Source organism: Rhipicephalus sanguineus, chromosome 6 (genome assembly GCF_013339695.2).
Source record: "Rhipicephalus sanguineus isolate Rsan-2018 chromosome 6, BIME_Rsan_1.4, whole genome shotgun sequence".
Lineage (NCBI taxonomy): Eukaryota > Metazoa > Arthropoda > Arachnida > Ixodida > Ixodidae > Rhipicephalus > Rhipicephalus sanguineus.
The window spans coordinates 36,227,148-36,299,236 of record NC_051181.1 but is presented as its reverse complement, the minus strand read 5'-3'; the positions used below and the strand labels follow the sequence as shown (position 1 = coordinate 36,299,236).

General features: G+C 45.3%; 1 protein-coding gene across 1 annotated transcript; it reads left to right on the top strand.

Moving 5' to 3' along the window:
- Positions 1 to 31,374: 31,374 nt before the first annotated feature.
- On the top strand, positions 31,375 to 64,613 carry LOC125758833 (L-serine dehydratase/L-threonine deaminase-like). Its single transcript, XM_049416486.1, has 6 exons — positions 31,375 to 31,570; positions 42,076 to 42,304; positions 44,721 to 44,760; positions 58,098 to 58,328; positions 62,100 to 62,224; positions 64,387 to 64,613. Exons 1-6 carry the CDS (start codon positions 31,376 to 31,378, stop codon positions 64,611 to 64,613), a joined length of 1,047 nt encoding a protein of 348 aa, XP_049272443.1. The 5' UTR covers position 31,375.
- Positions 64,614 to 72,089: the final 7,476 nt, after the last annotated feature.

Genomic DNA, 72,089 nt, shown 5'->3' with positions numbered 1-72,089 from the left:
AAAGTGCAGTTGGCGTCGTCCTAAACATGAGGAGCATTGGTTATCGTATGAATGCAGCGCTTTAGCGACTCAGTGGTAAACAAAAACAGGGCTCTAAGCCATGCACTTGCGTGTCACACTTGTTGCTGGGCGTATAATTGTGTGACTGTCTTTTATCAGTTACGCGACGAGCTTTAGTTGTGCTTAAGATGTGCCTTTATTGTACGGTCCTGGTCCCACTACAGAGTGATATTTTTCACAAGTGAAGTCTGACTCTTCGGTGCTTAAGTAATCCCCTAAAAAGAACAACACATGGAATGACACCGAAGTGATAGAACTGAGTTGCCGTGCGCTGTTTTAACTTGGGGCGAAATGTGTGCTAAAACACTGGTGTACTTTGATTTAGGTTCGCGTTACAGAACACAGATGGTCAAAAATTAATCCATATATACTGCGTGCCTTACAGTCACGTCGTTGTAATTTCACGCAAAACCTTATCTTGGTTGTTTTATTGCGATAACAATTATATGGACAGTCTCGGCTGGATTTTGCCGTCGCCGTCGCCGCCGTCATGCACCGTATATGTATACGTATGTATATATATATCAAAGTCCCAAGGAAAAAATAATTCAGAAAAATGCTTCCGAAGCGCGGAATCGAACCAGCGACCTCTCATTCTGCAGCGCGTGGCTCTAACCACTACGCCAGAAAGCGCAGATCCTTCAGGTAGCTAACGGCGAGCGTTATATACACACCCTTTACCGCTGGCAGGACTCAGAGACGGCAGGCGCTTATAAGCGTTTCTTCATTACCAGCGAGATGGCGCGAGGAGCGCGACGGGCGCATTTAAAAGTCGTCGGCGAGCGAGCGAGCTTCTTCTTATATGTGCGCAGGGAGAACCTTGCCCTTCTGCTGTCTGCTCGCGCGGTTTTCTCGTGATGAGGAGAGGAGGGATGTTTCAAGCTTTCACCGTGATGTCCGCGCTCATGTTACGGAGCGTACGAAAGTCACTCGAGCTCAAGGGACGCCGCTAAACGAACAAACAGAAGATGAGCGCGAACTATCAAGTGTCACAGCTCGACACTTGAAGCACGCTAGTTTCCTTCGCTGCTTCGGCCGCCTTTGTATCAGGAGCGCTGTTCAAAATGAGAGTATCCATTGGCGAGCCTTACTTCGTATAGCATTAGTTTCTTGCTATCGCATTCATTGCTTCGCCCTTGCGGCGAAACTGTGACTTTTTTACGTTATCTTAAGCTTTTGCGCGGCCTTGCTATAGATTGATGAAGGCATTGAGCATCATTGGCTTGAAGAAACAACAACTAACAACTCACTTTTGTCCCATAAATTAACCACTCCTTTGTTGCATCATTGTCATGCAGGTAATGAATCGAAGAAAGCTCTGTGCTTAACTGTTTCCTTTTTACACTGTTACTAGAATAAAATCAAGCGCTTACGTGTGAAAGATCTTCATAGTGCTAAAGCGCTGTCAGCCACGTAGCTTTTCTTACAAAATTTTTGATCAACTGTCCTACCCATCATGGAGAGCTGAATAAGAAATAGTAAGAAAACAGAACTGCGTAGTGCGCGGGACACAAGATATGGAAGAAGTGCTGTTCGGTAGCCAGATAAGCAAGAAGTAAATAAGTAATTAGTGCAGTCGCGCAACAGCACTGCGTTCAAATAAAACAGCAAAAAATATAATGAAGTGCAAAACCGCAGTCTGTCGCCGAAGAGCATCCCGTTCCTTGGCAGGTTGTGCTTCTCTCACAAGTAATAGTAACGTTCGGTGGGCTTCGTGCATCGATTCAGCAATGGAGAACATACATATTACCAGAGGGCTGCAGTTAACGCGTTTTATTCGCCGACAATCAGTTCAAGCAGCTCACAACGAAGCGCCGCTGTGTACATTTGTATACACACCGCCGGCTGCCTATCCACACTAGCGCGGCGACAGTGCTGCCACCTGTAGCCCGATCTCGTGGCGAATACATGGCGCATTGCGCGGCCGTGGAAACTATGCAGCACACGAGTGCTCAAATCATCCAATGACCTTGTCTGCCCGCCTGTGACGTAGTCGGACCCGTCTATCACGGAATTTGCCGAGAAAAGAGTGAGCGAGTTCACGCTGTCTTTGAAACATACTTGTAAATTCCTTGCCGCGTGCAGTGCTATTACATTTGGCTAACATGTTCACAGGGGCCTCGAAAACCGACCGGCAGCTATGCCAGCGCTCGCCCCGCATACACACTCAACCTTCACCCGCGAAGACCACGCGCTTTCTTTTACGGGTGCTCTCGATTCCACAGCGTAGCGCACACGGGCCATGATAGGACCTTATTGTACTAGGACCTTGTACGGGCTCCTATCTTGTTTGTACCTTGTACTTGTTCAGAGCGCTAAGCCAATGACAGTCACGCCGAGCACAAGTTTTCACTTGGAGTGTTCGCACAATTGTCAGCTTTGTCAGCCTTTTATAAAATTTCGATGCGTCAATTATTCATAGTCTTCATCAAATACTAGCTCATATACGTTTTGTTTTTTCATGCCGAGTTTGTTAATTTTTCAGATAATCTTACCGGAGGGCGCGCTGAGGTTTTGGAGAATCGGGACCCGCCCACCTCGTATAACGAAATTACCAAACATTTTTACCTAGGGCGGAGACAGTACCCTCCACCACACAGAAAATTAAGCAGACCACAGGCTCTGACACTCAGGCTACTTCAAGTCGGGGCGTACCCTAACCCTGCGCTATTGCACAAGATCTATCCTGAAATATAGCCAACTAATGCATGTTCATTATGCGCAGATATCGCTAATCTCGAACATATGCTCTGGCGGTGCCCCGCGTTACACGGCGGCGAAGTCATCACGCCGTCAAAATGGGAAGAAGCTATTACAAGCTCCGGACTCGAAGCACAACTATGGGCAGTCCAACGGGCCCGCGACGCCGCAGAGAGACTTGGTCTTTCTGTTCCGACGTGGGAGCGGCCCGCAACGTGCTAGGGCGCGTTCCGAGGGACCGAAATAAAGTTTATTCATCCATCCATCTTCATTAAGCGTACCTTTCCTGTGCTCAAGCATATTCATCTTTTTATTGTTTTGCATACTGTCTGTATTCATTCGCCATTGTTAGAATTATGTGAAATCCACTGTCTCTTTCCCTCCGTAGGCCTCCAGGTCCCGTTAAGCTGCCTGCAACAGGTATTTGCCTGGGGGGCCCCCAGCTTGTGTGTTTGAAGTAAAGTGGATCCTGATTATGAATTGATATCGCAATAATTAGAAACGAGCACACTGCGACGAATGATTTAATTAGCAGTTTGGCAGTAGCTCGCGCGAAGCCTGCCTCCGAATTGAGGGAAATAAACGTAACGGCTTACAGCAAGAAAAGAGGAAAACTCAATGCTTAACGTTGGGTGCGACAGAAACTATACAGATACTAATGGCACAATAAAACAGACATCAACATGTGGGGTTCAACCTTTATATTTGTGGATGCCCTCGATTTTCCAATGCGAAAGAAAGTGCAAAAAATAAGCTGACTGGAAAATTAAAGCTGTGCGTTAAACTAACCTTGTAAGACTTAAGATACTCCCGCGGCGTGATCTTCAGCTTGGCGAGGGCGCAGTAGAATGTGGATCCAGCCCGGTACGGCACCACCTGCGGTCAAAATCAACGCTCAACTTCCGCCGCAGTTCCTAAGCTTTTCTTGTCCTTCTTGACGGAAGCTAATCTTCATACACAAAGCTAGACTTCATACTTGTCGGTAAAACAAAGTTGGAAATGTAAAGTCCTCAAAGAGGATCAGAAAGGACACAAAAGGAGCGGTAACTTTCATTATACTCACAAGTCTGACTACGCCCCCTGCCAGGCAAAGACCTCTCGCATGTTTCTCCAAGAGACCCGTTTCTATGCTTACTGCGCGGCCACGTTATCCTTCATAATCTAATCTCATCTCCCCGTTTAACTTTCTGTCAGCCCCTGGCGCACTTTTAATTATCAACAAGTGCTTCATTTCAAACCGAGTTGGACGTATACATAGAAGTGATGAGGCCCTCACATCATGGAAAACAAGCTATTGCCAGAAATTTGATCACTTGGTTTTCACGCCAGTTCTATACACTTAATGCGGCCACATTATGAAACAGCACATTAGAGAAGCATTATAATTCTCTTTAACACGAAAGTGTTTTATGCCGGGGTCCACGAAGACTTCCCCAGTATCAATTCCGTCGCAGATGTGACGTCGGTAAAATGCACAGGAACAAATGACAAAGAAAATCAGCAGAAAATTTTTCGTTAATTTGTATGACCAAGGAGCCGAGCTCACGACCTCTCGGTCCGCAACGATGGCAGTCGGGTGCTTTACCCACTGCGTCACGGACGCTCATGCATAAACCTTCACAAATGCTCCTTATACTTTTCGCATGTTCTCCCTTTCACATTGACCTTGTTGGTGTGGGGCGGTGTCACCGTCTTGAAGAGTTGAAGCGAAGCAGTGCATCATGACCCTAACGAGCGCCTACAGGAGGTGCTTCGGTAGTCTTAGCGCTATGGCGCCTCGATGCCAGCGTTCCTGCATTCAACGCAGGCATCGAGGCGCCCTACTCAGCGCCACGGAGGTTGGCTCCTCCCCTCCAGTTCCATTCAATAGAGTTTGAGCACTTTAGTTGCAATGGGACACGCCAGCAGGCATCCGGACGCCTTCACGCGTTGACGGCTCAAGCTACGAGCTCTGCCTCTCGTGTTCCTGAAGCGCTGTGTGGTAGTGCATGCATGAGCAGAAGTGTAGGTTACCCATTCACTGGAGAAAGCACACCTTCCGTTTCCCTCCTCAAGTGATGACGCTTTCCGTGAGCGCATATCGAGTAATAGTGATTATGTGCTTGTTGATGTCATCTTTGCGCGGCATTCACCGCGCGCTATAGATATGTCCGGGTTTATGTTAACTATACTTCAGCTACCACAAAGGCTTAATCTTGATCACTGACGTTAGTTATCGGGATGGAGACGTGCCACCAGGTGTCAACGTAGGTGCGTCCACATCAAACGGTGCTATAGCCGCCATACATCGGCAGACATTGTGCAAGCTCTCATTTATCAATGTACAATGAACATTGAACTACTTTTCTAAAGACACCTTTCACTTTCGTGTTATACCGATTCTGATGACGGAGGCATCAACCACATTTTTTAAACAAAACAGTTAGTACCCAACCTTGCAATTCTGGCTGTTTCAGGTACCAAGTTCCAACACGGGACAAAGCGCTTCGTGTTGTCTCTTTCTTTGTCTCGTGTGTTTTCTGCGGTCACTTCTGCTAATCCTGAAATCCTGCGTCCGGTATTGCTGTTGCAGGCGTGCGTCGGCTTATATGTTTGATTACCGGTTTTATTTATTGATTTACCTCACAATCAGTTGAGAAAACTGTTTCGCTGGTGCTTTCTGTTAGCCTTTGCAAGTTGAGTGAAATATTCTGCAAGTGTGGCACAAAAGATAATTTTCTCGATGCCGAGCACTGCTTCAAATGTCAACTTGATGAACGGAGCAGCACCTTCCAGTCAGCCCTTCTGCAATCAACATGTGCAGGTGCAAGGGGCAGTCTGCTTCCTAATGGTGGGAGGACTGACTGCGAGTACCTTTTACCGGGTAGTGGCCCCTCAATATGTTCATTGAGCTTTAAAGGCACATACCAACTCATCTTCTGTTAACCAGCTCTGAGTACACTCAGATAAACGCAAAAGCAGTTCTTTATTCGTGGGTTGTAACTAGCTGTGAGAACAGTTCATTACATTAGTTAGAATTAGTTCAGGTGGAACGTCCTCTCAGGTGTAGATTATCGAATACTCATAAGCGCACTGTAACGAATAGCGGTGAAAATGGTATTGGCACTGAGGACAAGTGTTTGGTGGAATACTATAGTTATGTACTTCCTGTCCCAAGAAGGCTTCATATTGGCCACATGGACAGTTTCCGCACCCATACTCTGCCCCCTGGTGCACACTCGACTTCTCTTCGCCGCAAGTGCGCCCATCCGCGTCGATGCGCTGCCGTTGTTGAATGCGGCGTAGCGCCACACCTTCTCAGGCCTCTGTGCGAAGCCGCTGATGTAAGGGTTAAGTACTAAACTCGCTCTCAGGCAGCACTGCGCGCTACCTGAGAGCGAGTGGTGACTACTCGACCAAAAACAAGCTGGAATGGCGTCCAGCCCGCACCACCACCACTCTGGAAGGCGCAGGACGACCGGACCAGACAACGCCAGCATAACCGTTTATTCTGCAGTGTCTGCCTCGGCTCAAAACACGAAGAAGAATAGGGATGATGATGGCTATGTACAAGTGATAACGATGAAGTACGTTAAGTGCGCTTACAATATATTTTTTTATGTAGCGGCCGTGCAGTTGTAAATGGGCGACTAACGCAAGCACAGTTCCGAGGTCACGCAGTATTACACATGCCACGAAATAATACATCTGTTGACGTGATTTCTTGCACGACGTATGACAGGTCTCCTTGCAACGACCGACTTGGCTGCGTGGTAGAATACCCGACTGCCACGCAGTGTGACTGGGTTCGATTCCCGCTAGGACCCTGGTTTTTACACTCATTATGCGCGACAGCTACGACGGACACCGGTGGCAGCGGCGGCGGCGGTGGTGGACACGCCACCAAAAGCGTCTGTTATTGTGAGCTCATAGCACCTTACGCTGTACAAGAACCTGACAGATTCCACGCACAGGAAAAATCCATACGGATTTCTCAGAAAGAAAGCTTCTTAGCAGCCGAAAAAATTCGTCCTGGTCTGGGGCGTTTTCCGGCAACTAAGAAGCTTTCTGTCAGAGAAATCCGCATGTATTTCCTAGTGGCTTCATGCTACAAACGGGCTGTTGTCAATTTCCCTCTGTTAAAGGGACCGACAACTGTCCAGAATACGAAATGAGTTGACTCCACTGATGTAAAGATTGTCCGTCGCACTGACTCAAACCAACCCTGTTTTTTTCGTGAGAGATGAATTTATATTTTTATTTCTTAATTGAAAGTCGCGAAAAATGACCTGTGGTGCCTCTGGCGGCAAAAACATGAATGATCCGATGAAGACGGCCACGTGACCGTTGATTGCTGTACGCGGTCGACGATCTTTTTTGTTAGTACTGAAATATTGTTCGTTTCTTTATATTAAAAGGTATTACTCCATATTTTGTACATATAGGCCTGCGTTAGTAGTATGCATTAAAGTGGCGCTGCCTTCGCGTGACGTAATGATCCCATGCTCGTCAGCGCGTCTTGAGCAACTCTTCAGCGTGCTCATGCAACCGTGCACGCAGTTTCCAGGTCGCTAAGATTTTGGAGCGACCTAGTTTTGCTACCTACACTTCGTCTCAGAAATGACGCGCGCTGCTACTCGGTGCGGCCGTGCATGTGCACTAAAAGAACTTGTTGTTGGGCTAGTTGGTAGATCATTTCCAAAAACTTAATTAGAGCGCAACCACACGACACATTCACACGTAACTTTTTCATAACTGTGCAAACGTAACTGCGAAAACGTAACTGTGCATGTGCACAGTTACGTTTTCGATTACTTGGCTTGGCTCGTGTATTGAGAGAGTAACGACGCCGGGACAAGCCATCCATGACACAGGCGCAGGCAACCTTGGGCGCAGGCGCACACAACGTTGTACTACACTGTAGCTGTGCAAATACCGGGAAGGTGTATAAAGCCACACATCTCATATTGTAACAGCTTGCTATTTTCAAAATGTTTGGAAAGCTCAAAATAACGGTGGTTAAGCATAGTTACAGTAACTCTTGCGAAAGCAGAAAAACGACAGCTTTCACAAGGACTAGCGGCATCGCTATCAATTCTCAGCGTTGCTGGAGCAAGCCTCCATGCGTGTTTGGAGCCTTCCAGATCGAAAAATACTGCTTATAAAATAACTACGTGCTTTTCGGATAAACCACTGCAGCTACAAACGCTACGAAGGGTGAGCTTCCTGTCGCGCCGTAAAAAACTGGGTCGAGAAAAATCAGTTGTCGGTCCCTTTAACCCTTCCGCCACCTTGCGGGATTCCACAGGACTGATTTGAAAATTGAAGCCACCTTCGAAATCATGTCTTGCATGATGACGAAGACCGATAAGTTATTATTACGTAGTCGCAGTCCGTACATAATCATAAGGAATGACACAAGCAGTTCATCAAATATCGGATTTATAATGTAGATCAGTGAAGAGCGCACTGGATGTGGAGCATTTTCGATTCCTGTTAACTTCCATTCGGGGTTTCAAGTCGCGTTCAGCAATAGGTTGTCTGCAAGATCAGGCCCCGTGCAACAGTTTTCCCCGAATCCCAGCCACGTAACTAAGCAAAATCGCGAGTTGGACTGGTTGGTGGATGTTCATCGTATAAAATATATAACACCGCAACAGAGAGTGTCCATTTCTTCTTTCTGTCCGTATTCTACCCCTGTTGCGCTGTGATATATTTTACGACGAACGTATCTAAACGGCTTTTGTTTTTGACGGCGAGGCTAGCTTGGCTGGCACATTATGAACGTGCAGTATTTTTATACTTATTTTATGATCCGCCACATTGTCCCTTATACCTTCTTAGCCAAATGAGACATACTTTTCATTAACGGTCAATGTCTGTGTAATCCCAGCGCTAAATTCAATATTGGGAGCTGGAAACATGCATTGCTCGCCATGTTCTGCCACCACATACACGAACGCCAGCGGCTGCTCTTCCACCAGGTATTGATAATTTGGCTCAAACCAAGGGAACAAAAAGTACCCAAGAAGCAGCCAAGTAGCCAAGACATTTTTTTCTGTGGCCACCGGCTCATACAAATAGCCAAATTGGCGCAAAGTAGCCAAACTTGGTATCCGTGCATGTCATTCATGTATGTCGTTCAGGCGCGTCATGTGGCACACATTCTGGTATACAGAAAGGCGATGAAACGACTATCGCGACATCACGATGCTATATTACCATATATGTTACGACGTGCATGACATGCATGTCATGATATTCTATGTCATAATGTGTTATTCTTTGCATGATCTACCATTCATTTTCTTTATACATTCACGTCATGCCATGGAAATTTTGGTATATATGTTAACGAAACAACCACGCGAGCACAAATACGTAAGCGGCTGGATCATGACTTACATCGCATGAGTGTCGTGTTATTCTTTGCATGATCTACTATTCAACTTCCTCATACACTCATGTTATATTCCATGTAAATTTCGGTATATATCAAGTTACCGGAACAACCATGAAAGCACGAAGTGGCAGGTGGCTAGATCATGATTTACATCACATGAGTGTCGTCATATTCTTGTCCTGTTCTACCATTCACCTTCAATGATGCCTTGCCACGCAAACTTGGTATATATTAAGTTAACAAAACGACCACGAAAGCATAAAGACGTAGGTGGCTGGAGGGACAGACAGACAGACAGACAGACAGACAGACAGACAGACAGACAGACAGACAGACAGACAGACAGACAGACAGACAGACAGACAGACAGACAGACAGACAGACAGACAGATAGATAGATAGATAGATAGATAGATAGATAGATAGATAGATAGATAGATAGATAGATAGATAGATAGATAGATAGATAGATAGATAGATAGATAGATAGATAGATAGATAGATAGATAGATAGATAGATAGATAGATAGATAGATAGATAGATGTGGTTATGTGCTTTTCGTTTGTCAAGAAATGCTTCAATTTTGGCATTAAAAATTCAGTTATATACTACAATGGCCATTCTTCTTATGAGAGAGGCTCTCTCGGCATATCAGATTATTTAATCGAGCTCGCTGCTTGCTGCTATTATCCGTCGTTGTCCTGATGTCTGAAATCGACCAAGCATGTTCATTCTAACTGGTTGGAATGAATCTTCTGGGTGTTTTGTTGGTTAGAGGAGACCTGCGGGTTTTAATGAAAGCGTTTTACGTCTTTTGCGATGCCGGAATGTTCATACGTAAGGCTGTGTACCAAACGGAATAACTTTGGTCTGGTGGTATTCGTCATGAATGCGTGCGAATGTTCTATTGACTCCGAGATGTCCTGAAGATGGGTCATCATTAGAGGCTTCTAAGATTTCGGGTCGCAAGGCAACTACGAGGAGATCGTACGACGTCTAGAAAATTTTTAGTGCTGTGCTGAAAATTTATTTAGTGTACGACATTGTGTCTTATCACATATACACTGACAATCCCAAAAAAGAAAAGCTTGCGGAATGCAGACAGGGGGTCCCTGTCTGCATTCCGCAACAGCCCAGACAGGTGCCCGAGTGGTAGGAACAGCTTGGCGTCCGATAAGTGACGGTTTGCAATTTGCGATGTGGGCCCAAGAAACGGAAAAGTCGTGTCCGTCCTCAACAGGAGTGGATTGAACGAGTGCGCGTGAAAAGCAATCAGCACCACTGCGCTCGCGACCGTACTTGTACACAACCATTATGTCGTATATTTTATGCCTCAAATAGTAAGTCGTCCAAAAAGATCCTAGAAGTTTGCGAGCCCGCACAATGAGTGATCGATCGCTGATTGCCCGAAACAGATCTACCGCTTGAATGTGGGCGTAATCTTAATATGGTGCACATTGGGATGTTACATAGGCGTATCTAGCGGGAGAGGAGGGCGCTCGCTTACCCACTGCAAGAAGTAGGAGGGGCTGAGGCCTCTCCTCGCTCCCTATTTCGGGGCCGGTTACCGTCGGCAGCTTCCTGGCACATCAACGACTCAGGGGAACTTTCTTTCAACACAGCAGTCCCGTAAATGTAATAAACTTAAATAGCGTATTCACTGTTTCTTCAGTGAAGATCGTCTTCCATACCCTATCACGATGAGCGGTAGGTTATTTGCGGATGCAAGCCACCTATGCGACGCTTTTGCGCCTTTGGCGCCAGCATTGCGGAGGAGGACGCCGCTGACCAGGCGTATACAACGTGAAACTATTCTGTTATGTTTATATTCCGTTCAGCCTGTCGCCCAGATTAAACCACGGGCGACGCAAGCAGAAAATGAGCTTCGGCTTATTTTCAGACTTTTTCAAAGCTTTTGACCTTGTCAATCACAACGTTTTGCTAAGATAGCTGCAATATTGTGGTATTAGAGGCATAGTGTATTCTTGAAGGTCGCGGGATCAAATCCCGGCCGCGACGGCCGCATTTTCGATGGAGGCGAAAATGCTTGAATCCCGTGTACTGAGATTTAGGCGCACGTTAAAGGACTCCAGGTCGTCGAAATTTTCGGAGCCCTCTACTACGGCGTCTCTCATAATCATATTGTGGTTTTGGGACGTTAAACAATTATTATTATTATTATTATTATTATTATTATTATTATTATTATTATTATTATTATTATTATTATTATTATTATTATTATTAACTCGCAACAATAAAAAATACAGCAAATCAAGTAAAAAAACATGATTGTAGGGGAAAAAAGCGGGGGGGGGGGCACACAGATGTTTTGCCAAATAGCCTGACCACAAAACGTAAACGGTCCAGCAAAAGCGGAGAGTCCTTCAGACTACTGGACTCAAATGGGGTATAAGTGCATGCCGTCGCTGACTGTTTTGCCACGCATTTCTCATCCGTTTATAAGGCCTCAGACTCTAGCACTGATATCAGACAACAGCCCAAGGCGGTTAGCTCATCCAGTGCTTTGTCGCTGGATGAAAATCTTATCTGCGAATGCATTAAGCGCTTAAAACCATCCTTATCATGTGGGCCAGATGGCATCCCCTCCGCCACACTAAAAGCTTATGGTAGTATATTTGTCCCAGTACTAACTACGATATTTAATAACTGCCTGGACACTTCCACATTTCCAAGCATGTGGAAAACTGCTCGTGTTTTTCCAGTATTTAAGTCGGGCTCTAAAACAGATGCTTCTAATTATCGCCCGATTTCTCTACTATGTGCCACATCAAAGATTTTCGAGCTGGCTCTTCACAACATATTGTCTTTCAGTGTGAAAAACTCATTGATTCCTAATCAACATGGTTTTCTCGCTGGCCGCTCAACTACCACAAATCTTGCTAGTTTCATGACGCAGATCTCCACACCTATTTCTCAGAGAGGACAGGTTGACGTAATTTACTGTGACCTGAGCAAGGCTTTTGACGTAGTCAACCACACGCTGATTATGGTTAAACTTGCGCACTTTGATGTTGACTTGTCAGTTGTGAATCTCCTGCAGAGCTATCTGCTCAATAGATATTGTTATGTTGCCGTAAATGGCCAAACGTCTTCTTTGTATAAAGTGACTAGTGGGGTCCCTCAAGGGTCGGTATTAGGCCCACTCCTATTTTTAATTTACGTTAATGATGTTTCTTTTGCCATTCGTAATTCTTCTTTCCTCTTGTATGCCGATGACATCAAGATTTTTAAGGAAATTCATTCAGTTAACGACTGTCGCTTGCTGCAGTCAGACTTGCGCTCTTTTTCCGAATGGTGCGACGGTAATAACCTTTCTCTGAATACCTCGAAGACAAAATTCATGTCTATCACTCGCAAAACATCTAGCGTGTCATTTCAATACTCTGTCAATTCTGTGCCGTTATGCAAGGTTTATGAAATCAGTGATCTTGGTGTTGTTGTTGACAGCGCGTTAAACTTTTCTTCTCACGTTAAGCGTGCTGCTATGCGGGGCCTTCGTTCTCTCGGATGTGTTTGTAGAATATCTTGAGAATTCAGGTCTCCCATGGCCCTACACAAATTGTACACGGCAATATGTCTTCCGCAACTTGAGTATGCGTCCGTGATATGGAATGGCATTGCTCAATCCAGCGGTAACACCATTGAACGAGTCCAGAAAAAATTCCTCAGCATATATAACCATCGCTTTGCTAAAAATGACTCTGTATCTCGTTCAAGTACTGCTGAATTATTATCACTGCCATCACTTCACTGCCGACGAAATCGCTCTGATCTCTTATTTCTTTACAAGCTAGTCCACGGTATCATATCCTGCCCTGTACTTCTCAATTGTGTAAATTTTCGAATTCCGCGTAAGTTAACCAGAGAGAACAGACCGTTTCATGTACCCGCCTGCTTCTTCCAACACTCTACCGTTCACAGAATACAAAGTCTCTATAATGTTAATTTTCTTGATCTTGACGTTTTTCATAGCCCACAATCATTGTTTTCATCCGAGCTTTGCACTGTTTTGACATAGTGTGGCACAATGTACAAAGTCTTCCCTTCTCATTCTTTCCACATAGTTGTATATATGCAATCTAATTTTTTATGCCCCGTCAATATTTCTCGTGTTGTCTTATTTTACTCCTCCCCTTTTGTGTTCATTTCTCTTTGTCTACGTGTTTTTGCTCTTTTTATTTCTGAAAACTGTCTGTATTGTATTGTTTATTTTTATTGTTTTTTTTTTGCGTGCGCCAGCACAAAGACCTTACGGTTGTTCCTGGGCACGTTAAATAAATCATTGATTGATTGATTGATTGATTGATTATTATTATTATTTGACCGCGGCGTATTTACAGGATCGAACTCCGGGCTGAAATAAGCGCAGGTGAATGCTCAGATTAAAAAAAAAAAGTTACATTTCGTGCCCCCCAGACTTAACATTAACGGGATCACAGACATTGATAACAATACCAAATCCATAACCACAGTGCATTACATAAGTTTATTGTCTGCGGAAAATTCACGTACAGATTTCGTAAAATGAGCTAATCCGGCAATAACTACAATAAGTTATTTTGGTTGATAAAAACCACGTAATATTGCCACGCGCGCTTCTTTTGTTATTTTTATGTAACTAGAGCGTTGCACGCGTAGCCGCTGCCTTGCGCAATCCGCGCCCTAATGTCTGGGAACCTTCCAGATTATCTTAGAATCTTTTTATGGGCTTGAGCGCGCAAACGCGAACAGTTGAGATTATTCTGGAACAAACGCGCCCGCCAGCCATAAGGCTCGAATGTTCGATACCGCACGTATAAATGCCGACGCGCCTTACTGCAAATTAGTTTTATCGAAGGCCGACGCTCTGCTCTGTTCGCCGCTATCAGTGTACAGTATGTATTGCTGTAGTTTGACATTCCGTTTCCCGGCCATAAGTTCGGCCAAATAAAGAGTTTCATCTTGGACACGCCGACTGCTGTCTTCGTCGACGTCACGAGCCCGTGACAACATAAAATACAATGAAACTAAGGCGGCGTGGTTTCCACCTCGAACAACAGTGCTGGGAAATTGAGCTAACTGACACTTGTGAAGCTAGTATCATTAATCAGGACAATGGAAGTATACTCTGAAGAACAGCCACGTGCACTGTACTCTCTAAAACGAGTGGTATTGTACTGAATGTTTCTTACGGCAGTCCTAAATATATCAACGTGCTTCTTTATGACGCAAGTTTTTCACAATCCCAGAATTTCGGGACATGTACATGTGGCGCCATCTCTCGGCGGTGGTCGGGCGCCCCGCCGTAACTGAATGGGAAGCACAAAAAAAATTCATATCTGACGAACGAACCGTGATACTGAAAACGACTCTCGGTTTCACATACTAGAGAACCACTAGAAAATTTTAGGCGTAATTATAATAACGTGCCACAAAGCGCCAACCTTCCCAGGCCATTTGAAAATTTTACCACACAGCCTATCAGAGCTGCCTCAGTTTAGACCCACCTTAGCCTCTTTCAAATTCCATTGCAAAACTCACAGAAGAGGTTTCATAGTCTTCCAATTTTAGGCTGGCTAAGAAGCGCTCTTTCAGTTGATATGCGACTTTGTTGTGGAGCTAAAGTCATGCAACTTCCTCGGTCGTTTTTATCGACCTTATCCTTGTTGTTCGCAAAGCCCACGCCTGCTCCTACCCTGTATCCGGGTGTGTCACAACAGCTCGTGGTGCTGGCAAAGTTTCCGAAATCAGTGCTCTGGAGCGTGTGCGGCACAGCGAGACGAGGAGGGTGCTTCAATGTTTCTATGATCGAGTCCCTCTCGCCACTGGTTCGGGCGGCACGCGCGCAATTTTAACTTCTGTAGCGGCATCTGGTGGCAGCTTCCTCGACTACGTCAGTGTCCCCAATTCTTGGCCATGCCAGTTCTAAACCGATTTATTTTATTTATTTATTTAGGAATACTGCAGGCCTTAAAAGGCCCAGGCAGGAGGGGAAAAGTACAAACAAAAGTACAAAGTGTGCAAGTATCAAGAATAGTATACAAGGAGGATCTATACAGGCAACAACAAAGTGAATCTACCAACAAGTAAACGAGCATTAAAACGGATGTGATACAAAAGAAAAAATAATATGCAATATGAGAAGATAAACAATACATAACCATCTAATCAATGTACAAAGGAGTAGCAAAAAAAAATAAAGTAAAAAGATACTGGAACACTGTATTGAAAGAGGAAGGGCTAGATTTAAGATGTAATGGATGCGATAGAGTCGGTGTTGCTGAGTGTACTAAGAGGTAGGCTATTCCAGTCGGCTACTGTTCTAGGGAAAAAGGAATACTTAAAGATGTTGGTTCTGGTATTGTAAGGGTTCTGGTATTGTAACTTGTTTAGGGAACAACCACCAATGAAAATATTAACAAGTTCCCTCTGTTGCGAAATCATGTGGTTCGTATAATATGTGAAGTGCCATACATTTTAACAACACTGAAGTTTGTACCGGAAATACAAACTTGGGTTTGATTTTATAGTAATGAATCGCCAAAAACACTAGTCAAACTAAACGCTGACAAGACAAATTATATTGCACGCGAACCTGAAGGCGGTCATGTAAAAACTGTAATTCTAGTTTGGAAAATGCTACACTTTTCGTTACTCCATTACTAAGCACCCTAACAATCAACAAGTTTTTATGTTAAAGAAATCTGACACAGTAATTTACGAAATGCACTACTGGGAAAGAAGAAACCATTAACATTGGCATATGCATGTTTATACTAAGTTTATACACAACTGAGCTGTTCGCGGAAGTTTTCTTCGGTCTCCCGCAACACTTGCAAATAAAATTCTCTCTCTCTCTCTCTCTCTGTATTCACACACACACACACACACACACACACACACACACACACACACACACACACACATATATATATATATATATATATATATATATATATATATATATATATATATATATATGCACACACACACACATACATACGCGTCTGTGTGTGTGCGTAAGTGATGGGCTCGGGCCAGTCGGCAGAGCATATAGTATGATACGCTTTACTTGATACGTGGCGCACAGCAGGTGGTGTTGGCTGGGCAAAGATACTTTGAAATTGTATCGCGATACGATACAAGATACTCAGGCAAGAAGTATTGGAGATACAGATACAAGATACTGCCGCAAAATATGTATCCGATACGATACTTGCCAATTGTATCTTAAGATACTTCGATACATTCTCAAATTTGTTATTATAGATCCATATAATGTAGCAGCAAGTGCCTATGCACGAAACTGTCTTCTTCAAAATATCCTAACTGTGACCTATTTTGTTTGACTCGAATGAAACGTCTGTTAGCATCTCAAAAGTGTTGCCCTTCTTGCTCAAAGTACATTAGTTTCCTTCCAAAATAACTTATTGGGGTTTGTTTTAGTTTCTTCACAAGACAACTCTTTGTACACTTCACTGACAGCGGTACTTGCTTTGTACAGCTTGCCGACCATCTAGTAGGTTGCCATATAATCACAATAACTTTAATAAGAAGCCTTCTTACGACGGCGCAAATACCGGTGTGGACTTTTACCTTGTCCGTAAAAGAGAGCTTAGCTTGAACAATACCGTATACCCGGACAGGTGTACAGCAGCAACAACGCTGGTAGCGACATTTTTATTCTTAGTTTTTTTTTGGTGGGGGGGGGGGGACGCATGGTGTATACTATGGGTTTGAGCCATTTCGCTAGCGGCCCGGCCCGCACACATGACCGCCTTCGTCTCATTTGTTTTTATTTTCTAAATAAGATGTTCGTGAGCTGCAGAGACATGAGTGGTCTCAAGCATTCCTTTCGTGAAGGGACTCTAGAAAACGGAGGAGCGCGTCCTGCGGCGCCTACAGACAAACACGCTGCTTTGTCCAGCGGTACTAAAACATTACGACCCAAAAATAAGTGGGCCTGCAGTGCCAGTACTGTGGTGCAGTGGCCGACACTTACCATATGGTCTGGGCCTGCCAACTCAACCCAAACTTAACCCCAATCCCCAACCCCACCAAACAGGACTGGGAGGCGACCCTGCTCAATTGCTCAGGACTAGAGGAACAGTGAACTCTGGTCCAGCGGGCTCGGGCGGCGGCTTCGACTAATGACGTCCCGGACTAGGGATGTCGACCAGCCCGGTGGGGATAAGGGGAATCACCTGCTTCAATAAAGGTTCCTCTCTCTCTCTCTCTCGTGAGGAACATGTGGTCACCATGTGCTAAAACATAACCGTGGAACAAAAACTCTATATTTCAGAATCCGCGTCCAGATATAAGTCATTCTGTACATCGTTATCGATGTTTCTCGAATCCTGACTCCAAATCGCCTTCAGAAATGACCTATATAAGAGATATTGGAAAGGCTTCATTTCAAACGTCATTGTGTTCAAACTCTCTCCCGCCACCTTCACTCTGTCCCGACCCTTGCAACTAGAATTCGCTACTGCGGCCCGCTGGCTATAAGCTTCGTTTGAGACCCCTGGTGTATACGTAGATGACGTAAAACTGCAATGAATTGTCATATTCTACTTATATGCTGGCGTAAAGGATTCTTTGTTGATATACTCACTAACGTGCAACCTTTTTTGGAATTATTCTTCAACGAGAGAACATGTGGAACACAGAAACGTCTCAGACATATTGTATGGTTCCATAAAGCGTCGCAGGACACCGCCGCTATTCGCGCTATTGCCACTTATAGCTCCCATTACGTGGCGATTAGTAATGCGAAAAATATAAGAAAGCCTGAAACAGGAAAACAAATATAAGTAAAATAGAGAGGTGGTTGTGTATCAAACATTCACATTGAATGAGTACAGAAACACAATACAGACGGCGCCCTTAAAGGGGTCATGAACCACTTTTTCAAATAATGATCTAATGACCTTAGTATCGGAGTTTACTGCCTCCCGAATCGATTGCCGCAAAAATTTCTCGAATCCGTCAAGAATTAGCGGAGTTACGGGGGTTTGGCGCACGCTCCCAGCGCTTTCTCTCTTTTCTCGTGCCGACGAGCGCACTCGAAGCTAGACAGGAAGGGATGGTACGGGGGAAAGAAGTTACGTCAGCGCGCGTCATGAAACGCGATCGCTCTCCCGCTGTGATCCGATTGCGCGAGTGCGGCTACCGTGTACTGAGTAGTGCGGCGCCGGCAAGTGGCGGCACCCCGCGGCAAGAAGCGCATCTGATCCGAACGCCGCTCTCGATTTACGTCGGCTATCGGCCAATAAGCATGCTATGTCTCTTGCGACGCAAACTGACAGGTCCGCGACGTAAACTGACAGACGCCCCGCCCACCGACGAGAGTGAGAACCGGCCTCTGTTTGAAAAGAGGGCGCCTGGGGAAACGGCAACTTCGCACTCCGCTTGTGGCCTTTACGCGGCGCGCACGACTGTAGTATTTGGCACAGCAGTTCATAGCCGTGTCATCTTTCCGCAGTTTGTGTTTTTTGAACAAGCCCAAGGGGTGCTTCATGACCCCTTTAAAAGCTATGAGCATGAGGTATTGTCAACTTACTTGTTGAGACAATAGAAAATTCAGTGCCTATGGAAAATTGCCTGAAACGGCTCGTTGGGACGCTCATGAGCAAAACAGAGCATTCAGTAAAACAGTTTCTCGAATCCCCTTCCTAACATCTTTAAGATGGCTCCTAATAATTTCTATTATTATAACGCAAACTCAATTTCGCGATTTTCCTAAGCGGTAAGCAGAATGTTTTGTACTGTTTACTCAAGGTACGCCCGCATAATTATATATTTGTGTTCAAAATCGCCTTGGCAACGTGTAAATGTGTACACAGTAGTGGAAATAAAGTAGACAGAAGAATAAAGCAGAGATCTTATTTTGGGAGCGCGTTACAAAGGCGTACTGCAATGTCCAGACCGGAAAAACAGTGCAGATACTTAGGTAATGTAAGGGATGAAAAATGACAGCTAAGAAAGCACTTGTGCTAATAATCAAATTATGATTTCATTAATTGTTTGAATAAATGTAGCGAGAAGTGAAAGATACGGTACGCCAAGATATTTTCTGTTAGGTAAACGCTTGCTCTTTTAGATCTAGCATCAGTACCAGTGGTGCTAACGTTGTTAGATTCTTATTTGCATATAAGTTAATTCATGGCATGCAAGTCAAACTTACATTCACGAGATCCTTTAAATCGCTGATATGTAAAATCCACGCGACGCAAAGGAACCCCATTCTTGCACGCATCACATTTCGTTACGGAGCAAGACGCAAGACGCAAGAGAATCTTCAATAACGGCACTGTATCAGCAGCATCAGAATTTGCGCGATAGACGCGGCGCAGGACAGTGGCTAAGAGCAAGTGTCGCGGCATTGGCGCAACTAAAAAGAAAAGAAATCGAGCAAACAAAAGGTACGTGGGCTGGGTGTACACGTCCGCGCGCTTGTCTTCCTCATCTTCTGCCCTCACTGGGGTACTCTGGCGGAAAAATAAAATTTCGTCACTGCCCTAAGACTTATTCAGATGGCTTAGTGAGACCAGTACCGGCTTGAGAAGCGGAGCTTGGCCAGCGATTATTGTTTCGCACGGTTGTGTTGCGATAGAAGTATCTTGTATCTTAAGATACACGATACATTATCGAATGTATCGGAAATACAGATACAGATACTCGTCTTTCGAGGAGTATCGCGATACAGATACAAGATACCCATAGAGTATCTAAGATAGTATCTAAGATACATGTATCTTCGATACTGCCCAGCACTGGTGCCGCACTAAAGCATGTTCGCTTCTCAACTATTCTACAAGATGTCCCCGGTCAGCTCGTGGTATCTGACTACTGATAGTCAAGAGGTGTCAGGTACGATATTCGCGACTGCGCCTTAATAATATCTGGGGTTTAACGTCCCAAAACCACGACATGATATGACAGACACTGTAGTGGAGGGCGCCGGAAATTTCGACCACCTGGGGTTCTTTAACGTGCACCTAAATCTAGGTACACGGGCCTCAGACATTTTTGCCTCCATCGAAAATGCAGCCGCCGCGACCGTGATTCAATCCCGCGACCTTCGGGTCAGCAGTCGAGCGCCATAACCACTAGACCACCGGGGCGGGGCACGACTGCGCCTTAAAGCTCGCCAGCTAGCGGGTGTGACTGGAAGCAGCATATACAAGCGCAGCCTTGGAGTGAAACCAATTCTCACATCATGGCGTACACTGAGACATTACCGCATTGTTCTCCAACTGTCAACATGCTGTGGTGTAGAAGCAGGAAAAAAAGAAAACATGGTTGATCCCTCCGTCATAGGAATCTGTACAACGCGAAAGCGAACCGTGTTTTCACAAAAGTAGTTGATTGTTTAGTGCACATTGGTATACGAGAGCTTGCACAATGTCTACTGGTGTTTGGCAGCTATAGCATCGTTTGAGATGGATGCACCCACGTTGACGCCGAGCGGCACTTCTCCAGCCCAACGACTAACGTCCATGATCGTCATTGCGGTAGCAGAAGTAGTTAACATACACCTGGACACAGCATATGGTGAGTCACGCGCAAAGATGGCATCGACAAACATGTAATAAACAGTGGTGCTCGGTATGCACTCATTCAAAGCGTCGTCATTTGAGGAGAGAAGCGCCAAGGTGTGCGCTCCTCGGTAATATGCGTAACATACGCATGTGCTCATGCTTATACCACAGAGCGCTTCCAGAACGCGAGAGGCAGAGTTCGTAGTTTGAGCCGTGAACGCGGGAAAGCGTTCCGCTTCCCGCCGGTGTGTCTCTCCCTTTACCAAAGCACTCGATGCGCCACATTCGCCACTCGACGTCGTTGCCTTTCTGCGGCGTTTATTGCAGAAGTTTATTAGTCGGTGCTATCGCGCTGGAAGCAGTAGGCAGAGGAGAAACACCGTTCGTGCATGTGGAAGCTGCACTACTCGGGCGAAGAGCCATCACACGCTAGCACGATGCGAAGGGCAAGGCGCGTAACTGCGTCGCCACCGAACCGAGTCACCACATACGCTACATTGCACTGACCGTAGAGTTTCCTACGATAAAGCACTGAAATCCGCCGTTGCGCTCCCTGTCTGCGCTCGTTAATGTGATGATTCGCAGTACTTCAACGGTCCCAGACGGCGACACCGCCACCGCCAACAAAGAGCACTGTGAGAGGGAGAAGGTGTGAGAGATACAAGGCGCGTTTGTGAAGCCTCGTGTATGTGCTTCGGTAGTGCAGTGGGTAGAGCGCCGGCACTATCATCGCGGACCGAAAGGTGGTGGGCTCGACTCCCATGTCATCCAACTCAACGGAACTATTTCTTCTGGTTTTTCTTTGTCATATGTTCGTGTGAATTTTGCCGACGTCACTTCCGTGACGGAAATGACGTTAGTGAAGTATTGGTAGACCCCGGGATCAAACACATTGGCGTTAAAAAAGAAAGTGATGTCGAAATGCTTTTGTTGAGTACCGAAATACGTGTCATCGCTGTGGAAAGACAGCAACACATCGTTTCCCGAAAGTAGCAGACGACGCGTATAAATGCGAACGACCGTGCATTGCAAGCTTGCGCAACGGGAATAAATAGACTAACACTATGCTCATTTGTTTGAAAAAGTTCATTCGCGACGACTTATTTCTTCCCGGTGAGTGAACCATCAATTTGTGTGTGTGTGCGTTATTAAGGCGAAACCCTTAAGTGTCTCGTTGAGCGGCCCCTTCAGTGAAACAGGGCAGGTGAATGAGGTGGCACAAAAGCCGACGTGACCGACGCCACTGACGACGTCATGTTGTGACGGCATCACGCGACGCCACAAAGATGTCACGGCTTGCCTAAATTTCGGACGTCATCACATAGCATCGTCGCTTGGTCAAATGTGCACCGATTATGGTTGCCAGGCTTGGCTACTTTGCGCCAATTTGGTTACCTTTTAGGCCGGTGGCGGGAGAAAAAAAATGTCTTGGCTACTTAGCTACCTTTTGGCTATTTCCTTGTTTCCTCGATTTGAACCGAATTATCGATACCTGGCGACGTCACAGGCACTGGCTTTCGGGTATGTGGTATCAAAACATGGCGGTCAAGGCGAGTTTCCACCTCCGAGAAAGAACTTCGACACTTGCGTTATACAAAAGAAAGGGCTTTTGAATACGTGGCTGGGGCTCGGAGAAAACTGTTGCGTGGGGCCTCATTTTGCAGACCACCTATAGTGCTGAACACGATTTTAAATCGTAATAGCAAGTGAACAGGACCATCGAAAGCGCTCCGCATCCAGGGCGCTCTGCACCCATCGACATTGGACATCTGATATCCGACGAACTGCTTGTGTAATTTCTTACGATTAGGTACGGTTTGCGCCTCAGGAATACTAAGGAGTCGGACTTCGTCATCACTCAAGAAACTATTGCGAAAGTGACTACAATTGGTCATTAACCGGCGCTACGAGCGCGCCGGCATGCAGTACCACTGGCGGTTTTATTGCATTAACTTCGGAAACGGCGCACGAAAGCGGTTAGACACGAGTGATTGCAGCTACAGACCACATTATTTAACTCTTGCACACATAACCTTGACCCCAGTTATCCCTTTACTGCGGGTACAGCACAGGTCTGTCCGTTTGGGGACGTCAAAGCTGATGGCAAGCAAACACTGGTGGCGAGCAAGCGATTAAGACAGGCCAGACGCTGTTGTGGTCATTCGCTCCACCCGACTTACAGCCCCCGGCCAAAGAAGGCTGTCCCCTATACAAGCGATGAACATTCTGGTCTGTAGTCCCTACAAAAGACAGCGCACTGCTCTAATAATCGCAATATTGATCTAGAAGTGCTCCAAGACACGACTGCGTGACCATCATGTGGCAGCGAGTGGGAAGGCTTTCCTGTATACATGAAGCTGCGGCGCACACTAAAAGAGTGTTACCTTGTCTGCGTCGAGGTCCGTGCGCATGCTGTCTGCGGCAGTGACGTTGGTCCATGCGCAGAGTTCTTCAATGGCGGCCGGTGACACACGCAGGTTGGCCTGGGGATCCCGGCCCGACAGATGCGTCAGCAGGCATTCGCGGAGCGCCATGTGCATGCCCTGCGACAAGCGACACGTCATGATTATAAGCCGGATTTTTGAGGCATTAAAAAGGGGCGTTGTAGGCGCCGGAAATGGGCAAGCAGAGCAATGTTTTAAGCCTCCAACTTCGTCAATATAGGCACAATAAATTTTTACATAAATGCAAATAACTTCAAAACAAAGACGTGCGCGACCTGTATCTGCAACAGGAAAGCAAGAAATCGTATTGTTTACGATAACATAAAGGCGCCAGCAGTTGAACATAGGCGTGCAAATGTCCTTTTCTCGCACGTTTCACAGAACACGGTCTCTCCGTTTATTGTGGAGCATGGTGAGTCAAGTGTCCACAGTCGAATCAACATACGCCTGGGTCTCCTTCTTTTCGGCATGGCTGAGAAGGGCAAAGCAAGAGCAGACAGACAGACCGCTAAAAGACCAGAATGGAGGGATGCCTCGTATTGGCCGGGTCGAATCGCGTTGGCACGATTTCTCCCTTGTCGGTGAACATCTTGAAAAGTAAATTACAAACACAACAAAAGCCGCGTGCACACCACATTTTTCAGTCTTCCTTTGCTCTCTGCGGTTTCGCATTCGCCAACCAGCTGCTCGGGCCATGTCAGCGCGGCGGCATATGCTGGCCGGCGCGTCCGATTTCACTGCCGCTAGCGGTTGTCTTCAGGAAGGTTGCTGAACTAGAGGGCTAGGTTGAACCCAATAGATTTCCGAACAGTCAATGTTGCCCGGTAACATGAATAACGGGTTCAAACTGCACTCGAAAGCGGAACTTGAGGCTAAATGGCGTTCATACAGGTCCAGATATTGAAAATAGGCATTTATAGGCGCGATAAAAAGACTATAAAAGCCCTCCTTAACCTCTAATTCATGCTGATATGTCAAAATGTATGATAGGAGCTCAAGGCGATAGGAGCTCAAGGAAGAAAACAGGCATTTCCCTAAAATCCGGTGTCTAGTCACAATATGGGTAGATCCGCGTCTGCAATAAGACCCCGAAGGCGCACTCTCAAAACCTATCTCACGATACTGGATCGTAGTTCGGGCTACAGGGCGGCGCCAGACAGGCGCGGATTCATATCCCTGTCTTGTGATACGAGCTGTCCGCTTGGCTCTTGCGCCGTTTATTTGCCAAAGCACATCGCGCGATTTTAACCACCGGCTCGCATCCCAGCTGGAAACTAATAAGATATTCGATACGTGGAACACGAAGCAAGACACGGGAAATATTGGTAATATTGTGCAGCGGGGGGATGTCCATGATAAAAAAGAGCCGAGCTCTTATTCGCTGAAGACAATTAAACAATGTTTTACAGGTTGCGACGATTTCATTGTTCACACAGTATCCAGCTAAATCTTGCAGCGTATATAATACCTTTTCTATGACATGTAAGCTTCGACACTTCCCAGCCCTTTCCTGATGCCCATTTAATTGCTGCGTTTAATGAACGATAGCTCACTTCTGGTGTCATCGCTTCTCTCCATTAAGAAGAAGATTCTTTAGATATTTTATCGTATTCTAGTGAGCCTTCCCACAAAACATTTTCTGTGTTTGGCGCACATACTGATTCCTCCACGACAATTTATTCGCTAAATTCTTATCCACGCGTTATATTATTTGCGACCTTACATGGTTCATTTCCCGACTACATAAAACGAAGGCCTTAAATGCATCATTAGCCTTCAAACGCTGGCCTTCAAAACGCAGCGTGTGGTGCACAAACACACGTGACCTTCGAAAAAAAAAATCGGTTAGAGCCGGAATCGAACCCGGGCATTCTGCGTGGAAGTCAAGTGTTCTACCACAAAGCTACGCCAGTGCTTGAAACTTCTTGGGTAGAGGAACCTATACAGGCGTCATGTCGAACGAGGAGTCGCAAGTGGCAAAAGCGTTGAATCGCACCATGTGAACTTCGTAGGGAGTTGGTGGTGCTTCCCACCCATTACAAGAGGCTCAGCAGTAACTTATTATCATTGTACCATCATCGTCATCGTCAGCCATGGCATCAATAAAGTTTGCAGCTACGTAGGCGCGTGTACTGCCTTGCAGACGCGCAGTGGGGTACGCGGCTAAAGTATGCACATCTTTGAAATAGACATGCAAAGATAAGAGTGCTCGCATGAGGCTTTCAGACGGTATATTTAAGGGGAGATGCGGCTCGAAGACACTTTTTGTTTAGTATTCATCCTAGAGCAATGAAACTTGGGGTATTTGTAGCGATTTTTATGCTGATTTCAAATGTACAATTAGTTTTCCTTTAAGTTGCATACTTTGTGTTCTGCACCATGACAAATGTGTAAAACATAGGCCTTGTAGCCCCCCTATTTCGATCCTTAACCTTCTGTATATTTTGACAATTGATGGCTCACATTGCTCCAATTGAACTGTAGAGCGCCGAAAACAATCCAGAAAGTGCATATAAAATATTTACTAGACGTGAAAAATTCAAACATGGGAAGTCCATATTACCAAGAACCCAGTAAATGTTTACTTGCAAAGTTTCTAATATGCATAACATAATATTGAGATTTCGAGGAGATAACTGCACTCCTCACACATTAGAGAAAATATGGGCAAAATTTCATGCAGATCTGAGCACCAGAAGTACCAAAAACAAGAGGGGCACGTTGAAAAAGTTGCCAAAAAGTGTGTTTTGAGAAAAACGATGTTTAAAGTTAAAATTGGATGTTTATTTATGAAAGAGGTAACAAAATCCGATAAAAATTGCACACAAAAGAGGTAAACTGTTCTTCTAGTAGCCACTGCCACTAAAATGAGCCAGCGCCATAACTTAGTGGGTGATTCCACGAGAGATCGAACATGCCTGTCCGGTCGCAATTTTTGTTTTGCCTGGGTTTTTTATATGTTATGTGAGCACATTCAAAGTGCACGGAACTGAAAATTTTATTTCCAAGAAACGCTCCCAGCGCGCCAAAAAAATATTTGAAGGTGGCGGCGCGGGCCTCCTGTTTTTGCTCACTGCAATGTTTTCGGATTTCACGGCCGAATTCAGCGCGAACTATAAATGATGTGTCCAAAATTTCTTTTGCCGGTTTTAATATGCATTACTGTAAATTACATCCATGCTTTTTTTATGCCGTCCTCAAAAAGAAGAAAATGGGAAAAAATGGCAAACACAGCCGAAATCAAAAAAGGGTCCTAAGTTTGAGGCGCCCTGGCGCCTTTGCTATTTCAAACAGAAGCTTGAAAGTAATGTCAACTATAGAAAAGAGCCTTTGCAACATGCATACGGAAGATCATTTTCCTACGAGCAGCGGAAAAAAAGAAAAAAAAATAGTTAAAGAAGCGAGTTTTTTCAAAAAAGTACATTTTCGAAAAATAAAATAAAAAAAACTCCGGTCTCAATTCTGACGACAATTTTTTATCGAAGAGCGCTTATGTCAGTGAACACACGGTTTTAATATCGTATGTCCTCATTTGCTTTGTTTACTAGATATAACTGGCCAAAATGACCCTTGCTGTGTGTGCTCACTTCAGTGCGACTGATGGTTGTTATTAGCGTTCATTGCGCGTAAATCGCATTTTTAATTATTCTACTGCAGCAAAACCTTGCTCTGGTGGCTTTTCGTCAAGAAAAATGTGTTCTCAGATTTTATTTGGTTCTAGCGTGTGCGAAAGTGGGCTGCTGCCGCCCTCTAAAGGGTGATTCCACGAGAGATCGAACATGCCTGTCCGGTCGATATTTTTGTTTTGCCTGAGTTTTTTACATGTTTTGTGGGCACATTCAAAATGCACGGAACCGAAAATTTTTTCCCAAGAAACGCTCCCAGCGTGCCAAAAAAATGTTTCAAGGTGGCGGCGCGGACCTCCTGTTTTTGTTCACTGCAATGTTTTGGGATTTCACGGCCGAATTTAACGGGAACTATAAATGATGTGTCGAAAATTTTTTTGTTGGTTTTAATAGGCATTACTGTGAATTACATCCATGCTTTTTTATGCCGTCCTCAAAAGGAAAAAAATGTGAAAAAAAATGGCAAACCCGGTCCAAATCAACAAAGTTTGCTAAGTTTGATGCGCCTTGGCGCCTTTCCTATTTCACACAGAAACTTCAAAACAGTGTCAAGTTTTTCAAGGAGCCTTTGCAACATTTATGCGGAAGATCTTTTTCCTACAGGCAGCGCAAAATAAGAAGAAAATACTTAAAGAAGTGAGTTTTTTCAAAAAAGTATATTTTCAAAAAACAAAAAAAAATTCAGGCCTCAATTTTGACGTCATTTTTTTGTCGAACAGCGCTTATGTCAGTGAAAACACCGTGTTAATATGTATGTCCTCATTTGCTTTGTTCACGAGATTTAACGGGGCAAAATTACCCTTGCTGTGTGTGCTCACAGTTGTCATCAGCTTGCATTGCACGTAAATCTAGTTTTAATTATTTTCCTGCAGTAAAGCTTTGCTCTGGTGTCTTGTCGCCAATAAAAATGTATTCTCAAACTTTAATTGTGTCTAGCGTGTGCGGGGGTGGGCTGCTGCCGCTCTCTAAAGGCCTAACGCGTACGCAGTTTGCAGCTTACAACCTCAAGTTACCCCGCCAGTATTCGCTAATCAGAAGCACGCGAGACACCGCGAACGCATGGTTTAGGTCACTTTGTCAAAACTCTCCTTGCACACAGAATAGAGCATCTGTATGCAGCGAAGGCCAACTTAATCAGTAACTAAATGCCACAATCAGCAGGCGCGCTGTTATGCAGTTGTTTTCTCACTGCCTGCTTGCTTCCCTTCCATTACATGCATTGTACGCTCTAGCCATCTTCCCCATTCGACGCACACTGTGCCTAAACAACATTTGTAAAACGTTAGCTCAATGATTTCCGAGCTGTTTATTTCACTTCCCGCTATCACATGTTTTCGGCGTCACAGATAACGTCTTCCTGTATCGTCTCGACCTTTACCTCAGTGTTTGAACAGCCAGAAAACGTGCGGTGCTGCATGGTTAAGCCTTCAGTGGCCGAAGCTGCCCAATTGATTATGTTTTGTTGCCACTTTGCTCAAGTGCTTTCCCACGTCGAGGACAGCAGAGGTCATTGGTGGCGCGAGACGGACATTACCCTTAGTTTTGACAATGAGTGCGGCCTACAAATTATTATTACAGCCCAAAGCGCTTAGACACCCTTAGTCATAAGATGTTAAACCGTGAGCAGTTCTGGAAAGGCATTCATGACAGCTGCGCAGATGTGAGATAATTTGTGCGGCGCCGTTCAGTATAAATATTTCGACTTGCTCTAACTCTAGCTGTTCACTACACGCGATTCGCGCGGCCCAAGGCTACGTCCGATTGTTCTGTGCCGATTATTTCTGCGTTCACAAAAAGAAGATTGCTGAGGAAAACGTTTTCGTTGCGCAATTTTTTTTCTTTGCTCTTTTTGTTGTTGCCTACCTCCAGAAGCTACTGTCATAGGCTGAGGATCTTCGCGACACCTGCGAAGTCTGCTTGCATTGCTTTACGCTCCTCAAGGAAAACCTGTCTACATCTAACCGCGATGAGGTAGACCAGGCAATTCTTCAGGAAGAAGAAGCGATTGATATCTTGAACAGGCGCGCCCATCTTTCCTCTGATGATTGTAGGCGCGGTTGTAGGCTGCAAACTGTTTGCACGTTAGCCATTTAGAGGGCGGCAGCAGCCCACGTTTGCACACGCTAGAGACAAATAAAATCTGAAAACACATTTTTCTTGACGAAAAGCAACCACAGCAAGGTGTTGCTGCGGCAGAATAATTAAAAACTGCGATTTACGCACAATGCAAGCTAATAACAACCATCAGTCGCACTGAAGTGAGCACACACAGCAAGGGTCATTTTGACCAGTTATATCTCGTAAACAAAGCAAATGAGGACATATAATATTAAAACCGTGTGTTCACTGACATAAGTGCTCTATGATAAAAAAGTGTCGTCAAAATTGAGACCGGAGTTTTTTTTATTTTATTTTTTGAAAATGTACTTTTTTGAAAAAACTCGCTTCTTTAACTATTCTTTTCTTTTTTTTCGCTGCCCGTAGGAAAATAATCTTCCGTATAAATGTTGCAAAGGCTCTTTTCTATAGTTGACATTGTTTTCAAGTTTCTGTTTGAAATAGCAAAGGCGCCAAGGCGGCTCAAACTTAGGACCCTTTTTTGATTTCGGCTGTGTTTGCCATTTTTTCCCATTTTCTTTTTAAGGACGGCATAAGAAAAGCATGGATGTAATACACAGTAATGCGTATTAAAACCAGCAAAAAAACTTTTCGACATATCGTTTATAGTTGGCGCTAAATTCGGCCGTGAAATCCGAAAACATTGCAGTGAGCAAAAACAGGAGGCCCGCGCCGCCACCTTCAAATATTTTTTTGGCGTGCTGGGAGCGTTTCCTGGAAATAAAAGTTTCAGTTCCGTACACTTTGAATGTGCCCACATAACATATAAAAAACCCAGGCAAAACAAAAATTGCGACCGGACAGGCATGGTCAATCTCTCGTGGAATCACCCAAGTTTCTCCTACATTACACAGCTCTTTCGAGCCGAGTAGCTATTGCGCGAGCTCCCGCTGCCGTAGGTTCTGCTTGCGATCGCGGCCCGTCACTCGCTACCCCTACGCTGGCCTCCTCGCTCGAAGCAACTTGCCGCAACGTATATGTCATCGAAAGAATACTTTTGGGGCACTCGCTGGTCTCGCATTGCAGTTCCAGAAACGACGCCTTTGCGTTTGTAAGCTCGTTCCCGGACGCGTATTCCCGAACGGTGACACGTTGGACACACTGCACCGATCACGAGGATGTTCAATGCTGTTATGTCAGCGATCAACGAAGACTCTTTCTACCGTGATCTTTCTTCGTCGTTGAAGAGTCCGGTCTTCTCTTTGAGAGGCACTGACATACTCGAACGCCACGGCAATCTCGTCGGAAGCATCGCCGTCGCCGTCGCTAGGCCTCACGGCAGCAGACGCACTTGCCGTTCGGCGAGTGTTTGGCTTCAATTTGCGCCGGCGCCCTCGAAATTTGTTCACCGAGCGATACTTCACTGGCCAATGACTGCGCTTGCTACGGTTCTCTTCGTCCATGATGAAAATAAATACGCGAGAGAAACGTTCAGCTGCGCAGCTCGATGTAACACGGACCCTGCAAGCAGGCTTCGCAACACGCAAGGCGTGCAGCGGCCAATGGCGGCCCCCGATACGTACCACGTGATTTAAAAGCCAATCGCAGCGCTCGAAAAGCGCGGTAAAAGCATGCTTTCTTTATTATTTCTTGCGCTTCTGCAGCGCGGGAAACGGTGGGTATTTGAAGATCTCCTCATACGATCCCCAATGGCGAGCGGCCGCGCGTTATCGGCCGCGAGGCGCTAGAAGACATCACACTTTCGGTCAAGACTAACAGCCACCTCGCGCTCTTTAGACGCAATTTTAACGCATTTCCAGCTGAGTCTCGACTTTGATTTTTATTTTCGTAAGAGTAGAGATACTAATCTTAACAAAACAGGCGAAAACAAAAAATCGATAATTTTTGAAGAAACTCGCGTTTTTCGACCCGCATAATGAAAAACATAAGTGTACATGTTGGTTGCGACTCATTCATCTTCCGTGACAGTAGCCAGGCTTTCGCCTTTTTGTGTTACAAGAGTTTACCACCTGCCGAATACTTCTTTTCAACAGAGCCCATTTCTTGTAGTAGCTACTCTACCTTGCGCAAAATTATTTCAGGTGCCGTCTTCCGACTCCTTAGCTTAGATTTAAATGCACCAAATGTACTTTCTTTCGGGGCTCTGTCCCTTGAATAGAGTGACGAGAAGGTTTCGATGCCTTGCAAGAGTTTCTTAGAGGTTCAAAGAGATTTAGGTTATAGAATCAATTTTTACTCCGGTTTTTCTGCTCTCCCAAATTGCTTTGTTATTTTTTTTGTTCAAATTGTCCGTTTCATTACTTATACCCTAACTTTCCTATTGCTCTATTCCTAATATTCTCCGATTTTGTTTCATTTTTACTCCTTTCATCTTTCAACGGCCAGAACCTAATTATAATTTAAGAATTTTCTTTTAAAACTACCCTGTTCTTGTCCAATCCCCCTGCGTGGGTGTGTGCCACAGTTCCAAAGGACCACTCTACTCGACCCAATAGCGGGTATTAACCACATGAAGACAACCCGCTTGTAGCGTCGCGATGGAGTCTGCAAAATCCGTGGCGAGTGAGCGATCTTCAAAGGTTGATTTGTCACGACCATTGCATGTGCGTACGCCGCTACTCGAAAGCCTTCCGCTGTCGCAGATCTACGGGCAGCGAGTCTACATCAAGATGGACAACGTTCAGCCATCTGGATCCTTTAAAATCAGAGGAATGGGCGTCCTCTGCCAGGACGTACGTACGAATTTTCTTCTCAACAGACAACGTGAGATGTTTGGCCTTGCAAGCTCGTTAATCAGTAGCATAGAAGAACTGAGCGCTGAGACAGTTGGTATTCCATACTAACGACAAATTGTGCGAAAAAAAAAAAAACACCAGAGACGAGAAAGTAACATGAAACGGACGCAGCTGATTTATTGCCAGATACACGTAAATACAACAAACACACGTGGGAAAGCTTACATACTGGCGGTTAAATAATCATTTCCTAGCATGGTGAATATTTGTAATTTGCAATTTCTATTTTGCGCCCATCTCATGTTCTTTTCTCATCTTTGGTCTTTTTATGTTTTTCGTGCAGTTTGTCCTCAGTATTCAATAGACTGTGGTGTGTATTTATGTTGAAACACTTCCTACACTGCGTCATAGTAGTCGCAAGGAATCTTCCACCTTTATTTTACTATATATTATTCTTGGGGTTTTACGCCCCAAAACTACTATATGATTATGAGAGACGCCGTAGTGGAAAGCTCCGGAAATTTTGACCACCTGGGGTCCTTTAACATGCAGCTAGATCTAAGTACACGGGCTTCAAGCGTTTTGTCTCCGTCGAAATGCGGCTGCCGTGACCGGTATTCGATCCCGCGACCTTCCGTTCAGCAGTCGAGCGACTAGACTACCGCGGCGGGTTCATCTGTGCTTTAGTGTTCTACAAAGCAGCTTTATTTATCTATGCAGGAGTCGGCAACCTTTTCAGGTGGCAGGTTGAGTGCAGACAAATAAAAGAATTATTATTGTCAATTCGGCGAATTGACAATAATGTAGAAGATGAAATGTATATCAAGTTTACTTCAGCACGTATGTCACAAGGTTGCAATTTACAAACAGGTTACAAGCCAAAAAAAAAAAAACTTTTTCAATGCGACTTCTGCAGCCAACTCGCAAATACCTAAATCGAGGTTGTTCACCTACAGACGCAAAAAAGTCGTGCACTTGTTCATCGGTTAATCGCGAACGCAAGTTTGATCTTTCTTTGTTCCTCTCTCGCCCAATTGGAAGTCAAAACTGCCATGTCGCCTTTCAGATAGGAAGTGACAAAGTGCCTCGCAGGCCGCAAGTTGCTGACCCCTGATTTAAGGAATACATGATCATGGCCGCTGTTTTCATCCAGCGGCCGTGACATGACATAGCGCATAGAGGAAAACAGACTTGAGAAAGAAGGAGTAGGAGGTGGACCTAAATTCCAACTGTTTATTTTAACTGTAGAGCCAGGACGATACAGCGGATTGAACTGAGTTTAATTGAATTGAATTTTATTTCTGAAGTTTTTTACACAAAGTTTGTAAACACTGTGTGGACCCATAGCCATAGGCTAGTTTGGGTCTTAAAAGTAACATTTTATATTGCCACTTCGGTAAAGCGCAACTAAATAAAGTAATATAATGTCGAATATCGAATAAAGAATCAGTAAACCTAGCTATATTGTTTATATAGCGCACAAAAGAATAAAAAAACGTTATAACACAGGAAAGAACAAAAGAAAAAAACACCTATGTACATATAAAAATGAGAATTAGTCGTCAGACTAAACATGACCTTACATTCACAAAGCAATCAATTCTAAGTAGTGTTTTTCTAGTGCTTTTGTAAAATAGGAAGCCATTTTTGTTTCAAAAGGAATAACATTCCAGATCTTGGTACCAGCTAACTGTAACCGACATTCACCATATATGTTAGTCCGTGACATATTTCTATTATCAAAGGCTAGTTGTCTAGTAAAACGATAAGGAGCGCGAAACAATGACAAGGGTGGTTGTAAGTGACAGTAGTGTATACATGTGTGGCTAGTTTTAATTTCTATAGCAGATCGATTCTCCTGACTGCATCTGTATCGTTAATAAATCACAGCAACGTGATGATCAGCAGGGTCTCGTTTTCAAAGAGGTCAGCGGAACTGTCCCTAACGGCAATTCACGCACATTTTTCGAATGTCGATTATTTTGACCTCACGTAGCAGCCTTGTAGCAGCTGCCGACACCTGCATACCGCGATGCGCAGCCAAGTGTGCATTACATGATTCGGTGTAAATAATTCATACTTCCGTGTTCGGTCATTGACGCAACGCCCAGTTCCGCCTAAGTAGGTCTTTGCACACGACTTCGGCATTTCCTACACAACGCCAGTCGCGCATTTCATTACGGCGTGCTTTTTGTGTAATCGTGCCTGAACGCGAAGCAAACCTAAATCGAAAAAAAAAATATATATATATATATATATATATATATATGGCTGATCCCTTGGTATATTACAGCTTGTAGAATGTCTATTGTTGTTTGGTAGATATAGCACCGCTTCATGCGGACGCACCAAGGTTGACGCCTGGCGGCACATCTCCATACCGACAACTAACGCCCATGATCACGATTTAACCATTGCGGTAGCTGAAGTTGTCAAGATATACGCGGACACCACATATGGTGAATCCCGCGCACAGATGATTTCATGATTTCATGAAATCAACAATCACATAGTAAACAGTGACGCTCGATACGCACTCGATAAGAACGCAGAGAAACGCGACGAGCGTCGTGTCTTCTCTCTAGCCTGGCCTTTAATTCTCACAGGGCGAGCGGGGAACGCGGTGCGACAGCCAGGCGAGCGTCGGAGAGCTATTTCTCGATATGGATGGATGCTATGAGTGAGGCTTCCTCGCTTTCCTCGCTTGGGATAAACCCGCCGCTTCGCGGTGTGTTAAAGCGTTGACGAAATTAAGCTTCTGTTGGAAACGCGCCTGTTAGGACGGTCGTTGCAACGGCGCGTTGCCGGAGGTAATTGCGGAGGCAAAGAAGTTTTTTTTTTCGAGCCTGGTGACACCCATGTCAACGCCCCGTTATAACGGGGACGCTCATAGCTTCCATCCATCCATCCATCCATCCATCCATCCATCCATCCATCCATCCATCCATCCATCCATCCATCCATCCATCCATCCATCCATCCATCCAAGAGCACTGTGAGGGGACAGTGTGAAATATAAAAGGCGCGTACATGCAGCCTCCGTAATGTGTTTGGCGGTGGCTCAGTGGGCTAAACGCCCGCCAGCCATCGTCGCAGGCCGAGAGGTCGTAGGTTGGACTCCTGTGAACGGAACTTTTTCTTATAGTTTTTTCTTTGCTATCTCATGGTGTTTATTTTGCTGACGTATTTCCGTCACGGAAATACGTCATGAAAGTCTTGGTGGACCCCAGCATAAAACACTTTCGCGTTAAAATATGCTTCTGGCGCTTTTAGTTCCGGCTCGAATTTCGGTTCGGTTTGGTTCGACACCTTGATTGCCACAGCTGTCGTTAAACGCCCACCTTAAGATCTCAGTCAAGAGAACTCCTCCGGTATTACTCGCCATGTAGATACCTTGATATTCCAACATGATATGCTGAGTCGTTCTGTACAGTTATTCTACCCACGCGTAGATATATTAATAATAATATATAGGGTTTTACGTTCCAAAACCACGATATGATAGTGAGGCACGCCGTAGTGGAGGGCTCCGGAAATTTTTACCATCTGGTGTTCGTGAACGCGCACTGACATCGCACAGGATACGACTATATAGAATTTCGCTTCCATCGAAAAACGACAGCCGCGACCGGGATCGCCAAGGTAGGTCGGTTAATTAAATGGAAGTGAGGCTTATTGGCGAAAAAGCATTATTCTGCATAATAATCAGTGGTACGCCGACATGGAGTTTTAGGAAGGCGGCTTCACTAGTACTCACTCATCAAAATCATACTCAGGGATGCCCATATAGATGCGAGGACGCACTTTCAATCCGTTTTCATCTTAGAACTACAGACACAGTCAGGGTAGTTTGCTGAAAAAAGTTCGGGGGTTCAAATACCTATCCACTTCTCAGTTCGAGGGCTCGGTGCCTTACGTGATGGGAAGGTCGAGGGTTCGATCCTCCGAAACACTTGTTAAGTCCTGGGTTCGAGATATTCATTAAACTCATACGCCACTATACGTTTCACATGTATTTCCTATCCAGCCCTAAGTATTCATAAGAAAAAGGCGTGGCGTTTCGCGACGGACAGATTTTCTGGGCAAGTAGCCTGCCTGTACATTAAAACATATCAGTTAAGGAGCCGACGCGTGGAGTTCAAGAAAGCCAGAAACATTTGCGGTGAATGAATGGGCGCTTGGAAATTAACTATGGAAATAAGTAACGGCTGTTGAGAAATGACAAGACCGGGCTTGATAAGTAGCTTGAGGTGTAAACTCCAAAACACGAGAGTCAAATTTCTCTGAGAAGCGCTCATCGGAAAGCGAACGGAATGTTTAGACGTGAATCCACGCGAAATATTACCTACGCTCACGACCCATTATGAGCGGCGAGCGTGCAATCAGAACATCATTACGTATACGGGCCGCTCTCGCTGTCTACAGTCGATGCGTGCGATCAGCCTTTCTTTCTCCTTCTTTCTTTTTAATGCTGCACCGCCGTGCATCTTTCGAAAGCAGACGACACACGCAATCGCGAAGGGCACCGATATATTTGTGGCTAAATAAATGAGCGGAGTCCGCCTCGGTGGTACAGTGGCTGCGGTGCTCGGCTGCTGACCCGAAAGTCGCGGGTTCGATACCGGCCTCGGCGGTCGCATTTCAGTGGAGGCGAAATGCTAGGGGACCGTGTACTGTGCGAGGTCAGTGCACGTTAACGAATACCAGACGGTGAAAATTTCCGGAACTCTCCCCTACGGCGTGCCGCATAATATCGTGTTTCTGGCACGTACTACCTCGGACATTATTACATTAAATGAACGAGCGGAGGAAAGTACCACAGCTTCGCGCAGAAACAACAACGTTGTTTCGAAGAATGGGCTTTGGCTCGCGTGCGGTTTCCATATTTGACGCGCGCTTGCATTGGCAACAGAAAATATTGTGAAGCATTGCAATGCAAGCTTACATCAGAAGTTTGACACCCTGTGGAAGGCAACTGCGGTGAGTGAAGTTGCTTCAGCACATGGGTGCAATGAGCGTCGAGCTCTCGCTCTCCGATCCACGCCAGGATCCACGCGTACTACAGCAAAACTTGAAGCAAGAAAAGTGTTGGGACGGGCCAGAAAAGTGATCAATTCTAGATTGCCCCTCCAGAAAATATGACGCTTTATTACAAGAGGATAAGGACGAGATGGAGGGAACGAACAGAGCCGTTCGTATAGGCTGGTTTCTGAAGCAGCACTTGAAGCAAGCATGCTCTCGGAAACCACGAAACACTTCATAACAAACGGCAATAGGCGAAATTAACTACCTCGAGATATAAATTCAGACTGGCTGAACTATCACACTCGATTAATGAAGGCAACATCGATGACCTACGGAGTGTCAACGGGATGGAAGAAGCAGTAAAAAGACGGCAGCATTATAAGAGCGAAAGGAGAACGCTGCGCATGTAGGAGGGATCGAAATAAGCTGAGTAAATTTACGAGCAATTTCAATGGGATAATGAAGGCGACAGAAGCCTTCTATACATTTCGCAGATAAGTCATCCGACAAGACACCAGAGTTCAATGTGTAACTTTCAATGAAGTAAGCCTAAGCATGGTCCCACAAGGCACGTCCTGCTGTGATGCGGTCGGAGAAACCGGCATAACACTTGACCTCATCGAAGATGGAATGCATTTTATATTTAGGAATAAACTGAAGAAGACAGGCAAATCGGGCGAGTTGGTAAGTTTCCATGATAAAAATATAAAACAGCGCTTTACATACAGGACGAAAGAAAGTGTGTGTCACTTCTTTCTTTCGTTCTGTGTATAAAGCGCTGTTTTATATTTTTTTATGTATATTTAGGAAGCTTGCGACACTCCAAATGTGCTAATGTGTTGGGGAAAGCGCCATATAAGATATTAATACGTAAGAAGCAAGACGAAAAAGGTGAATAATTAGAAACTGATCAGCTTAGTTTGAATACTATACGAAATATTTACGAAGCAAAGTTCGAATAAGGTAGAAGAAACACTTGACTTTAATCAACTCAAAGAGTACGCTGGCTTCAGGCTAGGGTACTCTACGATTGACCACAGCCATGTTGAGTACAACAAAGCCCTCTGAATGCATTGCATAGTCAACGAATCTGCATTCGGCTAGGAACAGATACGAGCAGTCTCGGAAGCCATGCGTCGCCGAGGAGTGCTTTACGAAAGAAGGGGAATCGTTCGAGGGCCCATTTCTTTGTTAGACACGACCAAATGAATACAATTAAGCCAAGGAAGGCATAGGGGACATTATTTGTCTTTTTTACCCGTAATTTAATGATTATGACCTAAATATAAAGAAATTAAAATGGACGAAAAAACAACCCTTCCGTCGGTGGGGTCCAAACCCACAACCTTCGAATTACGCGTCCGACGCTCCAACAGTTGAGCTACGGCGGAGGGCGCTCCATCGTCCACTTTGTTGGGTATTTATGTGTGTTTAGACCTTGGGAGTGCTCGCCAGCGCCACTCGTAGCCAAGGCGGCGAGTGTGGAACGCTTTTTTTTTTTTTTTGCCGAGGGCGTAATGTGGCACCGAGTGCTTTAAACATATGTGAATACATATACAAGGACTCCTTGCTTCTCAACAGGAAAAATAAATTGCTACCCAGAGATACAATCTCACCAGTGTTGTTTACTGCATGCTTAAAATATATAGAGAAACGTCTAGATTGCGAAAAAACGAGAATAAAGGTTAACAGAGAATATCTTAGAAACTTAGGATTTGCAGATTGTATGTGCTCTTAGCAATGACAGCAGTGAATCGCAAAAAGACAATGATTAAGGACCTAAACCGGGCCAAGAAAGTGTTGAAGCTAGGTTGATAATAAATAGATGCAGCAGGCCAAGCTAATGTTCGGTGACCTGGCAAGACAACGCGAGTTCCCGATTGGCAACCGGACCCTAGAATGTGTCGAATGGTATGTATATCGAGGTTATTTATTAAAAGGGAAGCCTGCTAGTGTAAAGGAAATTGACTGAGGAATAAAGATGGGCTCGAGCGCATGTGGCAGGCACGCCAAAATCGTGACCAGCAACTTAGACGTCCCAAACAAGAAAGCGTATATGGGTCATTCCACGCCAACTGTCCCAGTCGGGGCGCTCGACAAAAATCAATTTCTCTTAAAAAATCTGAGAAAATTACGTACATATAGGCTTTAGTTCTACAGTATTTTCCCAAAATGTTTCGAGCGGCAAAATTTTATCGGGCACGTGAGCGCCATTTGAACTTCTCGATATGGTGGAAAACCAGGTACGAAAGAAAAATTCGCTATAAATGAACTGTTTCACGCATTCATTCGAAACTTGCTTTTTTGTGTTTTTATAGCAGCGGGCTTTTATTATAGGGCAGTTGCTTAGAGTAGCTTTATATTTTTCACTCCTTAGCGCTTAGGTAAAATTGAGTAAATTGTAGCGTGTTCGGGAATTTTTTTACAAAAGACGATTGTAGACCAAATGCACCAATTATTTTTATAGAACTCCCCATAAAACGTAATATCTTCTAAAATTTTTGTTTTGCCTGTATGCGGCGCACAGGCCCTAAAATAAAATCATGAACTTGGAAAAAACGCTACATTGGCCTATGTTCAGACGTCTCTAGCACCCTAAGGTGGTCCAAGAAAAAATAAGCAGAAAAGCGCATACGATTGAGAATTATAACAACTTCGTCCACAGAAAGTTTAATCGAAGTAGTTTTTGTTTTAGTCAAGAAAAAAATTTTTGAAGTTTAGTCCCACCATTGCATTATTTTGCTATGGAGGCAATACAAACCGACTGAATTTACTGCATAAAATAAAAAAGAGGCAGTGTATTCGTAGCACATGGTCTTCAGTTCCTTTTGTTAGTGCTTTGTAATGTATATTACATATCAAGGACATAATAAACAGAGGTAAAAATATAAGAATGCCATTGGCTTAGATGCCAAAATTCTCCAATAATGAATCGCGTTACTTATTGCATTGTTTACGCACACCGGAGGCGGCGTGGGCGCCGCCGGACAACTGCGCCACAAAAATAGGCTGTTGTGATCTTATAACAGCTGTAAAAGAGTGCATGTCACCAGATAGGCAAATTTTGCTTTAACCAAAATCTGCTGTCTGCAACCATCCAAATAAGGATGTAAAAAATAGCTTGGCATATCCCGTGCGTAGTGTCGCGGACGAGGGACGCGCCGCGTAAATACGTGGCGCGTCGTCACATACTGCGCCGTTCGTTGCGGAATACACAAATGAACTTCATTTCGATCCGCTATAAATGGCCACGCTCACGCCTCCTTTCTCCGGTCTACATGAACTTTGAGAGAATTTATTTTGACGCCAAATGATTCTCAGAGCCGCATGCAATAAGTAATGCGATTCATTATTGGTTGAATTTTGGCATCTAAGACAATGATATTGTTATATTTTTACCTCTGTTTATTATGTCTTTGATACGTAATATACATTATAAGGTACTAACAAAAGGAACTGAAAACCATGTGCTACGAATACACTGCCTCTTTTTTATTTTATGCAGTAAATTCAGTCGGTTTGTATTGCCTCCATAGCAAAATAATGCAATGGTGGGACTAACCCTTTGCGACACGGCGTCCTCGTTTGGGGACGCGAACTTTGGAGGAACGTCTCACTCCGCGTGTTTCTTCAAATGACCTGAAACTCAGTGTGCACATTCGTGCACACTTCCTGATTAGACAACTAGCGGTCATTTACCTTCATTGTCCTGCGTATTGCTGCAGAGGATCACTTTGCTGGAGACACTACCATGTTAGACGATCGTTTGACGTGCCGCGTTCCAGGACCAACGTCAAGAGTATTTTTTTTTCCGCTCGAAACGAATACAACCGAAAAAGCAAGTGTGCATGCTTTTCGGGCCTAACTGTTGATTCTTTTTATGCAAGTACTGAAGCTGACTGATGGCAGAATAATTAGATAATGAGTTACATGCTAATTAAAATTTTTTACTGAAACTCGCACAAAACAACACATTGCTTCGTTTTCTTTCTTGGAATGTAATAGCGAGCGTCTTGAAATGATGCCATGCGCATTTGAAGCATTTGCAGACAGTGCATCATAATTCGTGTCTGAAGGGGCTAAACTTCAAGAATTTTTTTCTTGACTAAAACAAAAACTACTTCGATTAAACTTTCTGTGGACGAAGTTGTTATAATTCTCAATCGTATGCGCTTTTCTGCTTATTTTTTCTTGGACCACCTTAGGGTGCTACAGACGTCTGAACATAGGCCAATGTAGTGTTTTTTCCAAGTTCATGATTTTATTTTAGGGCCTGTGCGCCGCATACAGGCAAAATAAAAATTTTAGAAGATATTACGTTTTATGGGGAGTTCTATAAAATAATTGGTGCATTTGGTCTACAATCGTCTTTTGTAAAAAAATTCCCGAAAACGCTACAATTTTCTCAATTTTACCTAAGCGCTAAGGAGTGAAAAATATAAACCTACTCTAAGCAACTGTCCTATAATAAAAGCCCGATGCTCTAAAAACACAAAAAAGCAAGTTTCGAATGAATGCGTGAAACGGTCCATTTATAGCGAATTTTTCTTTCGTACCTGGTTTTCCACCATATCGAGAAGTTCAAATGGCGCTCACGTGCCCGAAAAATTTTTGCCGCTCAAAACATTTTGGAAAAATACTGTAGAGCTGAAGCCTTTATGTACGTAATTTTCTCAGATTTTTTTAGAGAAATTGATTTTTGTCGAGCGCCCCGACTGGGACAGTTGGCGTGGAATGACCCATATACAATCACTGCATTTTGCCAGCGCTAACATATGGGCCAGAAACTTGGCGGAGATAACAAAGAAACTCGTGAAGTTAAGGACTACGCTGCGTGCGATGGAAACGAAATTGATAGGCGCAACATTAAGGACCAAAAGGCACCCGAATAGATGAGGGAAGAAAGATGCGCAGCTCATATTGTATATATAGTTGATATTGAGGGAAGAAAGTGGACCTTGATAGTTAGCGTATCGCGTAGGACAGATAACCAATCGTCAATTGAAGCGACGGAATCGATACCAAGGGACGGAAAACTCAGCCGAGGCTGGCAGGTGGCTATGGCGTGATTAAATGAGAAATTTCACATGTTATTTCTTGCATGTAGATATACGCTTTTATTTTCTACCTCTGTTTACCTTTAGTGTAATTGTCACAGTTTCTCTTATGTATATTTCTAAATGGGCCCCGTTGTAGGCTTTGGCTATGGGACCATACAGTTTGTGCACAATTTGTACAAGATAATCTGTGCAATAAAGAACACTAAAAGAAAGGGAATCAGCCGAAGCAGGACAAGGCGAATTGGACATCATTGGAAGACGCCCTCGTCCTGCAGTGGACAACAAAATAGACTGAAGATGATGATCATGTAGACACTGCAGATGTGCATGTTGAATATTTCCTTACGGATGTGATGCTGTCAAAGTGCACTCACTTCATAAGCGCGGCATAAACAATGGTCTCTCCAATGCTCGCAGGCTAAGCGGCAAGGTGCCTCCAAGGTGGTCATCGCGTCGGGCGGTAATGCCGGCATGGCGGTGGCGTATGGCGCGCGTCAGCTGGGAATGGAGTGCGTGGTGGTGATCTCCGACAACGTTCCACATCGCATGGTCGACAAGCTGAAGCTCGAAGGGGCGCGCGTCGAGGTACGAGGCAACAGCTGGGACGATGCCGACGTGCGAGCCAGGGAAATCGTCGCACAAGAAGGTGCATTTGGAGTGACTTCTCATTAGTTACAGTACCACAACATCTGCCAATACATTGGGTTGGGTCGCCTAATACGCAATTCAGCCGATATTCATGGCACAATTCCTTTCTCGTGGTAAATGATTTATTATTATGCCTTATGAGGGTGTATGGAGCAGGGCACAGAAAGCAGGGAAGTTGGTTGCTGTGAGAGATACTTGCTACCGAATACAGCGAATTCACACCATGCCAATTGACCCAGCCTTTTCTCAAATGTACTCGAAGTAAACAAATGTGCTCGTTTACTGCGTTGACAACAGCGAATTACTACGACACTTCGGACAAAAAGTTCACCGCAGTTTACGACACTGCATACTGCAAAATTAGCGCGCAGCTGCTTAGGATGTTCGCGATATCAGAAAGGCAGGGTCCTCCCAGCGGCGGTGGTTCGTGTGCTTGAACCGCCCTCGTCGCCGGGTCTTCACGGCGACGGCGCTCTGCTTCGCCGGCGCGTGCCTCCGGATTCTCCACGGCAGTGCCGGCGCTAAGCCCATGCACGGGCACCTCGTTTAGCAGCAGACGACATACTTGCTCCGGTTGCGTCTCTCATTTTCAGAAAGAAAGCAGGAACGCAAGAACGCGTGGCTCAAGACCTCGCGCTCTCTTCGCTATCGCCATCTTTCATCCTCCGCTGCCCTCCTCTTCCATCCTCTTCTGTGCCATTCGTTCGCTCTGTCACAACGGACAATAAAGACGCGAAACCCATCAACGGGCGCTTGAGACCTGCGCTCTAAAAAAGGATTTCGTTATGTGGGAGCTTTCCGAATGTCGCAGTGCGTCGTCTGAGTGACGATCGTTAGAAAGCTGAGCTTTAAAGCGAACATTTTTAAGCGAAGGCTTCACGATTGACACATTTCGGTGGTGGCGGCGGCGGCTTGGTTCACGAGAACCTCGGCGCCGGCGAGTGTACGGGAATGCGTGTGTACACAAATAGGCCCCCGAAGGTGCGCCGGTCACATCTGCATGAGCCGTTTTTCCAGTGAGTGTTGCTCTCTCGATGGCGGACTTGTCGGCTGCCAGCCGTTTGTATGAAAATCTGATCTTTTATCGAGGTCGCTTGTCGTTTCACGTTTCCACACTTCAATGTTGCCTTTCGTCGCTGCATTTTACTGCTTCACGCATGACTGTCGTTACTGCAACAGAAGTGTTGCGCTTCTAAGCACTTGGGTCCAATTCCTCGCATGGAGAATGGAAACAGTTAGCACGAAGCATTGCACAATGTGAAAAAAAGAAAGAACAACAGTACGTCAGGAATGCATACGCCAATCTTCGCTTGCCCTCATGTTACCGATGGAGCAAAGGCTCCTGGTTTTTTTTTTTTTTTTTTGCCTGTCTCCTTGACTTTCTGGGCGCTGCTGCCGTGGTGTGGCTCGATTAGCGGCGTGCGCGGCACTACACACCAAACAGAAAGAATAAGCAGCTCACTTGTGCATTTCGGACTACTTGCCGTTCTTCCGAGCCAGATTCTGCTGCGTGTCACCTATTCAAACTTCGTCATATAAGCTTCCGGTCTGGTGTAACACAGGAGCGGCATTTCATGCGTGCCCGACGCGCTCAGATTCGATATCGCCGGGATCGAGGCCTTCAATTTCGAAGATTAATATGTAAAATTACGTGCGTCTTTTGGGATTTCTAAAAATATTGTGTGTGCCATAAATTTCCACGTCCTATCACTCTTCCGTAAAACACCCGCCTTCAAATTAATAATTAAAAAGTGAATTAACGAGTTTATATCAATTAATCATTGCGGCACAGTATTTCTGCCTCGAAGTAGAGTTCGTGTGCAAAGACGACATGAGCTTGCCTCTCATATGATTTTTATAAAGAATCTGTTGTCCAAAAACAACAACAACAAAAAACGCCCAGTGTAGTCGAATGGACCATTTACTTTTTTCTAAGTACACACGCCTATAAAATGAAGGCCAGCTGACATGTCCTTTCTATAAGACGGAATAAAGCCAAAATTTTCTACATACAAACAGGAAAGCAACTAAAGTTTTGCTTCTTAAGCAACAGTAAACGAACCACAATGTAAGAGATAGATTACCGGCACAAAGAGACTCGTGCCTAAGAGAAATGTTCATTCGCAAAATTCACACACCTTTGTGGGAAAAACAAATGTGCCTTATATTCGTGTAAAGATAGGAGCAGCCCCTCTCTTGTGCCTTCGTTGACAGTAACTGGATAGCTTTGATTATTTAACTTTCTATTAAACGTGATCATAGTAATAGGCAAACGGCCGAATTCCCGTTATACTACATAGTGTTCACAAAAAAAGAAAAGAAAAGAAGAGGCGACGACCCGTACAATATTATGCTACGAGATTATGTCCACACAAGAATACACTTAACGAACATTGCTTTTGAATTTCTTTCAGGCGGATACTATTGCCACCCTTTCGACAATCCGCTGATATGGTAAGCGCGTGTAGTGGCGTCTCGTATTTACACGTCATTGATTATAGTGAGCACGGCGAGGATGAATGTAGCGTCAGCGGTTTCTTGCTTAGCATGTGCTTTATATGACGTGCTAGCTGACTCCATGCCTCCAAGCAGTATACGAGGGATTATTGGTCAGCTGCCAGCTCGTAAAAAAGACCACGTAGCCCGTGACGCCAACAGGCAGAAAAAGAGTGTTCCGCACTCGCCGCCATGGCTGCGATCGGCGCTGACTAACACTCCTAGGTTTATATGCACATATATGCCCCATAAAGTGGACGGGAGGATGACCGCCGCCGTAGCTCAGTGGTAGAGCATCGGACGCGTTATTCGAAGGTCGCAGGTTCGGTCCCTGACGGCGGCAAGTTATCTTTTCGTCCACTTTACTTTCTTCACATTCTAATTATTACAACCAACGTCCCCTATACTCTCCTTGGCATTATTGTCTGTTAGTTCACATTAATATTGTGTCTAACAAAGAAAAACGAGCCCTTAAGAATAATTACATTCCTTCAGGCACGTAAACATTAACAAAACCAGGTACATAAATGTGAATAATACAGCTGCCGCAGAGGTAATCGTACCACACAGCCAATGCACAAGGTCGGTCACTACAGTTGCTGCAACAAGTAACTATGTCATATATACGGTGCAAAAAGAAATCGCGACCATTACTAGGATTTGGGGACATTAGAGTTACATTAGCTACATTTAGGATGCTAGTAGCATATACAGTGACTCTAGGGGACATTAAAGTCACTGTAACGGGAAAAGTACCGCGTTCCTTTTCTCTTCGCCGCCGCGCCCTTTCGGCGGCTTCGCCACATAAATGGTCCAGCTCGCTCGCCTCGCTAGTGTCTCCCGGCCGCAGACGCACGGCGCTTTAGAGGGCGATTGTTTTTATAGGCTCAGGAAAGCGTACAGGAACATTACGACATCCCGTATCGTTTTGAGACTTCATCGAAAGCCTATCGAGGCATCGAAGAATGCCCGGGTAAGGCTCTCTTTGCCATTACCAGCGGGAAAAAGGATGCCAAACGACGGGCTGTGTGGCTGCACAGAATTAGGCGGGAAAATTTTGTTCCCACGACTGATACCCGCATTGTGAGGTAAGCGCTTCATTGAGAATTCGCGAATGTTTCGGGGAATGTTGGCGCCTACCCTGCACTAGTGCAGCTTGTTCGCGTGGTTGTCGCAGGAGGTTCATGCACAATAACATTTTATTATGTTTGGCGTAAAATTGACGCCTTTGGGCTCACACATTCTTATTATTGTTGCTTTTCATGTTCATGCCACTTCATGATTATACATATAAACTATTCTCTCTATTTTCAGTGATTTGTATAATAATTTTTGTATTACTTGACGCCATGTTAAACTTGTAAAGTGCATTCTGTATTTTGCATTCATGATTGTCCGCCATCCTGCTGCATTGCCAACTTGTAAAGGGGTCGGGACCTCGTCAAGCTCTCGAGCTTTTAGTCCTGTACTCCTCCTATTGAAAGGAAATAAATTGATTGATTGATTGATTGATTGATTGATTGATTGATTGATTGATTGATTGATTGATTGATTGATTGATATAATGATCAGCGCGCCATGAAAACTGACTGCTACAGATTGGTACTGCCTGACGTGACTGTATGACGAACACAAATAACAGATGGTAGCATGAAAATAATGGCTGATGCTCTCGCGGCCGGTTCGCTTGCTTGATATGCCCCGAAATCGGTATTGCGTGACGTGACTGTATGACGAACATAAATACCGTGCGGTAACATGAAAATAATGGTACACATGTCATGTAACGCATGATTTACATGCCATGCTCATGATGCACTCGCGGCCGGTTCGCTTGTTTGATATGCACCAAAATCGGTATTGCGTGACGTGACTGTATGACCAACATAAATACCGTGCGGTAACATGAAAATAATGGCACGCATGCCATATATGGCATGATTTACATGCCATGCCCATGATGCTCTCACGGCCGGTTCGCTTGTTTGATATGCACCAAAATCGGTATTGCGTGACGTGACTGTATGACCAACATAAATACCGTGCGGTAACATGAAAATAATGGCACGCATGCCATGTATGGCATGATTTACATGCCATGCCCATGATGCTCTCACGGCCGGTTCGCTTGTTTGATATGCACCAAAATCGGTATTGCGTGACGTGACTGTATGACCAACATAAATACCATGCGGTAACATGAAAATAATGGCACGCATGCCATGTATGGCATGATTTACATGCCATGCCCATGATGCTCTCACGGCCGGTTCGCTTGTTTGATATGCACCAAAATCGGTATTGCGTGACGTGACTGTATGACCAACATAAATACCATGCGGTAACATGAAAATAATGGCACGCATGCCATGTATGGCATGATTTACATGCCATGCTCATGATGCACTCGCGGCCGGTTCGCTTGTTTGATATGCACCAAAATCGGTATTGCGTGACGTGACTGTATGACCAACATAAATACCATGCGGTAACATGAAATAATGGCACGCATGCCATGTATGGCATGATTTACATGCCATGCCCATGATGCTCTCACGGCCGGTTCGCTTGTTTGATATGCACCAAAATCGGTATTGCGTGACGTGACTGTATGACCAACATAAATACCATGCGGTAACATGAAAATAATGGCACGCATGCCATGTATGGCATGATTTACATGCCATGCCCATGATGCTCTCACGGCCGGTTCGCTTGTTTGATATGCACCAAAATCGGTATTGCGTGACGTGACTGTATGACCAACATAAATACCATGCGGTAACATGAAAATAATGGCACGCATGCCATGTATGGCATGATTTACATGCCATGCCCATGATGCTCTCACGGCCGGTTCGCTTGTTTGATATGCACCAAAATCGGTATTGCGTGACGTGACTGTATGACCAACATAAATACCGTCATGATTTTCACGTTACCACTTGTCATTCGTGTTCGTCATACAGTCACCTCACGCTATACCAATTTGGGTGCATTTCAAGCTAGCGAACCACCCGCCATCGCAGCATGAGCGTGGCAAGTGAGTCATGCCGTACGTGACATGGAAGTAATGATTTTCATGTTACCACCTATCGCTAACGTTAGTCATACAGAAATAGCTCGTCATAAAAAAATTGGTATATATGCATTTCATTAAACGACCGCGAGCGCCCCGAAACCATGTCATGTAAATCACGTTTTACATGGCATGCCTGTCAAGATTTGCACGTTATAACCAGTCACTTATGTTCGTCATACACTCTTGTCACGCCATGCCAATTTTGTTGTGTATCAAGCTATCGAAGCGGTCGTGAGCGCACCATGAGCGTGGCATGTAAATCATGCTGTACATGGCATGCATGTCATTATTTTCATGTTATCACCTTAATTTAAATTTGTCATACAGTCATGTTATGCCATACCAAATTTGGTGCACTTCCCATTAACGTAGCGGCCAGGACAGCACAAAGTCGGGGACGGATAGATAGATAGATAGATAGATAGATAGATAGATAGATAGATAGATAGATAGATAGATAGATAGATAGATAGATAGATAGATAGATAGATAGATAGATAGATAGATAGATAGATAGATAGATAGATAGATAGATACGTACATAGTCACAGAAATTCGCTAAGAAATGCTCGCATTTAATAAATGCAGACAGCCGAGCGCGTAAATGCCGCGCAGTTCGCATTTCCTTATCGCGTTAGTACGCGTGCGTGCGCATGTAGGCAAGTGAAAATTGCCGCTATTTCTTTCCTAATCAGTCAGAGAACAACGGTATGCTTCATTCGGGGCTGCAAAATCGCACGCAATGCGTAAAACATGCGTTACTCCACGCGAAATCAACACCGCACCGCCGCAGCTTCGCGGCGCTGGACCAAATATGGCGGCGCGCACGACGGTCGCGGTACTTTTCCCGTTCCAGTGACTTTAGGGGACATGTTCAAGTAGCGCCATCTCTCGTCGGTGAAAGCGGTAGCCTGCGGTAACTGAATGGGAACCAGGCGAAATAAATAATATCTGACGAAAAAGAAACTTATCTAAAACGACTCCCGGTCCTGTACAGCAGAGACTTATTTGAGCATTCTATTAAAATTACGGTATCGCGCTACAAACCGCGTGGCTTCTCAGGGTGTTTTAATATTTTACAATTGGGCCCCATGTGTTTCTAATGGGCGGTGTTCAATTGTCCTGGAAAGCCACCCGCTTTGCAGTGCGATACTGCCACTTTACCAAAATGTTCCAGTAGGTCTCATGCTGTACAGAACCAGGTGTCGTTTTTGATAACTAGCTTTCTTCAAGAGATATGATTTTTTTCGTCTATTTCTCATTCGGTTATTGCTGCCGACGAAAGATGGCGCCACGTACAGATGTCACCAAATATCTTTGGAATGAGTACAGCTGCCGCATAAAGAATATCACACAGGCGGTGCGGAAAGATATTGGGTCGTTAAAGCTGTCGCAAATGTAACCGTACCGCAAAGGGAAGTTGCTCGTTAATATCGGCCAGTGTTAAGTGAATGATGGATATAAGGTTGGCCTGTGTTTGCTAATCTCGGGTAGCGCTGGCAAATTAATATCAGATATTGAGCACAGGCAGCCTTTCTTTCACTGCCGTGACATGACCGGCAAGATTAGTCAATAGTGCGTAACGGGCAAAGTTGGCCGGCAATCCTCAAGGCCATTTCACATAGACATGCGGGAGCCGAGTGTGCTAATCAAGCTCTAACTTATCGCTTCTGCATAAAAAATATCCGAAATTTCAGGGGAAAGGGTGGGGGAGGCAGCCGCTTTCCCCTTGCCCGTCTCCTCCGGTTGCCCATGCCAATGCTAGATGCAATATAACAAGCAGAAATAACGGAAGATACCTTGGCGTACCGTATCTTTTAAATTCGAAGCGTATCTTGGAGAAGTTCTGCGACATTGAGCGTATCTATCTATCTATCTATCTATCTATCTATCTATCTATCTATCTATCTATCTATCTATCTATCTATCTATCTATCTATCTATCTATCTATCTATCTATCTATCTATCTATCTATCTATCTATCTATCTATCTATCTATCTATCTATCTATCTGTCTGTCTGTCTGTCTGTCTGTCTGTCTGTCTGTCTGTCTGTCTGTCTGGCAGCCTACGACTTTGTGCTCTCCTGGCCATTTCGTAAATCGGATGTATACCGAAATTAGTATGGCACCACACGACTGTATAAGGAACGTAAATATGACAGGTCATAACATGAAAATCATGACATGCATGATATGAATGACAGGATTTACATGCCGCGGTCTTGGTGCTCTTGCGGTCATGAGCTACGCTGCAGCAGCGTAGCTCATGACTTGCGGCTGAGGCTGTGGCGGTTCAAGGTCGCCCAGCGACTGCTGGATTTCTGATCGAATGACATCTGCGATCGAGTCCACTTGAGGCTGTGGTGAGGGTAACAGCTTGCGCAGTTCCTCCCGCACGATCGCTCGGATCGTTTCGCACAGGTCGTCGGAGACGAGGGCATGAGCAGCTGGGCTGTCTTCAATGAAACGGCGATCGTACTGGTGGCTTCGCCCCTACCAGCAAAATTTGCTTGGCCCAAGCATGGTAAATCATCAGTGGCCAAGCTGTCCATGAATGGAAAGTTATTGCAGGCCAAGCAAAATATGAGCTTGGCAGTTGTAACAAGCCTACCATTGGCCAAGCAAAGGAAGGCCGTGCTTGGCAAATCATTGGAAACACCTCTTGCCATGGTTGGCACTGTAGTGGAACACCATGCAATAACCAAGCATGTTCTAGATATGGAGGCCAAGCATTTTGGCCAATGTAATTTCTGGCACATTTTTTGTAGTTTTTTGTCTTGGATAAAATTTGATGCCCGGCTACTTTTTTCTACATTTTTGTCTGTACCCCCTCACCCCCCAAACAAGTCACAAGGCAAATATTTCTGGTGCTTCAGGTTTATTTTACACTGAATATATACAAGGCAATACGCCATTTTTATATTCCTTCCTGAACTCTTGCGATTATAAAGTGTTGCTTGGGCTTCTGTTGGAGTCTTTCATCAAGGTGGCACGCCGTCTTTGCATAAGTGCACCTTCTTGATCCACAGCGAACATGAGCCACCTTTTTGTTATGTCCGAAACAGCTGCGTCAGTCGTGTTTAACAGGGTACGTCTGGCACCTGTGAAATACAAGGAGACAAAAAATCATGAGCTTCTCTTTAAAAAGTCATTTCTCAGGCTTTCAACAATTTTCAACACATAGCGGGAACATTTGTTGGAAGGCTAATCGGTTATGCATGATTATGAAGATCAGAACACATGCACGGACAGGAAGAGTTGATTGGACAGCATAATACATATTTTTTTTTCACTTTCAACTACAAGTTTATTAATGGAGTAGCTTGCGTAGTTTTGTGAGAACCCCATCAATATGAAATAAAAGATGAAGAAATACAACAAAAAATGTCCCACTTTATCTTCTATTCTGGCACCCTCTTCCAGAACAACATATATTCTTTCAAATTATAAAAGATCATACTCTTTTTGCTGATAGCACTATGGAAGGAGCATTGGCGCACGAGCACTCTATTATGTCCTTGTTTTCTTCCTGTACGTATGTCCTTTGAGATTTATGAACGTTGCTGGGATAGTCGATGTACCATAATGTTGTAGTTGCCGGGGAGCTTCTGTTGAGTCCTGCTGCTTAGCAGTGCTGCTGACTGTTAAACAAAGAAATTGGTTATGTGCTCTGGTTCTCGGCTCCTAAAAATAGGAACTCCAATAAAACAGAAAATAAGATGATCGAACACTGCACTGGAGAAGCATCTTGGTAGTACTGAAACTGTTTGTTTCAATGCTGATTCTTGCTCCTGATGGCACAAGTTGGCAGTATTCATGAAGGCAGCATATATAAACTCTGAAAAATGTTTATCAGTTGGACAAGTTTCCAAACAAACGTCAGTAATGCAGTATGTGCAAATATACTGGTCGTGGTGAAGCATCTTCTAAACTACGACCGAAATATCACAACATATGGAGAAGTCTACATAATACTGAACCTCATAATGAGGATGTTGTCCTGCAGAGCAGGAGAGAAAACTAGAATTTGTTTTTTATTGACACTTACCAAGGAGAAACAGCAGCACATTTGCCAGGCTTTTAAATGCTAATTTGTTCTCAGAAACCCAGCTGTACTTCTGTACGACCATTTTAGATACAATGTGCTGGAGCTCTCTGTGCATGGCATCTTTAGCACTGCTGCCATCTTCTAGGGAGAAATAGCTGATCTGTAATAAAAAAAAAGCAATAAATAAATTATTAAGTTTATCAAAGAAATGTTACACATGTTTAAAAGCTTGGAAAGAAGTCTTTATTATATTCAGAGGTTGTGGTGCCAACAGAAAGATAACGTTGCAGTGATAAAACAGCATTATTTCATCACTTGAAATATTCATTATACATTCTACGCAGTACTTGTGCGGACTGACAAAATCTATGCCTTCATGGTGGAAAATTGTGACTAAAAGTAATAAAACCCAGTAAGAATTCAGCATGGCAATGTGGCAACGCAAGGCGCTCCTCCAGAAGCGAATGAGAAATAGCCGCGCACGCCGACCACACGCCACTCGCTGCTACGTGTTAAAGGGCATAGTATACGAAGCTCGACGCTGCTTGATACAAAGTACGGTCATACTGCATACTAAGTGGAACCTTGCATTTACCGAGATGTAGCAGCTAGAGACTGCGTCAGCGGCTCGGCAACTGTCTTTCGGACCATGCAGGGGGCAACACCTCAGGTGGCAGTCCGTTCAGTTTATGTCATATCGCGAATAGTTTTCACAGAAAACCGTGGATCGCTCATGAAAAATTAAGGCGAATTGAAGCGATGCTCGAACACCGTACAGAAAAACGTTTGACATATGCCCGGTTTTCGCTGGTAACATGGGAAAACTACGGCATGTGCAATCACACACATTGAAAAGAGTTAGGACTACACATGCACTACGTACGCAGCATCCGCGATTTTCGCTTCAGTGAACCTCGTCATCGAATCCCATATTGCATAGAGGGAACAGGGGCAAATAGAGAGACTGCTGAAATTTACTCACCTTCTATTTCAACTTGAATTAGAAGCTCGTCGCCTCCCTGCACAGCACACCTCCACCTTCAACCAACGCCATGCGAACAAGGAACAAGGCGCCGCCGCCGGCCGCGCCGCGCAGTCATACACGCGTGGTTGGAGAGTGTATTCGGTACATGCGAATACACGCTTAAAGCCCCATTAACTGCAATATTTTTGATGACTTGTACACTATTACACAAGCGCATAACGGCCGCTGCAGTTTATAAATTCGTGAAAATTGCCTGTTTGGATGCATTGGTGAACTATTTTTTTAGCGCACTAAGGTTGTGCACAGGCCGAACCGTGCCGAGCGCGGGAAAAGGTGCGAAATTCAAACGTCGCACTGCGCGTGAGCGCATGTACAGGTCTGGTCCTCTGGATAAAAAGAAATGCAAAAAGAAGTATTCCGTAGAGCAATCAGAGCGAACTGAAATAATGACCGGAAAAAATATTAGCACGTGGCTATTCGGTAGCTGTTTGTAAGACTTCACGACAAACTGTGCTAGAGAAACGGACACAACCGCTCTTCCGTCTCATTTTTTTTAACCGCTTGTACGTCTTCGTGCGTCACGAATTTCCATGGAGAAGAATAATACAAAGAAGTGAGTATGCTTGATGGCCAAGCACATTCCGAGAACATTGGCCAGCAACCATGGCACGTTACAGAAAAGCCCTTGGCCTCCATCTTAAATGTGGCAGATATCTTTCAAACCTTTTGTTTCATTCTAATAAGTGGTAAGAGCCAACAACTACGGGAAACACGCACTTAAAAAATAAATTGGCCACTTTCGCTGCCAACTTATCCATATTTTGCATGTAGGCCATGCCTTTTTCTATCACGCTGTCAGGGCATTGGCCAATGAAAACGGAAGCCGATGGGAATCCAAGATGTGTCCAATGATCGGCCATCGGCCACTGCTGGTAGGGGCATTTCCAGCGTCTTCCCGATGGTCGTTGCTTCGGAGACAAATTCTTGAACTGTCGAGGGGGGATTCCGCATCAGCCCGGCGAAGAGCTCTCGTATGAAGAAACGGACCTTCTTCTCCTCGGTCATGGCAGGGTCAGCGTGGCGGAATAGTTGGGTCATTTGCTCCGCGAAGATGGTTACACTTTCGTTCGGGAGTTCCATCCGTGTCTCCAGCAAGGCTGCGGCCCTTTCCTTTCGGACGACGCTTGTGAACGTTTCCAAGAAAGTGCTGCGAAAGATGTCCCAGGTTCGAAACGTAGGTTCATGGCTCGACGGGGGCGTCCGGAACATGAACGTACCTAGCACCTCCACCAGATGTCACAGGGTCGTGACGTCGTCGAAGGCAGCAGTCGGTGTGTCGAAGATGAAACTCTTTATTTGACCGAACTTGTGGCCGAGAAACGGAGTCGAACTACAGTAATACACACTGTACACTGATAGCGGCGAACAGAGCGTCGGCCGTCGATAAACTGATCATGGCTGGGACGCGCCGTCTTTTATACATCATGCATCGAACTTTCCGGCCTTATCACTGGTGGTTGCGCAAGCTCTGGAATAATCTTGACCATTCGCGTCATGTGCGCAAGCTTGACAAAGTGATCTACTACAATCTGGAATATTCCCAGACATTCTGGCGCGGCCCGCGCAAGACAGCGATTACACGTGCAACGGACCAGTTACAAAAACACAGCAAAAGAAGCGCGCGTGGCAATATATATCAAAATTGTTATGGCGTGACAAGAATGTATGAGGAACGTAAGTGACAGGTCCTAACGTGCAAATAATGACATGCATGTCATGCATGGCATGATTTACATGATATGATCTTGAAGCACTCGCGGCGGTTTCATGAAATGGATATATACCTAAATTGGTATGGCGAGGCATATCTGATATGACGAACGTAAATGACAGATGGCAACATGAAAGTCATGACATACATGTCATGTGCAACGTGACCTACATGCTTCGCTCATGGTGCGCTCGCGGCCGTTGTGCTAGCTTGATATACACAAAATATGTATTGCGCGACGTGACTGTATGACGAACATAAATGACAGATCCTAACATGCAAATCATGACATGCGTGTCTTGTACGGCATGAATGCCACACTCATGGTGCGCTTCCAGCCGTTTTCTTAACTGGATGTATACCAAACTCGTTATGGCATGACAGTGCGTGACGAACATGAATGACAGGTCATGCGTTGTATATACCAGAATATACGTTCCAGTAGCATGGTACACACCAGATTGTACAGGTGTGCATGCATGACAAACGTGCGATTGTGAACTACATGTCATAAAATGAATGAATTAATTTGACTGAAATAAAAATAAAGGGATGTATGCGGCTTTTTGCTGGCTGCTTCGCATTACATCGATTCCCACAGTGCGTGGGATCTGCCTGATTTTCTTTTCCTGCTATGTTTATTCAAAGAGATTTTAAAATGATGATTTAGAAGCACAGTTCTCAGCTGCTCTTGTTTTGCATCCGATATATTACCTGGGTCTCTGTATTGTTGTTTTTGCGGTCCGTTTACTACAATATGTATTTTACAACTTGCTGCAAAAATAAGCTATCCACTTTATTCTTACATTTAAGTACCTGCATTATTTGTACTAGCTGTTTACATATGCAGATTCCACTGTATATTAAGGCCAAACTCATATGCGCGAAAATCTACTCGACGGCGACGAGCGACGCGGAAAGCGATGACAGTGGCCGTCACGCAAGAGATCGCGTAATCGATCGCTCGGTTTTGGAAATTTAGAAACGATCGCTCGTCAACCGGAAGTCATACGCGTCACTAGCCAATAGCGAAAGGCCAGAACAGGATGTATGCGAGTGACGCACAGGCGGCACTGCACAGAAAAAGCAAATAACACAATGTTCACACTTGTCAGAAGAAAAAAAATATATAGCAAGACCTCTAGAATTTTTTTTAAATCGCTTTATACAACAAAACATATCACTTTACATTAGATACCGCTGGCGCTTCGACACTTTCAATACATATATCCACTTTCATTCCAGCAACGCTAGAAGTTCGTCGCTGAAGCCATCGCGTGAATGGGGTTTGGTTTGGTAAGCGACAGCTTGAGCGACGGTAGCTCCGTCGCGTCCCTCGTCGCCATCGCGTGAATTTTCGCCCATTTTCGCGGATTTTCGCGCTCTTTACTGTTTTGTCTAGGTGAAGTTGAGCGCAAATATTCAGTTTACCACTTCGTAAAATAGCGACATTGAGCTTGCATTATAAGATGTTAAGAAGGGGATTTGAGAAACGTCCTTGTATCAAATGTTCCGTTTTTCTCATGAGCGTCCCAACAAGCCGTTTTAGGTTATATTACTTAAATCCTGAATTTTCTATTTTCTTACCTTAACAGGTAAGTTGTGATACTTCATGCCTAACTGTCATAGCTATTGGGACTGCTGCCTTCTGGTCCTGTGTGTGTGTGTGTGTGTGTGTGTGTTTTTGTGCAGGTCACAGTGATTGTTTGATGCGGAACAGTCTTCCTATTTTATTCATACGTTTGCTTTCATTTCAGGCCTCCCAAATTTTTTTTGTTTTACTAATCACCAGGCAATCCAAACTATCAGTGGCAATATCGGCGATGTCCTTGAAGCATATAGTGCAGCTACACAATAAGTCTGAGACGTCTGTGGGCTGCACAAGTCCTCTCTCGCGAAAGAATTGTGAAAAGGTTGCACGTGAGTGAGCGTGTCGCTAGCGAACGCTTTACGCCTGCAGATAAGTAGAATATGAAAAGTAATCGCAGTTATATCTCCTCTATGCAGGCCCGTAACCAGCAACTTTTTTCGGGGGGGGGGGGGGGGGGGGGGAGGGGGCACTTGCTGAAAACCTTGACTATTTGAGAAGAACACCTATTTTCATTATTTATTTTCGGTAAAAACACCTACTTCTCCAAAACTAGATGCGTCATAAAAATAATGTCGCTGCCAGCATTGTTGCTGCTATATAGCTGTCCGTTGATATGCGTTTACGGACAAGATAAAACTCCACACCAGTATTTTCGCCATCGTGCGGAGGCTTCTTAGTCAAGTTCTTGTAATTAGATGGCAACACGCTAACTGGTCGTTAAGCAGAGCAGCATCTCCCATTACTTACGCAAGCGAAAAACAAAAACCGCAGAATGTGTGACTTTATACATTGCTGAGAGCGCACGTCTGTAAAGAGCTGTCATGTTAAGCAGCTAAAGCAACCCCAATAAGCTTTTTTTAGGAATTAAACTAATGTACTGTCACGTGGTCGTGACGGTGAAGTACGCAGAACACAAGCTGGTACAGATGAAAACTCTTCATTGGGCGAATTGTGCCCCAGGAAATGAAAAGTAAAATGACAAGCAGTACGCGCTGTACACTGATAGCGGCGATCACAGTTGAGGGCGTCGGTAATCTGATGGTCGGCAAACTCTCTCATGAGTCGACTCGCTCAGACACCGATCGAGCCGTGAGTCTGAGTGACTAATATTTTGGTCAGCTTGAGTCCAAGTGAGTCCGACTGGGAAAACTTTCTCTGGGTCCGGTTGAGGAAAATTTTCGTTAGCCTGAGCTAGACCAAGCGGTGGTTACACATGTAACAGGCCGGTCACATGACTCACATCTAAATATAAAAACGGAACGACCGCAAGAGCCCCGAGGCCGTGGAATGTAAATCATGCTGTTCATGACACGCATGTCACGATTTTCATGTTATGACTTGTCATTTATGTTCGTAATACGATCATGTTATCCCATACCAGTTTTGGTATACATCCGATTAACGAAACGGCCAGGAGAGCACAAAGTCGTAGGCGGCTAGATAGATAGATACGCTTAAAGTCGCAGAAGTTCGCTAAGAAATGCTTCGCATTTAAAAAGTATCGCGCGTGGCAATACTATGAGTAAGAAATACACAACTTTTGAGATAAACAGACATTTCATTCAAGTCAAACAAAGTTGGTTGCAGTTAAGGAATTCTCGAGCATGCATTTTCGTGCATAGGCGTATGCTGCTACACAAAATATATCTATAATAACCAATTTGCAAATGTATCGGAGTATCTTAAGATACAATTGTGAAGTATCGTATCAGATGCATTTATTCTGCTATAGTATCTTGTTCGTATCGCGATACAACTTCAAGGTATCTTTGCCCAGGCCTGAATTGTGTAGTAAACCGTCACTCCTGCTTTCTAGGACGGGCAACGCGACCATGGTGGCGGAGATGAAGGAGGATCTGGGTGATCGCGTTCCCGCAGCGATCGTCGCCTCTGTCGGTGGCGGCGGCCTGGTCTGCGGCCTGTCGGAAGGCATGAAGGTGGCCGGGTGGGCAGACGTGCCCATCGTCGCCGTCGAGACGCGAGGCGCCGACTCCTTCCGCGCTTCACTGCGCGCCGGCAACCAGGTTACGTTGCCGAAGATCACCAGGTGATCGATCCTCAACTGCCGCCTGCACTATGTTCGTTTATTAAGGCGAAAGTATTCAATGTATCATCAGTCAGGTGGCTTTGCGAGATTTGGAGAGGACTGACGGTGCATCGGGAGACTTCACGAAAAAAAGAAAGAACAAAACTAATGTCATGTTGGATTAAGTTGCGCCGTTGCGAACCGGGGTGCCCTAGGCGCTGCGATTACTCGACGAAACGGTGCACCAGGGCGCTTCGGTGTGCACCGGTGCGATTTGATGGATATGCCACAAGTAATAAAAGTCAGTCAAAAGTCGCGTGATACTCAAACGATTGTGTGCGTGCCGTCGGCTTACCCGAAGTCACCATGGCCTGAATGTCACATGACGTCCCCTAATATTTGTGGTGACGCGGTCGTATCACATGACGCCACATGATGACGTCATCATGGCATAACATCGTCGCTTGGCCCAAGGTGGGCCGATCCCGGAGGCAGTGCAAAGCCACTTGAGGTGCAGAAAGCTTGCAATGCTTTCAATACCGGAGGCTCAATTACAAGGATCAACCGCGAGTTTTAGTACTACGTGCATAGCGTCCGTAACGGCGTTGCGTACGTAACTACGCCACGTTTTGCTTAAAGCGCGTGCGCAGAGCTTCTGCTCATGCGCACTCTGCGAAATGCAGCGTTCTTACGTACGCAACGCCGTTACGGACGACATACGTACGCAGCACTAAACTCGCTAATACTATCGACTGAGAAGAAACAAAATGGGCGTATATAGACCAGAACACAGCGAATTTCATGCGCATCGCCATATTTGCATCGCGCGTCACGCCATCTATCGCACACGCGACGAAACAACGTGCGCGGGCTGCCACGCCAGCAGACGCTACACAGAGCAAACGTGAAACTCCCGAAACTCAGCCCGTCGGAGAGCGTGTTTCGCGTCTTTTCTAGCCTGGACATTTTCGCTAATTTTATTGGAACATCAAGAACATCTTGCTCATGCAAGTCCACAATGTATACAGCACGTGCTGAGTGGGCTGCGGAAACAACCTCGTCAGATACGTACGCTGTTACATTTGTAAAAAAACGTTCTCGCTGTAGTACGCGTGAATCGTAATTGCAGTGCAGCTCGCGAAAGATTGAAACGATGTTTTGTTGCCCCATATTACGAGTTGTGCACAAAGTTTTGTGAAAGCTCATCATTTCAGCATGCATCGCGTACTAATTAGAGTACGCTTTACGGGTAGTTTCGCGGAGCGTAATTTTTGTTTCACGAGCGCTCTTACAATAATGCGTCTCGCTCACAAAAGCGTGCTATCAGAGAGTATAACCTGCAGTATCGTTCAGCGATCCCTTTTGGAAGCTACCTGCGCGATTTTATTCTTGTAACGATGGTGCTTTACAAGCAAAACTGTGCTACTCTTAGTTAAGCCGGTTAGCTACACCTGCGACGTAAATGACACTGGCGCGAGTACTGTTTACTTACGTGCCAATATACGTATTATGTGCAGCTGGATGCCTCGTGTCCAAATAAAGTTGGGGACATCAAACACTGAAATGAAAGCACGAAATTCTGGCCAGATGTTGAGGAACACCGCGCCATTTATTACCTTTTGAAGACGAAATCTCGAAGGCGTGGATGCCATCAAAAGCACTAAAGCTTAATACTACGTTGGAAGTGGCAAAGCATGCTGATTGCTTGTGCTTGAAAGCACTACCTTGCACTAGATTTCCATCAAAGGAAACGCTCAAAGGTAGGAGTGCAACCCCACACAGAGCTCGCGCCTGCCTTCAACCCAGCTGCGTGTCACGCAAATTAGGTTCGCAAAATGAAATAGGTGGGCGTCACACTGCAGAATGCACGCAGTTAGTGTGCTTACTCGCGCATTTTCACTCGGCTCCCAGTTTTTTTTGCTTGAATCACAGTTATCCACTCGCGGCGAAGCTGAAAACACCGCACCGGCACTATTTCTGTGGCGCGTCGTAATCGTCGCAGACAACGCTAATATCCTCTTGTTGCGCAGCTTGTTTTGGCATCCAAAGACGACGCAGTAGTGCCCAGACGAGCTCTTATACGCTGAAGCGGCCTGAACGGGTACTTTTCCGCACTTTAAAGCCTCAGAACTGCAGCTTACCCTATTTACTTGGTGCAGCCCGCGCGCGCCTTGGCAGCCCGGTCAGCCCGGCGTCTGGGTGCGAGAGTATCCGCTCCGCTCGCCAGCAGCCTGGGTGTGAGACACGCGTGCTCTGGTGTATATAGCTTGCGCTAATGGCGCAAGGCTGAAGACACAGCGCAGCTGATCGGCACCTAATTGGTCCTGGTATTTTCGAGGTCATGCAAGGTTATGCCAAGTAATGGGAGGTTGTGCAAAGTAATGTGAGGTTATGTAATACACAGTTGCTCGTGACGGACGGGACTAGTGCCGTGTGACACGTGACTAGCCTCATGGCATTTTGTTGTTACGTGACACTATTCACGTGAGTAGTCACGCGACACTTCGTAACGCGAGTAGTCACGTCACGTTCTATTGTCATGCGACACTAGTATCGCGTGACGCTAGTCATGCGAGTCCCTAGTCGCGTGACAGCGACATCGCGGCACATGCGCAGCTGGCAGTAATTGTGCCGATCGCGTCAAATCAAGATCTCGCGGAGCAGGTGCGGCGCAACTGTGGCATTAGCGGTCGCTAGGCAAGGCGAGGCGCTCCAAGGCGGTTTTTCTGCAGACACCAAAGTTTCTGCGGCCGGCTCAAACAGGCTCGCTGTTTAAAACAGAGAAGGCGGCTTTCCCCTTCGAGTCGTCACAGGCGAATGCATAAGGGAGCGTGTGACCTCGACATCGAGTACGCGCGAATGACAACATAAAGAAGTACCGGTCTCGTCAGCTCAGCAGCATCTAATACGTAGACACGTACGTGTCTGTAATTTATCCTAGAGTAGCAGGATAAAGTTGTCGGAAGAGGAAAACAAACAATTCGTTACACTTTGCCTCACAGTATCAGCAACTAAAAAAATAAAAAAGAAAGAAATCATCTGGTTCAGCAGTGCAAGCTAGAATACAACGCACAGACAATGTATACATACTGCTGGTAAGAGAGGAAAAAACAAAGTAATTTACCAAGCACGACTTCGACATATATAGCGATCATTACATAGTGGAAACAAGCTATAGCGTATGACGCTGAAATAGACGCAAGAGGCGGTTAGACGCTCGCAACAAATGAGTTTACTTGTACAAGAACATCCCACACAGACCTATACTTAGTGACTGGACCCATATACATGGCGCGATTGTACCCTTTCAGTTCTGGAGTCGCAGTGAGCAAGGTCACATTGAAATAAACAGCCCACAGTTGAGTACGAGGAACACCTGGACCCGAATAGTATGTGACGGGGAAGGCATCACTATTGCTGCGAATTAAGACGTATAAGCATAACGTCTAAAGTTCGTGAGTAACACTCGAATTAAGGCAAAAGCCTTACATGGTTCATGAGTATCGCTTCATTCGTTTTGTCTCATGTAGCAAATAAGTCTAGGCGCTAACGCAAGAGACGAAATTTGATGACTCCCAATTTTCCCGTGTGTTAGCGCTGCTTTCTTTACTGATGCAAACCATGATCAAAGGAAAAAAAAAAAGACATTTTGAAGGCATAGTCGGTATACGTCTAGGGCCTTGGCGTTTGTTCTGTGTGCATTATTTCCCTTCTTCATCTTGCACCGCGTCGGTTTTTTTCTTGCGCTCTGAATTCGCGCTAGGCAATACTAATTTTCTTTGTCTCATTCAGCATCGCAGCAGCACTGGCCGTACGCAAGGTGTGCACGCGGATCCTGGAGCTGTACCGGGAGCGCAGCATTTTCTCCATGGTGCTCTCCGACCGTCTTGCCGTTGACGCGTGCAACCGATTCGCCGGTTAGCGCAGCACACATGAGTTGTCTTGAATCGTAGAACATTTGATCTCTGCGAAAACGAACTGTAAGATCAAGAGCAAGTACTATATACATATTTTTTTGCAAAGCTCCGCACGCAAGATGCGGCTCTCTGGACCATAGCACCGAAATGAGGTTGACAAGAACGACAAGGACGTGCGCTATTTTTGTGGTGCACGTCCTTATCGTATCCTATAGCGCACTTCATTGTTGTCCTTCTTACCCGCGTCATTTCAGCGTTTCACTTAACTGCATTAAACTGCAGCTACAAACGTAAGAGATACAGTCAGGTTGTTCCACGCCATAGTTCTACGTCACAGCGCCTTCTACATAGTCACCAAGATCGCGTAGAGTTGTCGAGAACGTTACCGCTGGTATGGTTGCCCCTCTCATAGCAGTATGACCTACCACATTCAAGCTCTAATGCAAACATTCCTGTTCTTACGGCAGCTTGCTGGTGATGTCTTGCAATAGCACATTAAATAGAGAACGGTCGTCATGCAACAAGTCGGCTAATGTGTCGCCTCATCTGTATGACCCCCTAGGATGTATACCGGTGCGGGGCTTTCTGTCTACGTATTTAAGCTATGAAAGAAGATGCGCTACACGAATATCCTTACTGCAACAAAATCTTCGAGCACATGATTACATTCTTCAGTAGTGGGACGGGATCTGAACAAAGCCCAGAGGAGAGGCATTGAAGAAACGTTTTATTGCGAGGCGTGCACCGCAAATATTATTAGGCTCTGATAAAGAGAACGAAGCAAACGTTATTTGGACACTTAACCACCAAAGATTATGCCCAAACGTGTGTACGGAAAACTGTGCGGTTATGTGAAGACGCCACATGTGCGGATGTGTGAATCTTCAGCTCCTTGCTTGTGATCCGCCAGAACCTAGCCACACAGAGCATCCCTGTAAAATGCAGAACTTCAGGGCCAGATGCGAAGCTTGAAGCAACGAAAAGTCCTTGAACACGATGTGTCGCCGAAGCTCTGCATTTTTTTTCATTTAATGTAAAGCGTTTTTCCTTCACTACAAAAGGTTGAAATGAATAACGAAGCTTACCGAAGGAAGCCGTTTTATATCTCCAAATGTAACGATCATAACCTCAAAATAAGTGAAAACCGGTCCAGGATGTTCGCTGATTCCTTTTTTCCGAAGTGTGTAACCGTATGGAACAAGCTGTATGCAGAGCAAGTATGATGTGAAAACGAATTATTGTTAGTATCCATGTTGTAGCCGCCTCCTCCCCCCCCCCCCCACCCTTTCATGTAACGCCCAGGGGCAATGCGGTGTCATTCTCGAATAAATGATAAATAAAGAATAAAGAAAATAAGGCGTATTCGCACTAGTGGTGCCAAGCCTGAATGAAGTGCAGAGCTAGGCGGCCTCCCTTGTTTCTCTTTATTTTTCTCTCTCACTCTTCTTATATATATATATATATATATATATATATATATATATATATATATATATATATATATATATATATATATATATATATATATATATATATATATATATATATATATATATATATATATATATATCTTTTCTATCTCTTTTTTATCTCTGTTTATTTCTATTTCCGTCTATCTCTCTCTATCTATTTCCGTCTCTTTCTCGATCTTTCTTCCCTTTCTTTTTCTCTCTATTTCTCCCTCCCTCTTTCTACCTCTTTATTTATTTATCTCTCTTCCTTTGATTCTCTCTCTTTCTTTTTCTTTCTTGCTCTCTCTCTCTCTTTTCTATCTCGTTTTTCTGTCTGCTTCTTTCTGTACCTTTCTCTCTGCGTCTTTTTCTTTCTCTGTCTTTAACATTTTTCTGTATTTCTGCCCTTTCTTTCTCTCTCTCTCTCTCTGTACTAGTTCTCTTGTCCATCATAGTTATTGCATCCCACGTAGGACAAATCGGCGCATGTGTTCTAGGCGCGAAGCAGATGATGAAGAGGATGAAGACAGCGCGCGCCGGTTCCCGATGATGACAGTTTTCTGTTCGCTCTTCCCTCACTAACGGTCGGCATAAACAGCACCGCAGTTGAAGATGTGAAGCACTGGTCCCGGATTTGTAATTATTCAGTGTAGGATGCTTTTGACAACCCGATGTAACGGCTAGATTCTACCGAGAGTTCTATTCACGCAGATGACCACCGCGCCCTGGTGGAACCGGCGTGCGGCGCCTCGCTCGCCGCAGTGTACTCGAATCGGGTGACAGAGATGCGCCGTCAGAAGAAGCTTGATCCGTCGCGACCCCTGGTGGTTATTGTGTGCGGCGGCAGCGCTGCCTCCCGGCAGCAGCTCGAAGAGTGGACAAAGACTGTTTCCTCCACTGGCACTGTCAGTCCACTCGATCACTCGGGCATCGACTGAGCAGTTTTACGTGCTCGAAGCGTTCACGAACTTTCGGTGAAATTTTCGAGCGGGTTTGCGCCTTTCCGCGTGGTAAAATGTGCGTCATCGCAACAGAGAACAAAGTGGCCAGACATTCACTGTTGGCGCACGTTACTTCCGTGCTGTAAATTCTGCAAAAAAAAAGTTATTTGCACGATCACAGTTCGTCCTTGACTCTGAAAGCGAGGTTCAGTCAAATGAAAAGCGCGAATGTTTTTGAAAAGTTAACAATCGTAGACACACAGTACAACGGGGTATAAGTGTTTGATCAGTCCCAGTGGCGTAGCCAGGGTGTGGCACACAGGGCCCGTGCCCCCCCCCCCCCCCCCCGATTTTTTTTTCCATGGCACACAGAGCCCGAACTGACACTGACCACATCTGCCTGGTCGACCCCCACTTCAGATCAAGGTGGTGCCCCCTCCCCCCCCCCCCCCCCCGAAAAAATTTCCTGCCTACGCCCCTGCTCAGTCCCAGTTTGCCAGCATTTGCATAGTTCATGCATTCCCTCAAACAGAGGTTTATTGGGAATGCGAGCTAGTCGTGCACTGCGTGGCATTCTTCTTCATCAGAACAAAGCCTGGTATTGCTACTCTGGGCTTGTTTCAACGGGTCGAAGGCATACAAGGCAAGGTGCGGTGAGTATGGTGAATGGAAGAGGCATTCAAGCTTGGTGTCTATTATTGTCGAAACTGCAGCACGCATCGCATCGGGCAGTGCATATTGTACATGTAACGGAACACCTGTATGCAATAATCCGTAGCTACGGCGTTTTGATTTGATTGTACAGCGACGCTAATTTTAGTAAGTTAGCGCTTGTTCCATTACTGATACTGGTCCCTCGCAACGCGCAGATGACACCAAGGCGACAAGGTTTGTCACGTCTAAAAGACAAAAAATACACAAGAAATTGGAAAAACTAGCCTAAAACTAGCCAAATTGGGGCAAAGGCCGTAAAAGTAGCCAAAAGTAGCCACGCGTATGTGAAAACAACCTTGCTGTTTTTGTTTATATGATAAAACCCTTTGGTCGGAGATGTAAATAAGTACAGAATGAAAACTTCAAAATCAGAATTCCTCAGATTTAAACATAACTTGATAACCTTGGTAATTATAGTTAAGCATGATGACGAAGTTTCTTGCGCTTTTTCAAAATGACACTCTTCGCGCTTATTGCGTGACATTTTCTGAAGAGGACCAGAAGTAACACACTCTTGGGGTGACAATAAAAATGGGTGTGACATGGTTGTGCTCGAAACCACAGTTTCTGTGATCAAAGCTTAATTTGTAGTCACTTTTGCAAATCATGGCATGATGACAAAGTCCGAGCATGAAATTTCCGGAGCTCTACCACGGCATCCTTCTGTATCATATCACGGTTTTGGCCCGCAGACCCCATGTACTACTGTTGAAGTCCGAGCAGTTAACATTCCTGAATAGCAATCCGTGCCTAATCCTATAGAGAATGACACAAGCAGGTCCACGGATATCCGATTTCTAATACGGACGAGTGCAGAGCTCTTTCAATTGTGTTCTTGACTTCCGATTATGCTTTAAAGCTGTGCACAGCCGTATAGGTGGTCTGCAAAATGAGGCTCTATGCAATGATATTCCTTGAGACCAAGTCACATACTCTGGAGCCTTTGCTTTTGTGTAATGCAGGTGCTGAATTCTGTTTGATGAGCGGGAAACATGCCTTTGCCGGCATGTTTTTACATCGGGTACTCGAACGCCGGCGGCGGCCACGTTACCAGACAATGATAATTTGGCTTAAGTCGAGATAACCAGAAAGTAGCTAGAATGTAGCCGAGCAGCAAAGGCGTTTTTTCTTGCGCCACCAACCTAAAAATGTAGCCAAATTGGCGCAAAGTAGCCAAACCTGGCAACCTTGAAGGCGATGTCTTTTTTGTCCTAATAGACACAGCATAACCTTCCCTGCTCATATCTTTGTTCGGAACCTCATTGGTTTCTCACAACGAAGTGTACCTCACCTGGACTAGGCGCATCGGCCACGGGAGTCGCACTGTTTGCGAACTGGTGACTACATTTGTCGACTTGCCGCTGTTGCAAACATGCATCACCATGCAGCACTTACATTATGCGATGAATTTCGATAGGCGTCACGCATTCAGCATGTATTCATAGACACACAGCACAACGCGGTATCTTCATGGCATCCTGGCTCCCTTGGCAGGCAAGACTCACCTCCGCAACACAAATGACTTCATATAAAAACATTAAGAGTATCACTGTGGACAAATGCGAAGTACTGCTTTCTTTTGACGTCTGCTTCCTTTTCACAAGCGTTCCCGTCGACCTTGCGGTAGAAACTTCCAGACAGTTAATTCACAAGGACGCGACATATGCGGATCGCACGCCGTTCGACGTCATTGAGCTTTGCACCTTGTTACGGTTTTGCCTGCCCAACACTTACTTCTCGTACAAGGATGCATTCTACTGGCAAGTTTTCGGTACCGCTATGGGAGCATCCATTTCAGTCACGACGGCAAATCTAACAATGGAAAAAATTGAAAACAAGGCATTGGAATCATTTCAGCCGAGACCCAAGGGCTTTCTGAGTTGCATCGATGACTGCTTCAGCGTTATAAAGAAGGACGTGCAACCTTTCATTGACTGCCCGAAATGACATCGAGCCTTCCATCAAGTTCACTGTGGAAGAAGAGAAAGGCGGTTGCCTCCCTTTCTTGGACGTGCTTCCACAGGCCTCGCCTTCAGCGTGCACCGAAAGCCAACCCACTCCGGTAGATACTTTACTACGAGTCAGTTCATCCGGTAGCCCACAAGCACTCAGTAGTTCGTTCTTTAGTTCAACGAGTAATTCGCACCTGTTCAGATGCCAACAGCCTGCAGGAGGAGCTCCAGACCACTGAAAATGACCTGATCAGAAGTGGGTACCCCAAACGTTTTATTAGGAAGACAACGAAGTCTATCATGCATAACCAGCAGACAAACAGTCTACTGCCGCACGATTAGTGGCCGATCCCCCGTGGTGGGTTGTGCCATTCCTCTAGGATCAACCAACCAACCAATCAAGCCATGGATAATACACCGTCAACACAAGCGTGCTGCGGTTCCGTACATTCGAGGTTTAAGCGAAGCCCTAGCTCGCGTCTTTAGAAAACGCGATGTGCAGATCGCGCATGTGCCAGTAAGCAAGCTTAAGGGTGACTTGCTAAATGTGAAGGACCCTCTTCCTCGGCAACGTTTCCCTGGTGTGGTCTACAAAATCCCATGCGCCGACTGCGAATCGGTATACCTTGGCGAAAGCGGAAATTTCTGCAGGCGTCTGAAGCAGCAGAAGAACGATGTCACCAAGGACCACACAATGACAAATGCACTCGCAGAGCTTGCCGAGAAGACGGGCCGCGAGATAGGCTGGGACAACACGCGCATCATGGCCACGGAGAAGTATCTGACAATGAGGCTCAATCTCGAATCACTAATAATTCAAACAAGTGACGCAATCAATCGATCATCTGGCACACTGAACCACGCGTACTCGCGAACTTTGCGTCATGCACTCAGCGCTACTTAAGAACCTGCTGCTTAGCCGTCACTCCATTGTGAACAAGGGATTCGTACGGATCCCGAAACGTCAGTTTATTTTGTTTTGACATTAGTCAGTGACCTGTTTTTTAACAATGCCTTTACCTGACCAGGCGGTATTGCGTCGAACTCTCGACTACGTTAACATGTATTCAGTGCACTTTTTTTTGTATCTCTGGTGCAATTTGGTAGTAGTGTGGCTGTTTTTAGATCGTTTATGTGCCGTCTCTTCTACGTCTCCGCGATGCTGCCACTTAATGAACATGTGGCTCAATGTTGGGGACCAGGCCGCTTAACTCATAGGCGCCATCTTTCACTTTGCGCACATATTTTAAATTAAAACTGCAGATGTCACATGTCTGCGGTTTTAATTTGACTTTAGCAAGGTAGCTATTTGGGCGAGTTGGTCGAACTTAATTATAAAACAGCGCACACGAATAGAAAAGAAGGAAGAACCGACGACAGGAGCGCTGCTGTACTGGCGCATGCTGTTACTAGTTTATGGCCTTGATACGCATATGTTGCATCATGTGATGATCACCTGGTTATATATATATATATATATATATATATATATATATATATATATATATATATATATATATATATATATATATATATATATATATATATATATATATATATATATATATATATATATATATATATATATATATATATATGTGTGTGTGTGTGTGTGTGTGTGTGTAACAGCATGCGCCATTAGCCAGTAACAGCAGCGCGCTGGCGTCGTCGGTTCTTCCTTCATTTGTATCCGTGTGTGCGCGCTGTTTTATGATTAATTTGACTGACCTAGGTACACAAGAAATCACAGTTCCACAGTGAAACCCAAACAATGATAACAATGTTAATTCATCCAAAAGTAATATAAATGCTCACAATTTCATCGGCGTACGAATAGGTTGAAACGGCATGCATGGTGTCAGCGCACAGGCAAACATGAGCATCTCAATCCATGAGTGCGAAACATTGATTTTCACAACGCAGGTGTGATGGACAGCGCGAACAAAATTGAGCAAGCACAATGTGTCCATTCTCGCTTTTTCTTTTTTATAGAACATGCGCTGCAGCATGCGGCACGAGAATCGGGGGTTGCCGGCGGAGACAATCGTGGACTCCTAGCGAACAGTCATCACGTATACTGTATGCTCGCACAATATTTGGGACCGCCGCAGATTACTCTCATGATATGGTACAAGCGCCGCGTTTTATGACCTCTGGAGCTCAGAGCAATCACCTGAGCGTCACTGACCGGACTACGGAGCAAGATATGCACACTTTAGAGAACCAAGCTGTACCTTCATAAGTAGAAGGAAAGGCCGTGCCACGGTCCAAACGTCGAGAATAAATGTAATCTTTGTTTTAGTCGAAACCGCATAGATCGAACACGCAAAAATCTGGAATTAGTTCTACATATCGAATAATTGGGTATAAAATTTACAAGGAATTCACGGTATTTTCGGTGCGCAAGTTGGCTTCGCGATACTGCTTCACGATTATTCAATGAACAGGCTTGCGGCAATACGCGGGAAAGTTTACTTTTCATTTTTACGTGGTTTGTACTTGGGGTTGCGGGTTATATGCCGGGGCGGGTTGTAGGCGAAAAAATACGGTATCGACGTAAACAGCGACTCAACAGCTTCAAACGCCGCTGAGCCTACTAGTCGGAAGCCGGAAGCCTATAGTACGTCGGCCTTGGCCTGTTGGTATTGTTTTTTTTAATATCATACTCGGCGTGCTTCTTGGGATGCTGTACGCACTGGCGACGTTGGACTTCTTTTTTTTCACGCTCGACTCCGTTGATTATCGCTTTTCGGAGAACAGCCAGGTTCTTCCGTTTTACCGCAGCCGTCGCGCTAACAAAGGCAGCTGGGAAGCGATTGGCGACACCGCACGACGGCCGCGACGACGTGGCATCACGGGAGAAAGCACAAGGTGGCAAGCTATCGTTTGTACTCGTCCTGCGCGGCGCCCTCCTAATCACACCGCTGTTCCGACTTGGGGCCCGGGTACGTGGGCGCCAAGGCCACCACGAAGGGTTAGGAGACCTCGGAGCGTAGGGCCCGAAATTCATGACCACTTTTCTTTCAAAAAACAACTGTGTTTACAAAACTCACAGGGTCCCTTGTGCATTCACTTAAGACGACTCCAACGCGAAAGGCACCTTCTTCTTTTCAGTCGATGTACTGATCCTGCCCCGCCACCCTCCAAAAGCTTTGCGCACCTAACGTGGTTTCGCATTGCCTCCAGGATCAGAGGCATCTCACCTGGTTTTGCACAGCCTCCGTGATCTGCCCACTTTTGACCAAGCTACGATGTCATGTGATGACGGCGTCGTGTGACGTCACGCAAAAATTTGTGATGTCATGATGACGTCACAAATTCTGGCGATCTGTGACGTTAAGATGACGTCATACGATGAGGTCACCACACGATGCAGATTTTTCGCATCACTCATCCCCGACGCCGCGGGACGCCGACGGTCAAATTTCGCGTTTGATGAGGCATTAAAGGCTTTCGCCTTAATACATACAGTGAGTATATGATTACAGAGTCATCTTCAAATGTCGACTGACGACGCCGAGTCTTCTCTGCGGTTCTTAAAGACTGGCCTCCTCCTCCATTGGTGTGGTCGCCCATTGAAGGAGGGCGAGGAGCCCTGCAGCGCTGGTGCGGCACAATCCAGTCGGCGCCGGGACAGCATGTGATGCACCCGAAGCGTGCCGTTTTCCACGGATATCCAAGGCAGGGAAAGCCAGCCAAGCAACGGCTACGCTGTAGCGGCATGGTCGAATGGATGCGTGGGAGAACGCCTCTAGAGTGGTTCAGGTGCGGATACAGCCGCAGAGGATGGCACACCTGCAGGTCGTTCCCCGGCTCCTTTGCGGGTAATGTCTGCCCGGTCACAGCACCGCTCACTCACCCCTAATGCATGCGGGAAAGTTTCCTTCCGCGAGGAAAACCAAAAATTTGTGAGAAAAAGCCAACTTCTTGGGGCGTTTCCCGCTGCCCGATGTTCGATATATCACGTGTTCGGACTATTTTTGTTCGATGTAGCCGTAGATATTCAAAGGCACTGACGTTGAAGCATTGCCGTGTTCGAAAATAGTTCGATATAAATTCACCCGAGTTTGATGTAGTCGGGTTTGACTGTATGCGGATATTACGTAATACACGTAATATGCGCGAACATTTTTTTTCGGTTCTCACGCTGCTAAGAACAGTTGTCAGCAGGCAGTTTACATCAGCCCGCCTGAAGCATTTTGCCAAAGGGGATCCTTTGGGGAACTCGTCTCAGATTAATGGGTGTTTTATTGTAGATTGTAACCCCTAATAACATGTCGCACTTAGGCCGAGATGTTGAATGTTCAGCTATTTCCTGAGATCTTACCGGAGGAGAGCCTAAGCAATGGTCTCCATCGTTCTTACGCATTCTTTCATTTCAAGATGAACTCAAGGCTGCAGCAAATCGAAAAATCCAGCACGCTCACCTTTTCGCCGTAAACCCGAGCAGCGCAGTCGGCAACCACTTCCGAAACATGCAAGTGCCGTTCACCTGCACATCAAAAAGAAAGAATAAGAAATTACAGCAGAAACGACCCATCGATGTCAGTACAATGGAGCACTTCATCACATTAGATATACATGCATGTGTTTGACACAAATGAGGCTAAGCACCAAGACATTACGAACCAGTTTTTGATGAAGTATTTCTTAAAGTACTAATATACACCCACATTCAAGTGAACGGCGACCTGGCGAGACTCCGTTCGCGTTGTGAATGCGCTCCGAGCGTTTTAGGCGGGCGGGCTTCCACGAAGAAAAGTTTTTCAGGAAGCCATCAGCGCAGTGGGAAGTGCGCCAAGCGTCT

Excerpts from the sequence above, each read along its gene's own strand:
- LOC125758833 (XM_049416486.1), top strand. The coding sequence starts at position 31,376 with ATGGAGTCTGCAAAATCCGTGGCGAGTGAGCGATCTTCAAAGGTTGAT. Across the intron at positions 58,329-62,099 it reads ACGTTGCCGAAGATCACCAG|CATCGCAGCAGCACTGGCCG; the intron begins GTGATCGATCCT and ends TGTCTCATTCAG. Across the intron at positions 62,225-64,386 it reads CGCGTGCAACCGATTCGCCG|ATGACCACCGCGCCCTGGTG; the intron begins GTTAGCGCAGCA and ends CTATTCACGCAG.